Here is a 72,089-nt window from a genome sequence, read left to right on the forward strand (position 1 = left end):
CATATGTCTCTCTCTAGTCTTGTCTATAGGATATCTAGAGGCACGCAGAGGTTAAAGTATCATTTTGAAGGAGACAGACAGATTTCCTCATGTGCTCTGTCTATTATTGTTTTACACAATATGCAAATTAACTGTAACTTTCCTAAAATAATAATAATCTGTTCTTTGTCTTCAGATGACATTAATTATTATTAATAATAATAATAATAATAATAATATATTAGATTTATATAACGCTTTTTAGTGATCTCAAAGACACTTAACATAGTCGAGGGGAAAACGGTGTGAGACAGACAGGAGACGAACGACAAAAAACAGGCGACATACACAGGCACAATCACATACATACACACGGACTGATGGGTAGGGGGAGGAAGGGGGCTACGGGTAAGCAGATGAAAAAAGATGTGTTTTGAGGCGGGACTGGAATATGGTGAGGGAATCGGAGTCTCTGATGAGATTGGGGAGTGAGTTCCAGAGCTTGGGAGCATTAATTACATAACTAACAATGTTTTGAGAAGAAATAAGTTGTAATAATAGGTTGCTTCTTACAGTAGTTTCTTCTTGGGGTTCCCAGGGACCCCAGTCGGTAGTCCTTGTATGTTAGATACTGTAGGTTGGTAGGATGAGGATTAAACACCTTGTGAGTCCTCACATTTATCTTTGGAACCACTCTCTCATCTCCTCTTTCCTCCACTGTTTCCTCAACTCTCCTCTTCTTTTTCAGCGATACAATCATTTCAGACTCTTGGTGAGTGAACTGTCAGTGTGATCAAAACTTATCCTACCAATACAGAACAATACCTTACATATTACCTGGAAGGGGGATGATATCTTAATACAGTAAGCTATAAGCAAGACATACAGAATACTGGATGTTTCTGTTAGATGAACACCAATTTTAAAATGTCTGTGAACACAAAGATTGAGAGATAATGAGATTTAAATATGCATTTGGATACCTTCACTGCACAGACAATGTAGCCGTAGTGTGCCAACGTGTAGTTCATTTAAATATGGCGTACTATCACACCATAAGGCCAGGCAAAAACGATGTAAATTTATGAACTATTATTGCCTCACCTGAACTCCTCTGGTTTGATACGCCAATGGCAAGAGGAAATGTTTTACTAAGTAACTGATATAAAACCTGGCATAAAACACAGGTAATAAGAAAACTCAAATGTAGCATTATCCACCTACATGTAGTCTTTAGTGTTTTTGCATCAGAGCAGCATTGTCAGAGTCCAAATGAAGTTATGTGAAGTGTCAGAGCTCCGTCTGTGAGCACACACAGCCGTGTACTTCTATATTTGTGAGGACACTCATTGACATAATGCATTCCCTAGCCCCTTACCCTAACCTTAACCATCACAACTAAATGCCTGACCCCAATCCTTACCCTAACCTAAACCTAATTCTAACCTAGACCTCAAAACCAAGTTTGAACTGTCAAACAGGCCAGATAGGCCAGATAGCTGTACAAGAACACACACACACAAAGTATACAGAGCACACACATATCAGTTAAGTAATAATTACAAAGAACAACAAGTCAACCCAGTTTTACGGGAAAGAGCATAAATAGCACGACATTACAAGGACATTCTGCATGTCATGAGGACGCATTTTAGGCGTTTTGTGTGTCATTTGTACGCCACGCAACTAAACTACAGTAATGTCCACAGTTAGGTCTAGGCAACAAAACCACTTAGTTAGGTTTAGGAAAAACGTCATGGTTGGCCTTAAAATAAGCAGGTAAACTAAGTAAAATATGAGTAGAAACAGCGTAGCATAAGTCACTAAAAACATGACAAACGTCACTAAAAAACACGTCACTAATGTAACTTTAAAATAGAAAAAACAGTCTTGAACTCTGATCGTCTGGTTAAAAGTCCGGTGTTTGTTGGTCCCCACCCGTCCACCAGCAATAAGCAGTCTTTCTCTCAGTCTTTTTATTCTACGTCACTATCTCTGAGCGTAGCATGTTTATGCAGATGCGTTTATATTGCAGTCAGTACAGGTACAGACTAAATGATTTACAAATGACATGCTAAAAGCAACAAAGGTGTTCTTGTTGCACGCTAAATGCCTTGTGCATTATCGTGTCATTAATACGTCTTTTCGGGCGAACGGGCTGAACAAGTATATGCTAAGTGCATAAGTCAGTGGTGGAAAGAGGGAGTGTGGGAAGTTTCCCAAGATTCATCCTTATAACATTAACAGTTGCTGTAATGTTATCAAATGTTGTATAACTTTTCTTTGTTACTGAGCTGTTATGCAATCACAGACTGCATTTTATTCACTGGTTTTCACCTTACTAATTTATTTGCTGTATTATTTTCTGTTTGTTTTTTTTGTTTATTTGCATTTTTCAGTTTTCACAGTGGTTTATAGAGTGATATATGCCTCGTTGTGTCACAACTTAAATTAAAGGTTTGCTGAAAAACACAACACAGAGTTGTTTTCTTTAAATCGCATCTGTTGCTTTTCTTGAAGTCATGGGTTTTTGTGTGTGTGTGTGTGTCTGTGTGCCTGTGTGCCTGTGCGCCCATGTGTGTATGTGTGTGTGCGCCTGATGTGTGTGTGTGTGTGTGTGTGTGTGTGTGTGCGCCTGACGTGTGTGCGTGTGTGTGTGTGTGTGTGTGTCTGTGTGCCTGTGTGCCTGTGCGCCCGTGTGTGTATGTGTGTGTGCGCCTGATGTGCGTGTGTGTGTGTGTGTGTGTGTGTGTGTGTACCCGTGTAGCATTTTGATGCTCGCTTTTCCTCTCGCCCTTTATATTCTTCTTAGCTCTTCTCAATCAAATCCTTAATTCTTCTTTCTTATGTCTCTCTCTAGTCTTGTCTATAGGATATTTAGAGGCAAGCAGAGGTTAAAGTATCATTTTGAAGGAGACAGACAGAGTTCCTCAGGTGCTCTGTCTATTTTTGTTTTACACAATATGCAAATTAATTGTAACGTTCCTAAAATAATAATAATCTATTCTTTGTCTTCAGATTACATTAATTACATATCTAACAATGTTTTGAGAAGAAATAAGTTGTAATAATAGGTTGTTTCTTACAGTAGTTTCTTCTTGGGGTTCCCAGGGACCCCAGTCGGTGGTGCTTGTATGTTAGATACTGTAGGTTGGTAGGATGAGGGTTAAACACCTTGTGAGTCCTCACATTTATCTTTGGAACTACTCTCTCATCTCCTCTTTCCTCCACTATTTCCTCAACTCTCCTCTTCTTTTTCAGCGATACAATCATTTCAGACTCTTGGTGAGTGAACTGTCAGTGTGATCAAAACTTATCCTACCAATACAGAACAATACCTTACATATTACCTGGAAGGGGGATGATATCTTAATACAGTAAGCTTTAAGCAAGACATACAGAATACTGGATGTTTCTGTTAGATGAACACCAATTTTAAAATGTCTGTGAATACAAAGATTGAGAGATAGTGAGATTTAAATATGCATTTGGATACCTTCACTGCACAGACAATGTAGCCGTAGTGTGCCAACGTGTAGTTCATTTAAATATGGCGTACTATCACACCATAAGGCCAGGCAAAAACGATGTAAATTTATGAACTATTATTGCCTCACCTGAACTCCTCTGGTTTGATACGCCAACGGCAAGAGGAAATGTTTTACTAAGTAACTGATATAAAACCTGGCATAAAACACAGGTAATAAGAAAACTCAAATGTAGCATTATCCACCTACATGTAGTCTTTAGTGTTTTTGCATCAGAGCAGCATTGTCAGAGTCCAAATGAAGTTATGTGAAGTGTCAGAGCTCCGTCTGTGAGCACACACAGCCGTGTACTTCTATATTTGTGAGGACACTCAATGACATAATGCATTCCCTAGCCCCTTACCCTAACCTTAACCATCACAACTAAATGCATGACCCCAATCCTTACCCTAACCTAAACCTAATTATACCGTAATTTGAACCGTCAAACAGGCCAGATAGGCCAGATAGCTGTACAAGAACACACACACACTAAGGATACAGAGCACACACATATCAGTTAAGTAATAATTACAAAGAACAACAAGTCAACCCTGTTTTACGGGAAAGAGCATAAATAGCACGACATTACAAGGACATTCCGCATGTCATGAGGACGCATTTTAGACGTTTCGTGTGTCATTTCTACGCCATGCAACTAAACTACGGTAATGTCCACAGTTAGGTCTAGGCAACAAAACCACTTAGTTAGGTTTAGGAAAAACATCATGGTTGGCCTTTAAAAAAGCATGTAAACTAAATAAAATATGAATAGAAACAGCGTAGCATAAGTCACTAAAAACATGACAAACGTCACTAAAAAACACGTCACTAATGTAACTTTAAAAACAAAAACAAAAAACAGTCTTGAACTCTGATCGTCTGGTTAAAAGTCCGATGTTTGTTGGTTCCCACCCGTCCACCAGCAATAAGCAGTCTTTCTCTCAGTCTTTTTATTCTACGTCACTATCACTGAGCGTAGCATGTTTATGCAGATGCGTTTACATTGCAGTCAGTACAGGTACAGAATAAATGGTTTACAAATGACACGCTAAAAGCAACAAAGGTGTTCTTATTGCACGCTAAATGCCTTGTGCATTATCATGTCATTAATACGCCTTTTCGGGCGAACGGGCTGAACAAGTATATGCTAAGTGCATAAGTCAGTGGTGGAAAGAGGGAATGTGGGAAGTTTCCCAAGATTCATCCTTATAACATTAACAGTTGCTGTAATGTTATTAAATGTTGTATAACTTTTCTTTGTTACTGAGCTGTTATGCAATCACAGACTGCATTTTATTTACTGGTTTTCACCTTACCAATTTATTTGCTGTATTATTTTATGTTTTTTTTTTTTGGTTATTTGCATTTTTCTGTTTTTTTCACAGCAGTTTATAGAGTGATATATGCCTCGTTGTGTCACTCTGAATTTTAACCCAATAAAATCTTAAATTAAAGGTTTGCTGAAAAACACAACGCAGAGTTGTTTTCTTTAATTCGCATCTGTTGCTTTTCTTGAAGTCATGGGTTTTTGTGTTAGTGGTGTGTGTGTGCCCCTGTGTGTGCCTGTGTGTGTGTGCACCTGTGTTTGTGTGTGTGTGTGTGTGTTTGTGTATATGTGTGTGTGCCCCTGTGTGTGTGTGTGTGTGTGTGCGCCTGACGTGTGTGTGTGTGTGTGTGTCTGTGTGTGTGTGTGTGTGCGTGTGTGTGTGTGTGTGTGTGTGCGTGTGTGTGTGCGTGAGTAGCATTTTGATGCTCGCCTTTCCTCTCTCCCTTTATTTTCTTCTTAGCTCTTCTCAATCAAATCCTTAATCCTTCTTTCTTATGTCTCTCTCTAGTCTTGTCTATAGGATATCTAGAGGCAAGCAGAGGTTAAAGTATCATTTTGAAGGAGACAGACAGAGTTCCTCAGGTGCTCTGTCTATTATTGTTTTACACAATATGCAAATTAACTGTAACTTTCCTAAAATAATAATAATCTGTTCTTTGTCTTCAGATGACATTAATTAATAATAATAATAATAATAATATATTAGATTTATATAGCGCTTTTTAGTGATCTCAAAGACACTTAACATAGTCGGGGGGAAAACGGTGTGAGACAGACAGACAGGAGACGAACGACAAAAAACAGGCGACATACACAGGCACAATCACATACATACACACGGACTGATGGGTAGGGGGAGGGAGGGGGCTACGGGTAAGCAGATGAAAAAAGATGTGTTTTGAGGCGGGACTGGAATATGGTGAGGGAATCGGAGTCTCTGATGAGATTGGGGAGTGAGTTCCAGAGCTTGGGAGCATTAATTACATAACTAACAATGTTTTGAGAAGAAATAAGTTGTAATAATAGGTTGTTTCTGACAGTAGTTTATTCTTGGGGTTCCCAGGGACCCCAGTCGGTAGTGCTCGTATGTTAGATACTGTAGGTTGGTAGGATGAGGGTTAAACACCTTGTGAGTCCTCACATTTATCTTTGGAACCACTCTCTCATCTCCTCTTTCCTCCACTGTTTCCTCAACTCTCCTCTTCTTTTTCAGCGATACAATCATTTCAGACTCTTGGTGAGTGAACTGTCAGTGTGATCAAAACTTATCCTACCAATACAGAACAATACCTTACATATTACCTGGAAGGGGGATGATATCTTAATACAGTAAGCTATAAGCAAGACATACAGAATACTGGATGTTTCTGTTAGATGAACACCAATTTTAAAATGTCTGTGAACACAAAGATTGAGAGATAGTGAGATTTAAATATGCATTTGGATACCTTCACTGCCTGTACAATGTAGCCGTAGTGTGCCAACGTGTAGTTCATTTAAATATGGCGTACTATCACACCATAAGGCCAGGCAAAAACGATGTAAATTTATGAACTATTATTGCCTCACCTGAACTCCTCTGGTTTGATACGCCAACGGCAAGAGGAAATGTTTTACTAAGTAACTGATATAAAACCTGGCATAAAACACAGGTAATAAGAAAACTCAAATGTAGCATTATCCACCTACATGTAGTCTTTAGTGTTTTTGCATCAGAGCAGCATTGTCAGAGTCCAAATGAAGTTATGTGAAGTGTCAGAGCTCCGTCTGTGAGCACACACAGCCGTGTACTTCTATATTTGTGAGGACACTCAATGACATAATGCATTCCCTAGCCCCTTACCCTAACCTTAACCATCACAACTAAATGCATGACCCCAATCCTTACCCTAACCTAAACCTAATTCTAACCTAGACCTCAAAACCAAGTTTGAACTGTCAAACAGGCCAGATAGGCCAGATAGCTGTACAAGAACACACACACACTAAGGATACAGAGCACACACATATCAGTTAAGTAATAATTACCACGGAGCACACCGGTAGACAACGGAGGACACAAAGGCACATGATTTTTTCAGATTACCTCTCATGCACTACTGTCAGGATATAGTGACCGTTTTATAAAAATAACTTTTATAATCATATTTGCTACATTTCTACCAACTGCTGCTTTAAAGCCAACTTTTACTAATGTCTTGTGTTCATTCACCTGAATACACAATGGTGTCATTTTCATGTTGATCTAATCTGCCTGATGAATAGTACGCAGCTGAGGTAACAGCTTTTTTCTTTTCTTCTGTACATCAGAGTCATTTTCCTTGATAATTTTTTTTTGCATATGTGCAGACCTTTGTAGCCAATGGGGTTCTGCTGATAAACCTTCATGAGGTGATTGGTGGTTCGAAGGCCAACAGGACAGTGTGAACAGATTTAAAAAGGCACCACTGTTCCACCAGGAGGGCAGGCATTGAACGAGATGGGTGGCATGACACGTCTTCTCCTTTTGCTGTGGGTCGGTGAGTAGTCAACTGTTGCTGCTTACTTTAGCTATTCTATATAGTTTGACATAGTGTTTCTGTAAATAATGTGTTTTGAGTTGAATTAATCCAACAGATGTGCTGTCATTACACCTCTCGTAAGAGATCTATTATGTGTTCTGGGGCTAGGCCCAGTTTTAAAAGTATAAGCAATAACATTTTTAAATCAATTTCAAATTGTATTCGAAGCCAGTGTGATGTGATGTCTTCTTCTGATGCCCATTAATATCCTGGCAGCTGAGTACCAGATCAGTTAGAGGTGTGAAATGGCCTCTGACTAAAACAGAGACAATGCCTGACAATGACAGACACTTCTCAGTTGTGTACCTCAACCATACTGGCTGTTTTCTGTTTCCAATATGGCTCTCATCTGTTTCTTTTCTAGAGAAGCCAGTTCAAAGTTTAGGTAGGTGGTATGATGCAGCTCTTATGAACATAGAGACGTCAGGCCCTCCAGGCAAACTCAAACTGTGCTGCCTGCAGTTTGGCCTACTGACACAAATGTTCTTTTTGTTTACAGTTTATTACATTAAGCCTTACCTTACTCTCCATTCCTCAGCTCCACAGAGGAATTCATGCAAGAAGTGCCCTTCTTTTCGCTGTAATGGAATCTTGGTTTAAGCTAAATAAATAAAGACAATAGTGATACATATTGTAATGCTACACCTGTTGTTAGTGTTGCCTTAGGTCGTCGTGTTCACAGTGTTTCTGCTGGGAGACAGATGGTCTCAGTGTGGTTGATCCTGAGATGTGTATCAAGTGTTTTGTTTGGATGTGAGATTAACTGCTTTGCTGAGCTTCATGTCAGTAAAGAGAACTGAACAGTTTTGTAAAAGTGAACTCTGAAAAACTATAATATCAGACAACTTTTGGTACGGTTCACCATGTATATTAATATCTTTCTAGAGAGTGAATGAGTTGTTCTCTACAACAGCAGCTGAGGACTGAGGACTTTCTGTTTCAGGTGTAACAGCGAGCACGGTCGTGGATCTGCAGAAGAGAGTCATCGGAGGTTCACCATGTGGACAAGATCAGAGACAGTACAATGTTAAGTTGATAGCAACTAATGGTGGGCCTCCGTCCTGTGGTGGCTCTCTGATCAGTGACCAGTGGATTCTGACCGCAGCTCACTGCTGGGAGCCGGACCGGTGAGAAAGCGACAGTTTGCTTAAAAACTAGTAACAATATATTTCTCCCTCATAAATTCAATCTGAAAGTCCTGAAGCAGCAATCAGTAATGGTTTGATGTAAAACTATAGCATTCCCAATATAAAGATAGCATTGCTTATGTTCATGTTCAGTAGTTACTGACCTATCATTTTAACATATAGTGTAATTACAGTAATTCATTAATGTTCCTCTCCTACCTTTACTTATTTGTAGGAATATGATAGCAGTTTTAGGGAGAGCTCCAGATGAAGAACAAGAAGTGACAATCATAGCAGAACCTAAGATCTTTGAATCCACTGAAACACACAAGAGACATGACATCATGCTGCTGAAGCTACCTGAAGCTACTCCTATCCCTCCTCAGATTAAGCCTGTACGGCTTCCTGACTGTGGACAACGTCTCAAAACGTGAGTCTTGATCTTTCCCCCTTTAGTAAGTCTGAAAGTTTAACTCTTGAGGACCTCTGAGGAAAATTGTTTGTTTTTCTTGTATTTCAGAGGAGATGAAGTTCAGATTGCAGGTTATGGAGCCATAACTACAGGCCCTGGTGGTGAAAAATGTGAGATGAATCTTGTTTATTTTATGATAACAATTATCACAGTTAGTATTCTTAGTATGTTTGGTAACACTGCTGACACATATTTACACACATTTAAAGATGTTTGATTCTTAAAAAATCTTCAAAGATGTGTGGATACATTTTATAAAAGTATAACTAAATATAAATAATCAGATTGTAATGGTAAGGCACAGCAGAGTTTTGTTGATTTACCTTTGGAATCATTTTCTGCGTACAAGTTAAGTAGATAATGATGAAGCTTGTTGTTTTTGTAGTAAATAAACACCTTTTTCTATTCTCATCTAGTAACTACTACATCAAATACTCTCTATTGTGCTGACATTGATATTGCCGACACTGAGAGGAGCAGAGACTGTTTGCAGATCAACTACCCAGTCTTTTACCAAAGTAGAGAGCATGAACACTTGATCTTTGGCCAAAGAACTGCAGTGGATATAAGTCTAGTGAGTTGGCATGGCTTCTATTTTTATATCTTTTCTTTCATTAAGTTTTAGCACTTTAATATAAATGAGTATCTCAATAAATGACATAAAAGTCTGTAGCAAACAATATATACATCTCTCTCACAGGGTGACTCTGGGAGTGGAGTGGAGTACAATGGCACGATTTACGGTGTCATTTCTTACTCTGGTTCCTATGCCTGTACGATGGCAGCTGGATTTATGGACGTCTGTGAATACATGAAATGGATTAATGAAACTATTGTCCCACCCACAGTGTGATGTTTCGGGTGTGGTTAACTATAAAATGTTCTGTCATTTAACAGATATTTCACATGCATTAAGAAAATTGTTGAGTTACTCCAAATTTGCAATATGATACGTTTACTATTGATTAAATGCTTGACTGTTATCTATAAAGCCCTTTAAGACAAACATGACTGTAGTTTCACAAGGTAGTGTCTGAGTTACAAAATGTTTATACATTCTTGCTGTCATACTGTTGTTATGGTAAAAAAAAAATATCTACATTTTTACAAATCTAAATTTGTACATTTACCCTTTTCTAAATTTAACAGACTTTGCATGTTATTATACAGTCCTTGTATTGAAAAACTTCAAAGGGACAAATAGTCTGCTGTTCTTTTAAACATACAGATAACAATGATAATCAATATGACTCTCCTTTTATAAGCTTGTCAATTATAATAAAATGAAGATGACTCACAACCATTACAGATTGTTGTTGTTTTTATGATTTCATTGTCACAGAAAAAAAATACGTGAACATGATTTCTGCACTAATCAATATTTTTAAACCTGCAATAACTGATTTGTTTTAAGCCATGTGGGGGCAGCTTGTTCTTAAACAATACTGATTATAGCTGCTTTATATTACCAATTAATCAAATGACTACCTTATTAGTGTAGCGGGGAAGGGACACAAAAGGGGGTGGTTTTGTTTTTCCTTTGGACGTCTGCTTATATTGTCAGTTTTTGTTTTTTGATGTCTGTTAGGAAAAATGATCAGTTACATCACAAAGTGAGCTTTTTTATGTGTTATGGATCATAGAGAAGTTTTGCATTTTGCCATATCCAAAATATATCTCTGTTTTATCCAGGCCCAGGTTAAAACATGCTGTGGCCAGAGGCTTGGTCAATTAAAAAAAGTCTGGTTACACTTTATAATAACCATTTATAAACCATTAACAAATGGTAATTTGTTTTAATTAAACTTTTACTGTTAACAAACAATGAAAAGATAATAAATTATGTTTACTAATTATTAGTAATGCTATAATTGATGTTATTTTAAAAGTTTATTGTTGCACACATTATAACATTTTATATACTTTATTATAAGTATTTGGTAATGATTACGAAATGATTTGTAAACCTTTAAGAAATGGCTTTTTTAAAAAATCTATAAATGTTACATAGATAGATGGACCAGATATTTGTAACACTTTGTTAATGGTAAATAATTGGTCTGTAAACCGCCTATAAACATTATTTGGATGGCTATTAGAAAGTTGAAGGACAACTTTGCAGGACAAGTTATTCTACATCAGTCTGACGCACAAAAAAGGCAGTGGACAAAACCCAAAATTCTCAGAGGTGTCACAATATGTCCGCATCAGCTAATAGACTTAAAGAGGAGTGAGGGTGACTGCACAGATAATCCTAATAGATTCTTGTTGGTGTATTATAACAAAGGGGATTTTTCTAACAATACTGATATTGTGTGTGTAATCAGCATTTTGTATACATACATAACTTACTACTGGGACCAAACCGTGAACTTTCAACATTCAGAATAAGTTATTTTGTGTGTCTCCTGTGCTTCCCTGTTTGTCTCTGTGTGTTTGTGTGTGTGTGTGTGTGTGTAATCTTAATACTCTTAAACTGTTTCATAACAGCAGAATCATGAGTAGATTAATCTCGTCTGTCTTTATTCGTCCACAGTGTAGCAGGTTGTACCTCGAAACCCTTGAAAACAGTCTTAGTGTCCTCAGAGCATAAATACCTTGTCAGCATTGTCCTGAAGTACGACTTGAACATGACGTGAGCAGGTGTGACATCTAAAGGTCAGAGGTGACAACTTCATTACTGCCGCATACTGAGTTATTGCAGCGGTCACTGAAACCTCAGGTGGACGTCCTGCTTTATATTCTGCTTAAAGATTCATGTGTTACACTGATGAAATGCCACCATGCAGCCTCCGTAAGCCAAAGTTCACAGGTTTAATGACTCATTTAAATATTGCTGTTTCATACACTTCACAGCTTCAGGCTCATACAGTTGATTCCAGTTGCACGACGTACCTGATTACATTTTTGATCTGAAATTAGACTGCGTGTCAAAAACTCTCTGGCTTTGGCTACGTTTTGCAAACAGACTACATGTTCAAAAGCCAGATTATGACCCTGATTTGGTCATGACGGCTAAACGTGGCAGGTCACCATGGACAGAGAGGGGATCCAAATCTGCTGTGTTTGAGCTTTTATGAATGTATTGACCAAGATTGATTTTTACACATGAAATATGAACAAATATGAAGGTGTTACTGTAGACAGTATAGAGCTGTAAACATCTGCAAACATCAGTTTTGTCTATTTTCAGTCAGTTAGGACTTTAAAAAAGCAGGTGTTTTTCTACATTTTCCAAAGATAATAATAACAGTTAAAGACAACTAACTAATCAAGATAAGTAAATAATTATTAGCTTGGTTCCAGGCCTCTAAATCACTGCATCTCAGTCTGAATATCAGACTAAATAATTAAGCTATATATTTTTTAAATAAATTACAATATTGTTGTTTTTCTACATATTGTATTAGGTCTGCCAAAAAAGCAAATTGTAGATTTTTGCTTTGGATTCACTTTCTGTCAGGTCTTTAAATCTTCTTTTTGATGGTCCAACATCCTTTAGAAATAAACATAATAAATAAAAAATGAAAACATGCCTGGAGGATAAACTAACTGGGTCTCTGAACTGTCCCCGGACCACCTCGGTGCGCCTGCTTCCTCTAATCTCTCTTTGTCCTGCATTTCACTTGAGAAAATCTACAACATCACCACGAAATCTTTCTAAGGTGCCCCAAAGCCCTCACACTCTGCGGCCAGCTGCTGAAACGCTCAAGATACAGCAAAAGTTAATTTTTCTCAATAAAGATTCCTCCTGCCGGCTGAAAGCCAGCGAGATGTAGAACAATATTCATGGGATTTTGACCAGTGCTCTCTGCCCTCTAACAGATGCAGTAGCAGTAGCATGAAACATGACCGGGATTATGATTTCAATGTGTAGTAGATTGGACTATCCCATCATCCATATGACTGGGACTTTATTTTACCAGTATATAAACCAATGCGGCACTGCACCAACTGATTCTGTAAATACATGAAATCAATATGAAATAGAATAAATAATTGAAATAAATCTCGTTGGTGACAAGCAGCTGGCGACTGACATTAACTAATGTTTTTCCACAGCCTGAATCAAGTGTCTAAAGACAGAGGGGGTGTCTTATGTTATATAGACTGTAAACCTAATTTATATTTATGTGATTTCAGGCTATATAAATTTGTAAATGATGAAACTAACTTTATTTTTAATCAGAAGTTAGCTGTTGAAAAGTTGTAAATAAGTTCACCCACAAACATTATTGAGGTTTAATGCTTGTTACTGCATGTTACATTATTAAAGATAAATGATAGTCCACCTTTTCCCTGAAGTTATATACTCCTTATACGACTTGATAAAGTGAAGAATGACTAATGATGCTGCTCTTTTTTTTTTCTTCAAATTGGGCTGGAACGAGTACGAGTCTGGGTCAGCGGCTCTCGGATGTTTACCTGGTTCTTATGCACAACTGTACATGCGCCATACAAAAGCATGATTTAGGATTTACTCCTGCTTGCAAATTGAGTTTGCGTGTTCCTCTTTAAGAATTGTTCAATAAGAACAATTTGTTCGTGAATCTCAAATCACTAAGTGTGAATGTAGCGCTGCCACTCCATATAAAGGGCAGATGAGGTGGTTTGGCACTGGGAAACCAGGTTGATAAACAGGAGTAGTGCAAAAAAAGTGGCATTTATTAGCAAAAGATTTACTGAAACAAAGGGCAAAAATGAAACCACATAAACTACATTTAAACTGAATTAAAAGAACACCAAACAAAAGAAAGCTGCAGCCTCACAGCAAGCTGTCACCTCCTTTTTCCCTCTTTTACTCCAGTGAATGGGACTTTATCTCAGGAACCTACCACCTGACCAGGTAAGTATAGGGTGAGCTAAACCGACCAAGCATCCAGTGACTGTTAATACAAGATCTCTAAGTTACTACTGACATCTCAATCCATCTAGGGGCACTCACACATACCAGTGAGCCCACCAACGATTATAAAATGTAATTTACTGCAGAACTATCTCACCTATATTATCCTACATCTTAGCAGAGCCCAGCTGCTCCTTTAAGAGGACATAATGAGGCAAACCTGTTTGCACTTTCCTTGATTGAGCTGCTGAGCAGCTGATCCACCCCACCATCCCAGGCAGGACAACAAAATCCTATGAACCCATAGAACAAACTAAACAAGCTTGTTTCATATATACACAATACTTGACATTGTATCAAATAAACTGAAACATTGGACTGAAATCAGCAATCAAACAGAGACTAAATACTGTATATTTTGTGGAACAGGGCCAAGTGAAAAGGGAGACAGGCAACCTTTGAGTGAGTGAGTAACAGGGGGACCTTACAGCATATTCTTTGCCCTGGAGCCCCTTGCAGAATAATCCAGCTGCTGGACAGTACATGAACTATTACATATGTTTTTATAATGTCCATTCATGGTTTGAAAGGTCCACTTTAGTGTAGGCTACCATCTTATCTTAAGCAGTAGCCTACTTCTTCAGAGGTAGAGAGAGAGAGAGAGAGAGAGAGAGAGAGAGAGAAACACAAGCAAACATACTCACTTTAGTGTCAAATTTGTCACCTCAGAGTGAAATGTTCAATAGTCAAAATGTCCAATTAGACCATGTGAGTCGTGTGTGTGCCCGTGGGCTATATATGAGCATGGTTTCCCACTCACCAGGTTTACTAAAGAAACTGAGGAGGATGAACCAAACACCTGGACTACTTTGGCAGAGTTGTGTTGGACAGTAGCCTTTATCAGTTTATCAGCTTCTCCTCCCTTCTCGGTGTTGTGAGTCTTACAGAGCTTAGTTCAGGATCATGGAGGAACTGGCCCGGGAGAGCATCAGCCTGCTGGCCCGGTCTGCGTCTCACGCCGACCCGCCACGGCTCGGCTCGTTGGGGGCGGTGTTCATCATGCTGAAGTCTGCGCTGGGAGCCGGACTGCTCAACTTCCCCTGGGCCTTCCAGAAGGCGGGAGGAGTCACTACTGCTGTCAGCGTGGAGCTGGTGAGGAACAAACTCCTGCTGCATTAACTACTGCTGTTGTTAGTGAGCACGCTGTTTAGAAACAGTGTTACTGGCTTGTTGGGCACATAAAAGACCCTTTTAACATACATGCTACATAAAAGGAACTTTTAACTGCAAATTCCTCTATTGTATTGACTTTAAATATCTTTTGGAGGGTTAGTTTGGCTGTTAGTCTGCAGACTGTGTACGTATAGAGACTCACCACCCCTCAGTCTCTCCCTGGTGTGAAAGAGGCTCATCTTTTTCACAGGTGAGCTCTAATGAAGCTTCCAGTTTAGGTGACAACCTGAACTTTCATTCATCAGCAAAAATGTTTGTGTGAGATGGATTTACATTCAGACTTTCCAAGAATTGGCCCAGGGGTCAAGAGGTCAGGGGCCTCTGTTGGCATTTGATCCCAATTTGAGTCCTTTTCCTGTTAATGCTCCTGTAATACTACCGCTACAAACAGTTAGCCTGCATTCAAACTGAAAGGGAGCCTACGTTGAAATAAGCAGAATAATAATCTTTGCTCTATGAAAACATAACTTTCCTTTTTCGATCTGCCACTATTTTGTTAATTAAACATTTAAGGTGAGACACCCAGGCAAAAACATCATTTTTCGTACACCGCTCAATTTTGAGATTTTGGGCTATTTTGCTTCTATAACATGTCTTCTTTCAGACTAATGGAAAGAAAACATCTTAAATACACATTTAGGTGTTTATTTTACTACTTGGTCTATTTGAGTCTGTAGATTTCTCCTAAACCCCTTAAAAGTCATTAGATAATGCCTCATTTTCATATTTAAACATTTCAGAAAATTGTAATACAAAAGAAAATTGTCCTAATGTAAGTAATTAACTGGGGAAGTTTCATGGTGATATCTATTAGTAGACATTTTACCCTCATCACCTGGGGTATATGTTAAATATTTCCTGGTTCCAGCTATGCAAATGTTAATATTTACTGGTTTGCTTTGACTATGATGACAAATTATGGACCAAAGTGTTAATCAATTCATCTAGAAAATAATTGATAATGAAAATAATGGTTAGTTGTACCCCTAGGAAGAATGTATACATTATTCTTCATCTCCAGTGTGAACCAGGACCTGAAATTCAGGTGCAGTTTTCAACCAATATCAGCCGTACAATACAGTTCAATACCACAGCAAGTTATACATTTCTGGTCTTTTCATGTGCCTGTGTCCAGGGCCCCTAATGATCCCTTCATGGTGTGTGTTTGTTTGTGTGTGTGTGCGTGTGTGTGTGTTCCCTGCAGGTTTCACTGGTCTTCCTCATCAGTGGTCTGGTCATCCTCGGCTACTCCTCGTCAGTGAGCAAACAGAAGACGTATCAGGACGTGGTGAGAGAGGTGTGTGGAGGAGCTGTGGGCCAACTCTGTGAAGTCTGTTTCTGCTTCAATCTCTTCATGATATGTGTGGCCTTCCTGGTGGTGGTGCAGGACCAGCTGGAGAAATGTAAGTGCTGAATGAATGTGGGTTCTGTCATTACTTAAAATGGACCACTTGGTCAGTGGCTGCAGGCTCCTAACTCTCTCTGTGAAGAGAGTCTCTGGTTCCTCTGGTTTAGGGGTTAAGACGCCAACCATAAACCGCAATGACCCAGGTTCAAATTCACCTTTGTTGCATCTCCCACCCCCTTGTTTGTTCTCGCTAATCTATCTAATAAAGGCATAACATGCAAAAAACAAAACAAGGTGCAGTGTGTAGGATTTAGTGGTGAGGTTGCAGATTGCTATATCGATTGAAGACGCGTCTCCACTTCCTCCCACTGTACAAAAGTGAAGCCAAAATATCCTGGACACAGGAGCTGCCATCTTGAGATTTGGAGCCAGAGTCTGCACAGTAGTCATCGCGGGGCTGGAGCCGCGGTATCGAGGTCCTGCGAGCCGAGCATGGCTGCAACTTGCTAGTGTGAGCCATCTAGCTGCTGCATCACCACCATGGTGTAGGGTTTTGTCTAGAAAGACAAAACAACTCAATAATATCTCCATAACTACATTAATGATCAAATTGACACATGTTCTACACAGACTGGTGACATTTATGGAAAGTTAAAGTTACATCTCCTCTCGCGTACAATTTCGACCCTCGGCTGTCAATCACAGCTGTCAATCATAACATCTCACCCCCTTTTAGCATCAAATAACTAATTATAACCAAACTTATCAGAAAAATGCACACTTGAACATACATCTGTTTGATAAGAACTACCTAAAATGACAGAAACCATCTTTAGGAAAAATTGACTTAAGTGTACTTAGATTTTTTTAGTCTCATGTCTCATCCGCTAACATGGAGGGGCGGGCTTTATGACCCATACTGCAGCAAGACACCAGGTGGTGATCAAGATGTTTGGGGTCTAGAAGGTAACCTGCAAATTGCGAAATCTGATCTGAAATCTGCAAAAACTCTCGCGAGACTCGCTGCCTCACGACCTATCCTAACCATAACTATTTGAAGTCAATGCCTAACCTTGTGAGAGGTTCCCAACTCGCGGGTTACCTTCTAGACACAACCATGTTTTGGCTTCACTTTTGGGGAGCTGTCATTTCGTCCATCTTTATATACAGTCAATGATTGTAACCAACTGAAACTTGTGTGCCAAGCATGTAGGAGAACTACGGTGGCTGACGTGTAAATGTGAAAATGTGAAATGCAAATGGCTCTCTCTAGAGCCGCCAGTGTTTGGTTTGTCCGTTCTGGGCTGCAGAAACATGGCTCCCTCTGAAGGGCTCATTTTAAGCTAACGAAAACACAACGATTCTTATTTTCAGGTGATTATACACTAATGAAAACATAGTTATTAATATCATATTCCATTTCTGCCAATAGATCTCCCTAAATGCTACACACTGGTCCTTTAAGTAATACATATGGCCCATGGCTTCCTTTGGGGGCTCCAGCTAATCAGAAGGATTAATTCAAGACATTGTGGCTAAGGGGTGAATAAGTTCAAACAGCAACTGAGTCTGCTCGCCTTAGTGTTATATTTAATTAATTCAACTTTCTTGTGACGTAATCTAGTGTACTCACACAGGGTCCACAGGGTATCTGCAGGTCTTGAGAAGTCTTAAAAAGTATAAAGTTCCCTAAAAATAGACCGTAGAAGGTATTAAAAAGTCTTTCATTTCATTTACAAAAGTCTTAAACATTTTCTCTTGCCAGTAACGTTAATGTAAAATATTTATATATTAATATATATTAAGTAGGATTGTTTGGACAGTGGATTGTGCCACAGGAAGCTGTTCAAATCTTTCAGTCAGCACCATCAGACCTCTCATGTCTCTACCGCTACAGGAGGAAAGCTCATGTCTCATAATGGGCAAGTTAATCGAACTTAAGTTATTAATTATTTTTAATTGGTTAATTTATCCATCCATGCTATGCCGCTCATCTGTGTCCTGGTCGCATTAATGTGATTAATTATATCATTAGGAATTATTGTATTGGATGTTTATAATAATGAATAATTCTGGTCTGACTGGTTTTCCATCATACTTTCAAAGTTTGGACTTTATAACTGTTAAACAGGTATTAAGTTACATTCTATTATTAATCATTCTTATTCACACACTGAATAAGGGTTTATTTGAAGGTTTGTGGTTTACATTGACAAGACATCTGCATCTTATCCAACATTACATCTCCAACCAGTTCATACGGACTTAATGTCCTATAGACCCTTTTCACAGCAGACATGTTGGCTCAAAGCAGGAAAATCACAGGTGTAAATAATCACATTAACGATGGCTCCATTCCATTAAGTGTCCTAGTAAGCTGTGAGTGAGTGAGCATGCACAACACCAGAGTCCTGGAACTGGCTCACCTAAATGGGATGCGGCCGTCATTAATGTCATTAAATCCAGCTGTGCTTTTCCTGCTTTGGCGAGTCAAAATGTCTGCTGTGAAAAGGGTCTATTCACCTGTTTCTCTATCTCTTAGAGCAACCATTGTCCCTAAACTCTTGTCCACGCTTAACAGCCTTTATGGCGCTATCACCTGTCATAAATAATAAAGATATTTGTGCCTGTATTGTAGCACAATGTTTTATGTTGTCATATTATCAGGAGTTTGGGATCAATTTAGCAGCCATTTCCCATATCAAAAAATTAATCTCTCAGACCACAATCATCCGCACTTTAATTTTCATTCTAGCTAGTATTAGGGTAAAAACATGTGACTGGGAGCAGTAACCCTTTTTTTTTTTCATTTTTCCCTTTGTCGTTTCGTCCATCTGAAACGCTTCAAATCCCTTTAATATTTTTGCTCTGTTCCAATTTTAAACAGAGCATTTGATTGGATTTACAAACACACCCCCTCCCCAAAAAATCCATTTGATCAGAAATTCAGCACAGAGCTCGGTGCAGATGGAGCACTTTAAGGTAGTGAGATAAAGTGCTTTAAACGTGTGTGTTTTCATCATTCTTTATGTTCATCCACCAACGTTAGAGCATTAAAACAACACAAACTAGACGGTTCAGCAGGATACAAAATGTAAATGAATGTGTAAATGAATGCAGCAGACTACTAACGACTAACTCTGACTTGTTCTTGTCCCAGTGTGTATTTCTTTATATGAGACGGTGACTGGGTCCAGTGAGGGCGAGATGCCGTATCACTGGTACACCGACCAACGCTTCGCCCTCTTCATCATGTGCCTCTTCATCATCTTACCTCTGTCCATACCAAAAGAAATCGGCATCCAGAAATATACAAGGTATACGACGGTTATCTGTGGTCAGAGTGACATCCAGTTGTACGTGTTTATGTGATTTAACAGTTTCCTCTTCATGTCAGTGTGTTGGGGACGCTGGCCGCTACGTATCTGTGTGTGGCAGTGATTGTCAAATATTACCTGATGGAGAGCCACCCTGTTATATTAACTCCAGAGCACAGCCAAGGGTCAGTAACGCTGGTTTTAATGGATGCATGTGTGTGTTTATCATTAGCTTCTCATTTTATACTGCTATTATTTTGTGTGCATCAGTAATTGTGTGTGTGTTTTTCAGTGTGGGTTCGTGGGCTTCGATGTTTAGTGTCGTGCCGACCATCTGCTTTGGCTTCCAGGTAGGATCAACGTCAGGCTGTTAAGTCTCAAAGTATTCAGTATGATACTCAGCATTCAAGTGGTTTAACTTAAAGGTGCAGTGTGTAGGATTTGGTGGCATCTAGGGGTGAGTTTGCAGATTGCAACAATCTGAAACGAAAGAAATCTTAGTCGATTGGATAACTAAGTAGGAAAAAAGTCCCCCAAAACTGATCTTGATATCTCTGATAATCGGTATGTGTGTGTGTGTGTGTGTTTCTGCAGTGCCATGAAGCATGCATTGCCATCTACAGCAGCATGGAGAACCAGAAGCTCCTCCACTGGGTGATCATATCTGTGGTCTCCATGTTCTTCTGTTTACTCATCTACACTCTGACCGGTGAGTTCAACTCTACAGCATCGACCTCAGTGCGTTATAAAGCTGCTGCTCACATCCCCTCTCTCCGTCTCCAGGTGTGTACGGCTTCATGACGTTTGGACGAGAGGTGGCCTCCGATATCTTGATGTCATATCCAGGAAATGATGTGGTCATGATCATCTCCAGACTACTTTTTGGAATATCAATCATCACCATCTATCCTATTATTCTTCTTCTGGGGAGGTGAGTGACACCCAAGTTGGTTTGTTTTGTATTGTGTGAGCTTTTTTAAACACCTAACATGTTGTCTCTGTGTGTGTGTGTGTGTGTGTGTGTGTGTGTGTGTGTGTAACAGATCTGTTATCCTGAACCTGGTGCTGCGTATTCAAAGACGTCGTCAGGGAATCGTCACTCATACGTTTGAGAGTCGCTGCAGATTCGTTCTCACTGTGATTTGGATCGCCATCACTCTTCTCATCGCCATGTTTGTCCCCGACATGGGGGAGGTCATCAGTGTCATCGGAGGAATCAGCGCCTTCTTCATCTTTATTTTTCCTGGTATGTAAACAACCTTGACATATCGACCTTTTCATACTTGACAACATATTCTAAATAGGCCTCTTTGTATTTTCTGTTGCAATGGTTGTTGATTGAGTAAGTGTTAGGATGTAAACTTGGACCAAAGCTGTTGCCCTAGCAACAGAATGGCAATGAAAAGGTCTATATATGTGTAATGTATGGCTTTGTATTTGTATATGTCGTATATACTAACCTGTATGGAAAGTGCTTTATAAGTAAAGTTTGTTGTGTGTTTGTGTGTTTCAGGTCTTTGCTTAGTGTTCACAATGCAAACTGAATCTGTGTCTCCAAGAGTCAGGTGAGTGAGTACTTACAGACTCATATACATATGAGATTATTGTGATAATGCTTTATTTTACAAGTCCATCATTTTCAGAATTATTTACTAATAATTTCCAGGAAAGAATCCTGTAATTGGTACTAATTATAGGGAAAATAGAGACAGTGTTACACTGATACACTTCTGATTAATTAATTCCAACTACTAGTATAACCTAGAGAGTCTTTTAGTCACTTCACAGCCAACTGAACATGCAAACATGTCAAATAAAATGTTTACTGGCAAACATACAACTCAAAATATATAGAAAGTAAAGTTACAGATAATTAATGAATAATGAATGAATATTTACTAGGAAATCTCCATTTACAATTTTCCCAAGTTGTACCGTGGTATGGCCAGCCGCAGCCTGACCTCCATTGCTCCTAAAGTAGTGTTATTATGGTAAGGACGGCCTCTGAGTGAGGCGAACAGCGTTACCACGGTTTTGCACTCGGCGGCTCACGTTACCACAGTCTTGGAAAGGGAAGAGTGAGCGGAGGGATACTCGGTTGCAATCTGCAACCACATCACTAGATGCCACTAAATCTGCACCTTTAAACCATAAACAAGTTAACAGAGAGGGGTTTACATAAAAACCTGTTGCTGGTCATACAAATATGGCAATAAGGTCCTGCAGAGTAACAATTACAAAAGTGATGCAAGTTATCAGTCGGCAACAATCTGCTCTGATCAGACATCATTTAAGTTCACAAAGTCCTTCTGCAAGAAAGAAAAGTGTCCCTTACGTTGTAGAATGGAAATGGTTTGTCTTTGAAGAAAATGATGGCCTCTATGGGCATTCATTTCCTGAGTAGATTTGATCCATTACAACATGAAGATGTTTGAATAAAAGAAATGATGATTATTAATTACTGTTAAGCAGAAGATTAATATTTGTTGTCTAATAACTTGCTGGTAACAGGTCTTCCTCTTGATGTCTCTTGTTCTTCTTTACAGGGTGATTTTAACAGTGTGGGGAGTTATAACTATTGTAGTTGGAGCCTTCATCTTCGGACAGAGCACCACCATCGCTATCATGGAGCTTTGCCAGAAATTCTGATATTCACACCGTTATTATCTCCACTGACTACACTATCTGCAGCAGCTGCTTCACTGTGACTCCACAGCGTTTTTTGCACAACTGAAAGTTGCATTTGTAAAGGTGGTTTTTAGTTGTATATATATATATTTATGATCCTTATCAAGGTCATCCATGACCTGGATACAAAATATATTTACTATGTGGGAATGTAATATTTCTGTGTGATGCATTAATATTGGATTTAAATAGATTGTTAATGGACAACTATATAAAGTCAAAGAGAATAATGCATTGTTTAGTATTTAAAAGTTCATGTGTAGAAAAATATTGTTTGAATACATGTTTTATTATTTAATTTGGTATATCAATAATATAATAATAGGCTATATTAAATGAGAAATGTGAAAACAAAGTGTTGCCTCTTTGAGTCTTTATTTGTGCTTACAAAACCCTGCCAGGGGGCAGTATTGGACTACTGAAGCATTATTTATTTATCTGCGTAGTCATTCATTCATACTGTATGTGTAGAGCTGCATATTGGAAACACAGATAAGAGAAAAAAAACTACTTCTGATCATGTTATTACGGTACCAGGGATAATTTGACATGTTTATATCAACTCAGCAAGACAACATTATTTTTTTAATGTACACAGATGGATTTTATGACCTTGAAATGCTGGTTTACATCTACCAGATCATAACATGAGTCCATAATATTAAGATTTGTTTCTTTCAGTACATGATTCTTATCCTTCCTCTGCATTTCTCTCTCCTTCCACTGACCTCCACATGGCCTGAATCATATGAGTGATATAAATCCGTTGCTTTCATTGAGCACAGATTGATGGCTGAGGTATGCTGAATATCACTGTTTATTGTTTATTGACTTCAAGCTTAAAGGAGTTATGGCACGCTGCCCATGAGCGTGCACGTGCTCACACACGTGTGTTAGTGCATGAGAGAGTAATGATTTACAGTAAATCTAGAAAATGGGTGGCGTATCTGTGCCTGGAGGGGTTCTGCTTATCAGCCACGCTAACTGCACATACTGTAGTTATCGGCGTTAACACACACACACACACACACACACACACACACACACACACACACACACACACACACACACACACACACACACACACAGAATAAGAGCTTCATTCAAAAATAGACCATCTGAAAACACACAGCAGCTCCTCATAGACGCTTCAGCTGTTTGTGTCATCTCGTGCAGCGTTAATGTCCTTAAGGGAAAACCTCAAACTGTGATACTCTACTTGTGTTTAGCCCGCGGGATTATATTTCAACTTGCTGGCCAAATGACTAAATCCATTAAATGCAGGGAGAAAGAAAATCCTTGAAAATCACACAAACTCCTTCTTGAATCCTACAGCTGCCCTCTCCGTCACCTGGCCCGCAGCTTTGTAAAGGCAACTCAGCAGAACATCATATATGGGGATACCAAGAGCTTAGCAATTCAGTTCTCTGTCTGTTTTACTCATTTCAGACTTTTATTCCTCCCGAAATTAAGTGAATTCAGTGAATCTTAGATGCTGTACTTAGACAAAGTGGTGATTTGAGCTAATGTTAGCATGCTAAAACACAAAAATGACAATGCCCACATGCTGCTATTTAGCAGGTATAATGTTTACTGTGCAAAGTTTAGCCATAGACTGTATATAAAGATGGACGACATGACAGCTCTCCAAAAGTGAAGCCAAAACGTCTTGATTGCCCCCTGCTGGCTGGCTGCAGTATTGGTCATAAATCCCGCCCCCTCCATGTTAGCGGATGGGACATGGGCAAAACTAAAATCGAATTAGTTATTTGATGCTATAAGAAGTCATGATTTGCAGTAGTCAGTCTCTCTTGCTGACAAGCTGCGGCTGTGCTCGGCTCACGATAGGTTCGGGCGGGTGACCTTGATACTGCTGCTCAACCGCCCGATCACTACTGCAGAGACTCTGGCTCCAAATGAAGTCAAAATCTCAAGATAACATCTCCCGTATCCAAGATATCTTGGCTTCACTTCTGTACAGTAGGAGGAATTGGAGACGGGTCGTCCATCTTTATATAAAGTCAATGAGTTCAGCGCGTTAGCGTGCCAACATTTGCAAGTTCTTGCAATTTGGTTGAATGCACTCATTGTCAGTCACTGTGGATAAAAACGTCAATGTAATGTAATTTGCTAATTAGCACTAAACACAAAGTACAGTTGAGGCTGATGGGAATGCAGGTAAAAGAATAACAGGAAATAGAATTAAATTGTGAACTGATGATGGCGCTAAAGGAAATGTCAGTTAGTTATCACAATTTATTAAGGGAACATTACTGAACACAGTTTCAAACCATCCATCTAATAATTGTTGAGATATTTCAGTCTGGACCAAAGTGGTGGACCAACCGACCAACCAACACTGCCATCCCTAAAGCACGACTAAAAATCACCCATTATTCCCTGCATTACATTATCTTTTCATTTTCCTCGGCCTGGAAAAATAATTTCCAGTCCTCATTATCATGTTGTCCCCTGTAGCTACTTTGTTATTGAGAGATTACTTGTAATGTAGGGCCGAGGCTCCTCCAAGTCCTAATTAATGAAATGGCAATTTGTAGCGACGTCCCTTTTAAATGTTAATTGTTTCTGATAAGAGCGTCAGCAAAAGTCCTGAATAATTCTGCTGCTGTGTGTGTGTGTGTGCGCGTGTGTGTGTGTAGTTTCTCTCACAGTCATTATCACAACGATTGAAATCTGGATGCCTTTTGTGTTCAGAATGAAAAAAAAGAATCTATTCAACTCCTGCTTCATTTGCAGATAACTGACAGTTTTATGGTCGAATAAAAAGAGGGATGTTACTGTATGTGCGTCTAACAATGTACTGTATGTATGCCGATGGTTGTGTGCATGTATTGTGTATGACCTTGTTTTCTATGCATCAAGGTTATGAGCAGCAGGCTGCGATCATCATGATGGAGATAACACGCGTCCATCACTCTGCTGCTCAGGCCGTTATTGAAGTGGTGACGGCAGATCTTTGACCTCCGGGCCGAATTCTGCCGGATAATCGCTGCAGTGGCAATGAGCTCGGGTGAAGGAGAGGCCTCTGTCACCTTGTGTGAGTGCAGCAGATCTGGAGAACATTAAAGCCTATTTGTGATACTAGAAGCTCATGTTTAAACATGGGATCTTCTCTACTATGTAGTTTTTATATTGTGTGCAAATATACCATAATGAAAAAATAATGTATTAACTGACAAATCCTGGTGTGTGTGTGTGTGTATACATGTGCTATGAGTGTGTATATATTGATTGTTTATGTGTATATATGTACTGTATGTATTTGTATGTATTTAATGTACATAAATGTGTGCAATAACCAACCTGTTTGTCATAGCCTGTCAAAGCCCACAAACACCACTCGTATTTTATTTATTTATTTATTTATTTTTTCTTTCTCTGTTTGACTCCCAGTTTTTGTTGTTGTTGTTCTTTTAATCAAGAGGGAAATGAATAAATATAAATAAACAAATAGTATTATTTATAAATCTTTGGTCATATCCGATTAGATTAGCAGAATTTGAACTTTAATATAACATTAGTTTAGTTTAGCTTAAATTGGAATGTGCATACATATTTTTCTTATTTTATATGAAAATAAATTGCAAGGATCTTCTCCATTTCAAACCCTCTGATAGATGTGCTTCTTTTGAAAACATTGTTTCTTAAACCAAAGAAGGAAATCATACAAACAAACTGTACTGATACCAGCTGAAGCCGAACATAAGAGGAGGATTGTTAGATTTACAAGGCCCCAGAAACTAATTACATTCACTTCAGTAGTTAGATAATTACATGTACAGATAGAAACATGATTCAGAATTAATCATATTGTTGCATTTACACATGAGACCATGAATAACAATGAAGAATAGAGAACAGCAAGACTGCATGATAAATGTATTCTCCCTGTCATGTGCAATTGGGCTTCATTCGCCCACTTTCCTTTATCTCTCCGTCCCATTACAGCATCACAGTGAAGGGATATCCGCAGCATTCACATCCTTCTGGTAAAAAAAAATTGCTTCCTGCCAAAAAACATTATAACATTTTTGACAATAGGGACCACAGTGCCTTTTGTCCTTTTTAATCTAATCACAAACTATTAATTTCTTGTGTTGTTAAAATTATGTTAAAGTCTTTACTGCTTTTTGCATATTTGCATTAAATAGTAATGTAATAATTTATAAAATAGAAATGTATCTGCTCTCTGTAAATAAATGAATGTGTCAGCAGCAGCTCATAGCGGGGTCTGTGAGCGTGACCACCCGGCTGGCTGGCAGCAACCCCGGCAGGCACTAGCTAGCTGTCACGGCATTTTGTGGAGCTTTTAAACTCCGACAACGGTGGAACAAATATTCGATTCGCCAACTAACTTCGTAAAACTGCCGATATTAATAATCTACACAGTTGATTACTCGCCTCAAAAACTTACAGAAGTGAATTTAGTGATGAAATAGCTACAAGAAATGTAAAAAACAAGCCGTTTTTGGCTGCTGTTGTTGTAATGTAGCCTGTAACGGTCCAGAGCTTTGCATTGTGGGATACAGTAGGCGAGATAGACTGGTCCAATGCATACTGGAGATTTTTTCCAAATCAGTACGTCATCCGGGTATTTCTGGCATATTGTAGATTTTGCTTTGTTCGCATACTGCATACTACATACTACATTTTTGCCAAATCAGTACGTACTACTAGTATAGTATGCGGTTTCGAATACATCCATAGACTGTATTTAAAGATGGACGACATGACAGCTCTCCAAAAGTGAGGCCAAAACATCTTGATCGCCCCCTGGTGGCTGGCTGCAGTATAGGTCATAAATTCCACACCTGTGTCAGGTTGTAACATGTGAAGTAAATCAGATGAACTCATTGGTCGACTAAATGCGATAAGTATGATTCAGTATAATGTGTGATATAGCCAACGCATCCATATAGACAGCACATGCCAGAGATGGCCTTGTCTGCATTGTCACTAACTCAGTGTCATGTGCCTCTGTTGATTTCTATAAATAAAAAGACTAAAAGTCTACAGCCATGCTATCAGCTATCTCGAATAGTTAAGGTTAGGATAGGTCGTCAGACAGCGAGTCTCGCGAGAGTTTTTGCAAGTTTTTGCGGATCTCAGCTCAGATTTCGCAATTTGCAGGTTCCCTTCTAGACACGACCATCCGAGGCTGTATTTAGGCACAGTGATGCTTTGAGCTAAACAGACATCACAAAGACAATGCTAACATGCTGATCTTTAGCAGTTAGTGTGCTGTTTTACATGTTGGCACTAAGCACAAAGTAAAGTTGAGGTTGATGGGAATGTCAATAGACTTATAAACCAAATATTGGACAAATTAAAATTTCGACCTGATGATGGCGCTACAGGAAAGATCAGCTGATCAAAGTTGTTAATTCATCCTCTGGGAACCATGAATGTCTGTACAATCAGACTTCTTTTTGCAACCAGAGGAGTCGCCCCCTGCTGGCTACTAGAAAGAATGCAAGTTTAAGGCACTTCAGTTTTGGCTTCACTTTTCAGAGATGCCCACTGACTGTGTGCTGGATGTACTATTCATATTTTTGGTGGTGTGTGAGCCTTGGGATACGATATGGACAGAGACGAAATAACCAAATCCAGGGAAGCACAGGGAAGTTGAGTCTCAAAGACTAAGCATCCAGCTAGCTCCAGTTTATTCCATCCATTCCCTCAAAAAAGAGGTAGAAGAGGTTTCAAATGTACAATGATGTGAAATGCAACGGCATATCTAAAGTGAAGATAAATGATTGAGTAAGTTATTCTCTGTATCTTTGTTACATTTAGTTTTCAGTACACAGGACACTGTAAAAGGGCTGTGTCATGGGCGAGTCACCCAGTTGGTTTGTTAGTGGAGACCTGAGAGAGCTGAATGCTGGAGGGAACTGGAGAGTGGCTGGCTGCCCTTTAGGAATAATATACCACATCTACTATGGATGCTGTCTGTCTCTCTTCCCATTTGCAGAGCACATTTAATTTTGTTCATAGTCACACGCGACCTTTAAAACCCCCAATCCCCCTCTTTAATATCAATTGTGATATACAGTATATGCTGTTGCATTTGATTTGAATACTGTAAACTCTGAGCTTTCCTTGTCCCCTATGGGCATGTTTGCTCCACAAACCTTCAAAATAAAATACCCCTAAAACCATCTTTTGGCCAATTCACTGTAATAAAGCAATTTCCCCAAAGAACCTTAAGGCCAACCCTCGTTAATAGAGCTGCAGGAAGGTACTAAATCAATTCTTTCAACCATGTTTAGCAGTCAGCATGCAAACAAAAGGTTTGATTGTTTTGTTTGCCTTCATAAAACAATACTTAACAATCATAGTATTTGCGTTTTTAGACATTTAATCTCTCCAGCATCTCCAAGAGAAGCTATTTCTTTTCCCCAAACCTCTTCAAACTCTTCTTCCACCTGCATTTGGTCAGTACTGTAGGAGCATTACGATATAAATAGAAAGATAACGCCACAACGCACACATTAATATTACAGGAGGTGTCACTATTATAGCAGTAAATCGGACGATAAAATGTTTACACCCACCATTTTTGGAAATCCTAATTGCACCTGGATATCCCAAAGGTCCATTATTTATGTATGAGACTCCCTCTGTGTGTGTCCTGTTTTTACTTAGTCACATATTTCTTATCAAAGCCTGAATTATCACGAGCAGCATATGTGATCTATGTGAAGTATGCTGGATTGGGAGGAAAGTGAATGCCGCAAACAGTTTGTAAACCCCATTCAACCTTGGCATTAAAACAGTTTTCATCAGCTCATACTGCAGGGAGCTCTAATAATTATATAACATGTTGACACAGATCAGTTCACTGTGGATAATCTGGCTGCAAAGATGTACACACAGGCAAATCCAGTAGAATAGAGGATCATACAGTTTATTCAACAGCCAGAAACCCAAATTCTCCTGAATTCACACATAAAATGAGAGTTATACTTCAACACGGACCTCTATATTTATTCATCCTCTTGTCATTCGTCATTAGTATTATGCATGTGCTGAATCAGAATGAAGTCTACAGAGTTATAATCTATGATAATGAATCTACAAAAAGACAAAACAGTGGACAAAGCACCGAAGAAAATGTTCTGGAGATGAATTAGCATTCGGTTTTAGATTTCACAAGATATCTACCTAATACATGTGGTTTATTATTCTGTATTGTTTATTGTTGCAGCTTCAGGCTTCCTGATATCTTAAAGATTTATACCTGATTGGAACCATCTTTGATGTTAGATTTAAAACAACAGGAGACTTAAATTGCAATATTGTACACAGTATACTAAAATGTCCTTTTCAAATTATCACACTCCATCAGCTCTGTTATTTCTCCTTCTTACAATTCCTGATGTTTTCCTAACATTTATTTCTGTATGCAAAAAAAAATGTTGTTTTCAAACTAATTGACAGATCCACTCCTACTCAACCAGCTATCTTTATCCTTCCAAAAATCCAAGAGAAGCTGGCTGCAAACAAGATCGTGGTCGACATTGACACCATCGTCTGCAGCCAGGTTCTTCAAAAAGATATAAAGCTCAATTTTTCACATTATATAGACACCTTTTGTCATCCCTACAGAGGATATTAAAACTTTACCCACTATCTTTGACGATGCAAATGTTGTTATACATATGAATGGAAAATGAATAACAATTCCTAAGAATCAGTGACGGAGAGTAACTAAGTATATTTACTCAAGTACTGCACTTTTGCACAATTTTGAGGTACTTGTACTTTACTTGATTATTTCCATCTTCTGCTACTTGATACTTCTACTCCACTACAATTCAGAGGCAAATATTGTACTTTATTTGATAACTTTAGTTTCTTTGCTGATTCAGATTATCAACTATTATACTCAAATAATATAATATATATTCTTTTGAAATGGGTCATTCTGCATAATGAGTACTTTTACTTACTAAGTACATTTTGATGCTAATACTTTCGTACTTTTACTTAAGCTGAATTTTGAATGCATACTTGTAACAGAGTATTTTACAAGGTGGTATTGCTACTTAAGTACAAGATCTGAGTACCACATCTGCTAATAATAATAATAATATTAATAATATAAATGTAAAATGATCAATAAAAGCTATGAATTTAAAATGAACCTTCGAGCTAAATTGTTTTATATATTTAGGTTGAGATAATTAATAAGCACATTATTTGTTTTTCAATATTATATTTATTGTTCTTTTGTTCATTTTGAAACAACAGAACAAACATTCACAAACGTCCCCAATAATAACATTCTCGGTACAAGGAAACTTAAGAAACCTAATATTAATATAAAATAAGCCAGTTAAGATACAGGAAAAACATATTATATACAAAAACTAGATAAATAAGTAAAAAGAATATACACAAGTAAAAAAATAAAATTAAAAACAATAAAATTAAATTAAATCTATTTATATATACATATATATGCTGTATACATATAAGATAAGATAAGATAAGATAAGATGAACCTTTATCAATCCCCGGAGGGAAATTCAGGTGTCAAGGCAGCAACATCAGCAAACATCAGCAAACAGAGTGAAACGCAGGAGAGGTAAAGGTATACAAAAATGATAAAAACAATAATAGAGATATAAAAGATACAGAGTGAATGGGTGAACATAGTGTATGCAGTCCGTCAATAAATAAATGTAGTATGTACAATAAATAGATGTAATATGTACATATGTGCAGTCTATAAAGTGGGATGTATAGGGTAAAGTAAGTGTAAAGTGCACCAGTGGTTAGAGTCCATTATGGTTGCAGATAGTGCATGTTTAAAGTTCTTAAAGTCCTCATAGTTCTCATATGGGGGTCAGCCTTGGTTGTGGAGCCTGATGGCTACCAGCATGAAGGACTGACCCAGGCGCTTTGTGTTGTGCCGAGGGGGGATGAGTCTGTAGCTGAAGGTGCTCCTCATCTTGACTAGCTCATACATATACTCACACGCAGTATATACACATACAGAAACACATATAATCAATAAAAAAAAATCAGTGAATAAGCACATTATTATATACAGTATGTCATTTGTTTGATTTTACCCAATAAAATAGTGACATCACTCCTTTAAACGAGGCCCCGCCCTCTCAGTAGTGCGCATGCACAGTGTTGTTGTGAGTCACGTGGACGCGTGGTTCCGGTTCCTCTCTGTGACAGCAGCTACAGTCCGGTGAGTTTGTGTTCAGTGTTTTCAGGTCACTCACGTCTCTGTTATCGACAGCCAGCTCCTCAGACTGTACATAAACATCTCTAGGAGACTGTAGTCAGCACAGCGGCTCACTAATGTCACTCACTGCGGGTTTTAGGAGACAATACTGGGCCATGAGGCGCCTGTAGGAAGAGACCCATCCAGCTCCACTGAGGATCAACTCTAGTGTTGTCATTACACCCCATAACATGCTGCTAAAGTCCATCATTAACTACCTCACATCTTTAATTTAGTGGGCCAGCTAAAGGAATACAAACCGTGCAGGAAATAGATCAATATGATGCATTATAGGAAATATAAAGCAGTCCAGTTCATATTGTTGCCATTGTTTTACATTTCAAGCCTCCCATTGTTGGCCAAACTTCATATTTTATAGCTACAGAGTCACACCAGGCAAGCTTTCTGTGGGTGATGATTCAATATTATCATTTATTGTGACCCCATGTCGAGACAAAATTATAGTAACTTATTTTGCTGAAATGCATATATTTCTTATTTCTTATGTTTTATTCTTTGCTGATTTATTGTTGTTTTTTTTCTTTCTGAAAAGCACTTTGTAACCTTGTTTAGAAAAGTGCTATAAAAATAAAGTTTATTATATTATTATTATTTTATATTGTGACTGAGTGGGCGAAACACTTCAACTTTATTATTGAATAATATGTTGATTATTTTGTATATTAGCTGATGGGCTATAAGGATAAAGTCACATAAGTATTTAGCAAAAAAAACAACAACAAGAGTTAAAGTGGTGTTTTTGTGCGATTCTTCGTGGAAAAACTCAGTTTTACAGATCTGTCGATTAAATCAACTAATCGATTAGTCGACAAAATCATATGAGTGTTGATCGACTAAGAATTTCTTTGGTCGAGGACAGCCCTAATATTTAAACTCACTTATTTTACTATAGCTAGCGAGGATGTAACTCATGCCAAGTGTCCCTTTGTTAGTACGCTTTTTTACTTTAAGCTTGTACACAGCTGCTGCTGATTAGATTATTTACAATCTCACAACATGTCTGAGATTCAAACCTGATTATGACCTAATTAATTATCACTCAATGTATAATTTATCTCAAGTCTCTTCCTAAATCTGTTTTATGGATTAAACAGTAACAATGGGTTGTTTTTTTGTTGCCAGTTTATGTGAACAGCAACTGAACGAACATAACACAGAGCAGATGACCTTCATGCACACAAGCGGTGCTCAGCGATATGATTGATGAGGAATAACTGATGAATGTGCTGTCATTAGCTGTATACCATATTGCCATTCATCAGTGAGTCACTGCAGACTAATCAAGAAATGACCCGGTCGCCATCTAAATCATGTGCACATGAGCCGAGGATTAGCTCTGGGGTTAATTCCACTCTGACTGTAAATTATTTTTATATCATGAATTAGAAATTGCTCAATAATTACATGAATTGTTAAAAATCATTTTTAGAGCACATTGATGGTCTAGTGAAAGGTCTCACCATCACAGACTGACCTGACTATGTCTTAAGAAGACCGTCCTCCTGTTTCAGCCATACTGCTGTAAACAAACACAACGTTGCTGTTTAATGAATCCACAGAGCTCCACATTTCTCCCACTAAACTGAAGGAATTAAGTGTTCCTTCATGGGTTGAGAAAATTCTTCTACTTTTTAAAGGAACAGTGTGTAGCATTTAGGGGGATTTATTGGCAGAAATGGAATACAATATTAATAAGTATGTTTTCATTAGTGTATAAATCACCTCAAAATAAGAATTGTTGTGTTTTCATTAGCTTAGAATGAGCTGTTTATATCTACATAAGGAGCGGGTCCTCTCTTCACGGAGCCAGCCGCCATGTTTCTACAGTAGCCCAGAATGGACAAACCACTGTGTTAACTTTTCCTGCTTGGGCCGGAGTCGATAACGTTACTCGCTCCGGAGTTACCCCCCGTCACTCCACTCAGCCGCCGGGAAACAAGACACGGGAAACCTCTGTTGGTCTTGAGGAGCTGCAGCATTTATTTCTGCGCAAACTGCAACTTCCACTGAACATTCACTTGATATTCTCAAAGCTAAACTAACTCTGTCTTCTGCTCCACTCGCTCACTTATTCGCTCACACACATTCGCCACTGCTTGCTCTCTCTTGCTTCACCACTCACTTCCCACATTCTCCAAATGACCAACGCTACTCTTACAACTGGCTCTAGATAGCGTCATTCGCGTTTTCACGTCGGCCAGCGTAGTTCTCCTACACGCTTGGCACACGGGAGAGGTTTCAATTTGCAACCTCACCGCTAGATCCCGCCAGATGTTACACACTGTACCTTTAAGATAAATGAATCAGGGCTTTCAATCGATTAAAATAGTTAATCGCGATTAATCACAAATGAATCGCACATTTTTTATTTGTTCAAAATGTTCCTTAAAGGGAGATTTGTCAAGTATTTAATACTCTTATCAAGTTTGCAAATATGCTTGCTTTATGTAAATGTAAGTGTATATTAATTATTGGAAATCAATTAACAACACAAAACAATGACAAATGTTGTCCAGAAACCCTCGCAGGTACTACATTTAGCATAACAAATAATATATAATTAATGTGTTAAAGCAGTGGCGTTAAAACGAATTTGCGGTAACACGTCATTATGGCGTTAACTTTGACAGCCTCAAAATAAATCATTTAAAAACTTAATTGGGTTGTCTGAAGAATACACTTTCACAAACACTGTTTTCTTAGCTCATGAAAAGTTGATGAGATATGCCAGTGTTGAGCAAATTGAGTTATTTTCAAATCTTATTAGAGGAGACTGCGTGTTGTGGTAGTGATGCAGAAAATCTCTTGATATTCTGGCTGAAGCTCTGGCCTGGTGAGGTAATCACCAGTATTTACAGTCTGCCCTGTTGCCTGAGGGAGCCTTCATCATAATGAGCCGACATTAGTAATTCAACACCACTCATGCATGTAGAGAAGAATGAAGGGTTGCAGAGCCGGGCTTCAGCATAATTCACTATGAAATGTTCAGTTTGCTGATTTTAAGCTTGATTCTATCTGTGCCATGTAAGCAGGTCACATAAACACTGAACAGTCTGGTGGATTACATCAAAACCCAAAGTGGATGATGCAGTTTTTAATCTTGTTGTCCTACTTCAGGTGTGGAGGATGAGCTCAGGCAAAGGGTCCAGGAGGAAAGTCCGCAAGCTGCAGCATTCCAACAACGCGGTGGCGTTTGACCCTGAAACACTGACTGAGATTCAAGGTCTTTTTAGTAAAGTCAGAACCTATGTGAAACCTCCCGATGGGGAGTGGTGCGTCCCCGACCCAAACGCTCTTCTCAGACACCCTGCAGAGGAGCACAGCCGGCTGCAGACCCTGAAGGTGTCGCTTAATGATGTAAAGAACCAGCTCAGTGACAAGAACGTCGAGGTCTGGCACCAGCACACCAACTCCACCAATCGAGCCGGGAAGGTGATCGCCGGCGTGCGTTCTGCTGCCAACGCAGAGGTCTGCACTCAGGCCTGGTGCAAGTTCTGTGAGATCCTGGGAACCTTTAGCCTTCTTCCAGAGGAGCCTCTTCAAAACGGAGAGCTGAACACGGTCCACCTGTGTGAAGCTCCGGGGGCTTTTATAACCGCTCTGAACCACTACATCAAAACCAGCGAGTCCACACGCTACTGTGACTGGACGTGGGCCGCCAACACTCTCAACCCGTACCACGAGGCTAACGGCGGCAGCACGACCATCGTAGATGATCGGCTGATTGCTAACACGCTGCCCTGGTGGTTCTTTGGCTCGGACAACACGGGCAACATCATGGTCCAGAAACATGTGCTGGAGCTGAAGGCGTTTGTGGCGAACATGCGTAGAGTAGATGTGGTGACGGCAGATGGTAGTTTTGACTGTCAGGAGAACCCAGATGAGCAGGAGGCGCTTGTGGCGTCGCTGCATTACTGCGAGGTCACGGCTGCACTGCTGCTCCTGAGCCCCGGTGGCTCCTTCGTGTTGAAGATGTTCACCCTGTATGAACACGCCTCCGTCTGCTTACTCTACCTGCTCAACTGCTGTTTCCGCTCCGTCAACGTCTTCAAACCCGCCACCAGCAAGTCAGGCAACTCTGAGGTTTACGTCGTGTGTCTGAACTATGACGGCAAGGAAGCCGTGAAGCCTCTGCTTGCCAAACTGATACGTAACTACGGACCACACCTGGCTGACCGAGAGGCACTTTTCCCAACCTCGCTCATCCCGGAGTCGTTTCTGAAGCAGCATGAAGACGTGTGCTCGTTCTTCCACGCGCTGCAGGTGGAGACGATCACAGAAAACCTGCGACTGTTTGAAGGAATGAGCAGCGAGCAGAGGCAGCGGCTCGACTACATCAGGGACTGTACGGCTCAGGAATACCTGCAGCGATTCAAGGTAGGATGTCTGTAGATATGTATTTTATATTTGTATTATTTGTTTATTTAACATGTGCAATGGACAGTCAATGACTGTCTCAGAGTTAGTTAGATTGCTAAATTTCATCAGCAGTGGGCAGGAAAATCCACCTAAAGGTCCGATGGCTAGCTGTTGCTTTCGATCATATCACATTGTCGTCATCAGCCAATGGCGTTTGTCACTTTCTGTCCACGTTGGTCTGAGCTTAAAAATGTGTTATTCGGGGGTCAGTTTTAAGTCTTCAATTTAGTAAAGCTAAACATTAGCTAAATGTGTGATTGGGAGCATTTATATTGCCTCTGCATGGCTCTCAACATGGCGACTGCTGAGCCGGTAGCTCGCAGCTAATGGTGCTAACAGCGCTAACAGTGAAAACAACAGCAACAGTGCTGACAGAGCTAACAGTGTTAACCTGCGGAGGAACCGGAGGGTGTGTGCTACGCTTCCGCAACAATGCCGAAAGTCTGGACGGAGTTATCAGCTCTAGCCGCCGTATAAGAGCAGTGCAGAGCAGCGGCCGTGAGCTAGCCAGTGGGGCACGCTCACACGCACAAACGTGCAAGAACATGCACTAAATGCATGCACGGCCGGCCGGCGTGGCTATGTCAATAAAGCGAGAAGAAGCTCGGATTACAACACACACAGAGGGAGAGCATTCATTCTCTGCTCAGGTAGACATTACTCCTCCATATCTTTACACAGCAAATAGTTGTTTGCTGCGATATTAATGCTCTGAATAACATATAGAGAACCTTTAAGTTCTTCTAAATGTATCTTCCAAATGAGAAATATGTCCAGAACAACTGCAGTGCAGTGTGGAGTCAGACTGTAGAGTCTTCATGGGTTCAGACCAGAGGTTCAGAAGTAGTCATCCTTTGCTGGTACACCAATTTGTGTTAAACCCCTGTAGAGCCTTCCCTCTGTTCCTTTTAACAGCTCTGCAGCAGATGGAAAACCTCTGATTAAAAACTAAGTGGCTTTCAACTGGTACATTATAGATATTAATTGCTTGGTTCAAACACCAATAGAACGTTTTAGTAACGTGACGGTAGCGTTCAAAGCAATAAAAGTCTAAACTTGAAGATGATCAAGTTGTCTCTGTGTGTAGGTGAGCTTCCTTCAGCGGAGTCGATGGATCTCTCGTAACACGGTGAATCCCGCCTGCTGCAGCGTCTCGGCGGGCCGACCTCTGGGACAGAAGAAGCAAACAGGCTCCTTCAATGAGCGGAGGGAATTGCAGACCCTGAGCTGGAGGGAGCGCATCGAGAGGGGTTGCCATGCCACTGGGATACAGAAACACTGCACCGAGGCCGCTGGGACCGGCTGCACGCTGGAAGGACCCCTGTCCGAGTGCCAAGTGGATTCATGGTACATTGTCATCGGGGCTGCACTGCCTGCAGTCAGAAACTCTCCGTTCTGTGAAGTAGGATTGTTGAACCACCTGAATGAAGCCCTGATGGACTCAGCTGTAGACTGGACTCACGCGCCTCCCTGCGACTCTTGCAATGCGGTTTCCACGGCCTCCATCTTTTCCGATGTTGCAGCTCTTTGCATCCCCTCGGCTGACAGTGATGAGAACAGAAAGCAGAGTCAGTGTTTGGTGTTTGGCAGCAGCTCCGCGTGGGGTGACTGTGAAAGCCAACTGGGGGATTTAGTCTTAACATTTTCCGCAGAGCCTTCAGCTCCTCAAAGAGGCCGCATCACGCTGCACGACGGGGAGCCGCTGTACCAGCGGCAGCTCTTAGCTTGTGTTGTGTTTTCCCTGCAGACCCTGAACTCTGGGGATGCCTTGCTGCTGCCGGTGTTATCTGCCTTCACCCGTGTCACCGCAGCTGTTGTGCTCTGCCTGCATGTGTGTTTTCGCTCGGTCACGTTCAGGTGTCCGCCCCCCTCAGGCGTAGTCGGGACAGTGCTGGTGTGTGTCGGCTTCTGCCCTGAAGCTGCTGCAGGAGTCCTCCCGTTTCTCACTGACGTCCATACCTGCATGGGTCAGTTGTTAAGAAGAGAGGAGGACAATCAGGTGCTGCAGTTTGTTCCCATGGAGGAGCTGCTGACAGGAGGACTGACTGAGTTCCTGCGGACAATGAACTCTGAAATCATCCAACAGAGGCTGCATTTGCTCATGCAACCGTAGTGCAGTTTAGTGAGCTAAATTTCACATACAGCTGGCAAATCGCCTGTGGTTTTAATAAGTCCAGTGAGCTGAATTATAGGCCGGCTTCACCCCTAGGGCACCGATGTTAAAATTATGTTTGTCTTTTCTATCAGTAAAAGTCGTATCACACAGTCGACATACGTCTTTTATTGTTTTTTTGTGGTGTTATCTTTTGTGGGGCATTTTAATGACTCGCCTCCCCATATGCAAAACAATAGTTAGATACTGTACATAGATAGATAGATGACTTTATTAATCCCCGAAAGAAAATTAAAACGCCATAGCAGCCAGACACATTAAAACACTAGACAATAACACAAAACACAGATTTAAATACAAGTTAAAAATTAATATTAATATTAAGTCGGTCAATAATAAACTATTCAAGTGTTATTCAGTGTTCTTGATGTGCAAAGAGCAGAGTTGTAAAGTCTGATAGCACATGGCAGGAATGACTTCCTGTGTCGCTCAAAGCCCCCCCCCCCCGACACTATTTTGCAAGCAAGGGCACCATCGCTGCATGCTGGGCTTAGCGCTGCCCAAGACCATTGTGATTGGTTTAAAGAAACACAAACAAGCCGGAGCGTTTTTTTTTCCCCCTATAGCACCCCCCTATGCAAGACTAAGTGAGCAGTGACTCTCGGCTACATGCTATCGCTTCAGAAGCTGTGTCATTATGTCACAGTCTGTTTTATTCTCGTTGACTGTTCAACCACGTGAGCTTCCAGCAGTTAGTCACTGAAACATTGTTGTTGTTTGCTGATATTTAAATAGTCCTCCACTGATTTAGCATCGCACTGCTGTAACAATGTCAATGGACAATTGTAAAGAGAGGATCAAATTTGATGCAGCAGAACCAGAGATATCGTCTTTTTTTTTAGTCCATGCATTCATCTTCCGTGTCAAAACCAGACCCAACCAACGCTGACTCAAGTGACATCACTTGAGGCAATTTATCAGATTTCACACGGCCCCCTGTGGAGCAACAAAAGGCCACACTCTTACTCTACCCTTTAAATCAGCGTACTACTGGAATTAAAATATGAATTAGATAATAATTAGAGCCTATTAGAGGCCGACCGATACATTGTCATTATTGATCATTTTGGCCCATTTCAGCTGATCACAGATCTATCGGTATCAGTGTGCATGTCGGCTGATAAGTAACAAGAAATTGCTCATTCATCAGGACACGTCTGTCACATATAGTCAAATTATTTGGAGGCCTTCCATCAATTTTTTTATACTTGATCATGGTTATGGTAGAAGCTTATCCCATCATGTATTTGGCAAGATCAAATAAGATACATTTAGAATAAGAGCAGATTAGAGCCTGGGTGATACTGGAATTTTGAGGCTGATTATTGATATTGACATAACTAAAGAGAGGTGTTTGAAAAAGGGCATTTCGGAATAAAATGTCTCTAATGACATAAAAAGTATATCCAATCAAATTAAGTAGGGCTGCAACTAACATTTATTTTCATTGTCGATTAATCTGTTGATTATTTTCTCAATTAATTGATTAATTGTTTGGTCTATAAAATGTCAGAAAATGGTGAAAAATGTTGATCAGTGTTTCCCAAAGCCCAAGATGACGTCCTCAAATGTCTTGTTGTGTCCACAACTCTAAGATATTCAGTTTACTGTCATAGAGGAGTAAAGAAACCTGCAAATATTCACATTTAAGAAGCTGCAATCAGAGAATTTAGACTTTTTTCTTAAAAAATTACTTAAACCGAATTAATCAATTATCAAAATAGTTGGCGATTAATTTAATAGTTGACAACTAATCAATTAATTGTTGCTATGAATGATGAAATAACATTTCATAATAATGAGTTGAGTTTTAATACTTCAAGTATTTCAGAAATTGTTGGTTAATTTACTGTATATATTTGTCTGTCAATTTGTTCATGATAATTTATTTCATATTGCCTTTTTAACTTTTTTATTTCATATACAAAATTTTGGATGAAAAAAAAAAAAAAAATAGACATGTCAAGGCTCTCAAACTGTGTAATGGTGACACTATTTCTGAAGTACATATACGCGGATGTATCTCTGATAAGATAAAATCAGAAGTCCAACCTGTGATGTTAAATGAGGTAAACCTTCACTTCACCAGTCAAGTCTCAAAAACATCCATGTTATTGTGTGCTACATGCAAAACTTTTGACAACCTGCAGGAGAGAACAACATTGTCTGATGACACAAACTTGCAGTGCAGGAAAATGCAAATTACTTTCAGCACCTGATCAGCAGAACTCATCCATGACTGAATTGAATAAACAATAGTCCGGCCCTCAGTATGGAACCTCCTGTCAGTCACAGACGGTATGTGTCCCGGTAGTTTTACAACCCATTATTTCATCCCAGGATGTCGGGATCTCTTTGTCTTTTTGCCATCATGAAACTTATGAGCGACTTCCTGTTAAACAATTGATTTCTCTCTTTTGTTTCCAGTGAGAAAAACGTTATATCCACATATGAAAGTGTTTTATACTGCAAATTGCTACTGACTAAGCAGCTGTTGAGAAAAGAAACATATATTCACTTCATAAAAAATATTCTGTATTTACTTACTTGTAGTTTTTTTTAACTTCTGGTTTCTGGTTTATAATATCAATTTAATGTAACTGAGGACTTTATTTTCTTACAAAAAAAAATAAAAATGTGCACTAACAAATGACATGAAGTCTAAGTTTTCTGTTCCCTGAGACTCCTGAAATGACTCAACATCGTCTAACCCTGGAGTCAAATTCAGGACTGATATGATGAATGGTTCATATTTTAGATTCCTTATTCAGAAGAAGTTCAGTAAGAAACGATCTTGTGATTTATTTCTGTTTAACACAATAGGAAATATCTTCAGGAACAAAACCATAAGTCTACCGCTCTCTGTCCGTCCTGTTGGGCTGTAATGTTCATTACACACTAGAATACTAAACTGAGAGCTGCAGGAAAACTGGAGTGACAACTTTGCTATTCTTAGATCCTTCGCAGATGCACTTCTCATGCAGGTGCACTGCAGAAGACTTTTATCGATCCGACACGATTCTCAAGCAGTTCTTAGATTCTGAGCGCTGGTGGGGCAAACGTCTAACGTCTGGCCCGAGAGCGCAACGGGGAAGATTTATCTTCTGTACAACAGTCCTCTCAGGACATTTCAGACTCAGTTTGTCAGGTTCACATCCATCTTGTCAGATTTTACTCAGCCGGTGGTTTAGTGGTTCGGAGGTGCAGGAAGATGATTGTGCATCTGTGTGATTAAATGACTGATCTGGCTGATTTTTCATTTGAGCGTGTTGATGACAATTTTATATGTGCATCTATATGCATGTACAGATGTGAGAATTCAGATGCACAATAAGATGCATCCAAACTATTTTTTAGGGTTCTAAGTCAATAGACTGGTTATTTCACCCATCAGCAGCTATTACCCTATAATTTATTATTATTTTTATGTGCATTGCTGACATAACTACGATCATTTGTGCAATAATTCAACTGTGCATTGCTCAGGCATTAATACTACATTTATACTGTACATTTCAACAAATATTCTTATTAATACTCATTTTTAATTTCATTATTTACACTGGTTATATGTTGTGTGTTTGATGCACATACTTGTACATATTTCTTATGTTTCTCATTTTATTTTGATTATTTATTTACATTACTCTACATATACTGTTTTATATAAGTATTTCTGATTTTAACAGGTTTGAGCAGTTTTTAGTCAAGTCATGCTGATATATAGATGTTATTAAAAACCACAAACGTTGACTGAAGTGCTTTACAAAGAGATTAAATAAAACACATGAATGATAAAGTAAAGATGCAGACATAGATAAAAGAGAATATAGGTTAATTAAGAAAGCATTTATTTTGATAAAATCATGACACAACAGTAGAGCGCAAACAACAAAATAAAATAAAAACCAGTGTGGTCAGCATGTTTTCGTGATGATAATTAATAGGCTAACGAGGAGAGATGGGTCTTTAGATGGATTTAAAAAGTAACAAGTAAGTTGTAATGGGTTTAATACAAGGTTAATGGGTTTAGTAGGTTTTCAGGGTGAGCTTGATACCGTAGTGAGAAATATAGAGGCTGACTGCACATATACAGTCCGCTGGCACAGCCTGATGTTTGCTAATGTACTCATACGTACGGTGGTCATCACTCAGTTTGAGCCTCCACTCGAGTGCTTGCCAGGGATTATGGCACAAGAAGTAGTGTGATTATATTCTGTGCATCTGTTAATGTGAGATAACTGCTGTAACTGTCTTAAACCACAGTCATATCTCAGCTACTTTACTTTGTGTTAATACAGGCTTTGATGGATATGTTTAGTAGATTTTTAATTAATTAGTACAGTAATGCCTGCAGACGGAGCCGATACTTGCATTTCGATTAGACCAGGATTCCTCAGCATCTGTGAATGAGGAGAACAAGCAAAACCTCCTGCAGCATGCCTTCACCTCCAGCACCTGCTAATGAAAAACTTACCAGATGTTAAGATGGAAGTGAGCTTTCCAGTGATACCCAATTTATGCAAATATCACATTTATACTGCATGCAAAAAACTGCATGTGATTATCATAAAGTGGTCATGTCTGTAAAGGGGAGACTCGTGGGTACCCATAGAACCCATTTTCAATCACATCTTGAGGTCAGAGGTCAAGGGACCCCTTTGAAAATGGCCATGACAGTTTTTCCTCGCCAAAATTTAGCCTAACTTTGGAGCATTTATTTAGCCTCCTTCCTCAGCTGATTAGACTGTTGTCAGGCTATTAAATAGGCGTTATCAGTTGCTATAAGCCCCATAGACGTGGGTCAATAAGGGCCTACTACACCCGCTGGTAGGTTTTTATCATCTATTCACATGGTAGATCACCTAAAGAAGGTATAAAAGAACACGACAGCAACCTCCAGCGACCGTAGTAATTATGACAGGAGCAGAAGTGGAAGTCAGGCGCTGCAGTGTAGACAGTTTGAAACTCCATAAGGGGTGGAGGTTGATGAAGATGGATGGGACACAAAACGCAGGACTTTTACCCAAAAGACTGGAGTTCACATTCTGTGTGAAACCAACAACGTGTAGTTCTCTTTGTGTTTGTAGTTATTTTAATCCAAAAACACAATGTTACTTAACTGTTTTTATTGCCTAAACCTAAAGAAGCCTTTTTGTTTGTGTTCAAAACGTAGCGTTTCATTGAGTTTTACAACACGTTAGAACGTGTTGCTTTTAAGTTTCGCTTTCACTTTTACAACATAGTAGGCGTAGTAGTCCCCTATTGACCCACATCAATGGTGCTTATAGTGACTGATAACAGTCTACCTGTCAAGCTAACGTGACATCGTTGATACCATTGGATTCCTAAGGTTTTCTAGTTTTATGTGATCCCAGTAGAGGTTAAGGCGGTATGGCAACATAAAACACAAAACAAACCCTATTAGGTCTCAAGAGAGAGGACTCTCCAATCTGTTGTCGTCCCCTATGTTCAGTCCTGATAGGGGTTAGTATTTTGGGTCAACCCCTAACAAAAACACCCTTAACACAAAAAACTCACCAAAGGGTTTTCATTTGTAAGTTTAATACCTCCAGAGTTTCTGATGTTGTGATTTTGTGGATTACAGTTGGAAACTGGATCAGAGAAAATCATAAAGTCATATTCCAATAATCTCTCTCCCTTGTCCGACACCAACCGCCCACACAACCAATTAAATCAGACACATTAATATAAGATGATGATTTCATCGTTCTTTACATGCAAAACCGGAAGAGAAAGCAAAGACATTGTGTACAGTGAGTCTCTTTAAGATGTCTGTTTTATGTTTCTGTGTATGTGAGACAGAGAGTGAGTGTGTGTGTGATGGAGTCAAGTGATTGGGTCGTATTGTGTACCAGGAATGTAATCTGTCCTCAGTGTAATATTCTTCTGTGTGCTGACTACAGTCCAATCTGTGTGGACGAATAATCAGATGGTGAACTTGTGAACTGAACTCAGTACAAGTAGGTCAGTCTGAATCCAAGGAAAACCAAATATTAGAGACCGTATTAAAGCTGTTCACGTAAAGAAAGCCAGTAATGAATAAGGTGCATATTGACAATAATGAGCCTTCCGGCAGGCAGTGAATTACATGGCAACAACACATCAGTATAAATGTGACAAAATGCAGTGAAAGCTCAACAATAGCAGCATTTATAGCTGATATAAATGTTGACTCTTTGATTCTGTGAGTGTTTTTGTTTTTCACACCGCTGCCGAACGGAGCCTCGCCCCTTTGCTCTGCTGTCTACGGAGAAAAGACGTTGACAGATCAGGTGAAGTGAAACTCTCGTTATGTAACAGAAATAAAGCGGCAGGACAGGAAGCTTGTGAGGAGGAGAGTTGTGTTCCCCACAGAGCAGGATGTGTTCATCAGAGGGATTCAGCTCCGTCAGTCAGTTGTCTCTCTGTGATCTCAGACGTTGTCTTGCTTGTTAGTCTCGCTTTGTTACTGCAATCGTCAATCTGTGAGTGGAAAGAAAAAAGTGGGTTACAGTAAAGAAAGTATTAACATTCCTCAAAACATCTTCAGCATAACAAAATGACTGTTAAACTCCTTGTTTTATTCATTGTTTTCTTGATCCTGTCAGAGTTATAAGCCTAATAATTGGATTTGCAAGGTGTTTAGCACAGCTTTACAAGGCCTGCCGTGTACTGAATATTAATTTCTTTATTGCTCCAGGAATCTAACGGGTTTAAGTTTTTGGTTTCAGGTCTCAAACAAAATCAAGGTTCCAGGCAGCCTAGTTCAAGTCCTCATTCTGGGACAGCAGTCAACCATTAAAGGAATAGTTGTACATTTTGGGAAATACACTAATTAATTTTCTTGCTGGGAGTAAGAAGAGAAGATCGATACCAACAAAGTTAGTATGATAAATACGAAGCTATAGCCAAGAGCTGGTTAGCTTAGCTTAGCATAAAGACTGGGAACAGGGGGAAACAGATAGCCTCTGGTTGGTCAGGTCTCACCTGTCTGTTTGACAAACAGTTTCAACTTCACTTATTTCACTTCATGTTATCTGGTCAGTTGATGACGATGTTACTGCCAAAGCAGATGCTCCACCAGATGCTGCATCAGCTCTGCAGTACAATACAGAGAAGAAGAGAAAGTCAGAGTGAGTCCTCTTCCTGTTTTTAGCCATGCTAGAGCCGGTCCACCACTTTGGTTCGGACTGAAAGATCTCAACATCTACTGGATGGTTTTGCACAACAGTCCCCAGTGAATGTATCCTAACGTCTATAGTGATCCCCTGAGCTCTAGCGTCACCATGAGGTTACCATTGGATGGAACCTACAGCGCTATCATCAGGTTCAAATAATAATTTGTCATCTTTGACTTATGACGTTTGTGTTTAGTGCTAATTAGCAAATGTTCATTCTAAACAAACTAAGATGGTGAACATAGTTAACATTATACCTGCTCAGTGGACAACCTCCGGGTCTGAGAAATGAAGCCAATGCGGAAGTACCTTAAACTTGCATTCTTTCTAACAGCCAGCAGGGGGCGACTCCTCTGGTTGCAAAAAGAAGTCTGATTGTATAGAAGTCTATGAGAAAATGAGCCTACTTCTCACTTGATTTATTACCTCAGTAAACATTGTAAACATGAGTTTATGGTCTCAATCGCTAGTTTTAAGTCTTCTTCAATACAGCATGATGTTCATTTAGTAAATTATGGTCCCATTTAGAGTCAAATAGACCATAAAGCAGGGGATGCTTTAGGGCGTGGCTACCTTGTGATTGACAGGTCGCTACCACGACGTTGTCCAGTCTCGGAGTTGTTCGCATTTTCGTATTACAACTTTCATCTAAACATTTTGGTTGACTAAAAATGTCTTATTCAGCATTCAGTTGTACTTAGCTCCACCGTCTTGTGTCGCTTCTGGTTGCAAGAAACCAAGATGACGACGGCCAAAAACCAAGATGGCGACGGCCAAAATGCCGAACTCGAGGCTTCAAAACCGTAGTTCACAAACCAATGGGTGACGTCACGGTGACTACGTCCACTTCTTATACAGTACATAGTCAGTGTAGCTGCTTAACAACTTAGCATTGACATTGTGAGCATGTTAGCATTTAGCTCAAAGCATTACTGGGCTTTAAACTAAATGCCTCACAGAGCTGCTAGTGTGGCTGTAGACTCTGATTATTAAAGACTTTGTGTCACAGATCAGTTCTAGTTATTTACTAGCAAATCATACCCAGAGTCAAACACAATAAACCAGTTTATACACGATGTCTTATTTAGTCATTATAAAATAATATATCACAACAGAAAATGACAAGAACATTTTTTGATTTTGTAATGGTGAAGTCTCTATGCAGGATGAATGTTGAGGATGACAGTAATGTTTCAGCTCCAACTAGACGAGGAAGAGAGTAAATAAACACACCACTAAGCAATCACAGTGAACATCTGCTCTCTGTCACAGCGACTCTGCAGAGATGCAAACGAGTCGCTCTCGTTCCTCCTGCAGCTGTTGTCTGACAACAAACCCTCTTTGTCCTTCTCATAGACGAAAGATAGATCATCTGAAAACAGGGAGAAGACAAATCAATGTCTGAATTAGCAAAAGATATGAGCCAGGTCACATCTGGCACTACAGACAGAAACAATACTTTAAATAATACTTAAATTGTCATTATAAATAGGGATATGAACAGCGATGAAAAACACATTTTAATGGTGAAGCTATACTGTCATGGCTGAGGAGGCTTTTACTGCCCAAAGCAAAACCTTCTGAGCTCTGCAGAACAATTACTGGTTGTGATGAAGCTCAGCTATTTTCTGCGGTATTAGAGGAAATGTGAAAATGGAAAAAGACTAAGAGGACCATAGATAAGAGTGTGAAGATGTAATCCAACCAAACTACTATGGGTTGACTTGAAATCGTACCGCATCCTGCTTATAAACTGTGACTGCTGCAGATAATGTTTGGAGAGATAAATATGTATATTCCTATATTAATCCTCGAGATTTGACTGAAAGAGAATACGCTGTCGGAAAATCTGTGGGAGGGAGGAATTAATTAATCCAACCTTCAGGGCGTTTTGGTTTTAGTACTACATGAGGTTGTAGATACAGTTTAGGTGTCTGTAGGGACAAATTAAAAACTCATCGAAGGAGAAAAGAGGGATTTGGAGCCACAAATCTTTTATCGCGGCAGGTGTTTTCCACACATAAACAATAGCAACCAATTAACCTCTGACACCCGGCCAGAATTGGAGTGTCAATGCTTGTCGATTCCTGAAAATATTGCAGTTTAGTTCCTGTTCTAATGGCTGGTTTTATGGATTGAGTATGTAAATCATGTTGGATAGTCTCAGATTTATCGCCAAAGCACACTGGTCTTTGAGTTTGTCTTCTTAAAATGCTAATCAGTTTAACTCTGGTGCTCCTGATCAGCTGTGCAGAGAGCAACCAAATGCAGGTCATGAAACACAACCACTGTCATACATGAGCTTTATGTCTGATGGCTCATATGAAGCTGCCTTAAGATCATAAGATGTATTAACACTAAATGTAAAGGGGATTTACAGTGTTTACTGAACTAATAGTTGATTATTGTTTTATTTGATGTTTCTGTGCAGTATTATTACCCCATTACTTCAACAATGTCACTAACTAATGTTTTTATACATTTTTAAAATATATTTTTGAATGAATGCAGACCATGTCACAGTTCCTGTCCAAGTGAAAATAAAATGTAATAAATGATGGACTTTTCATAATTTTGCTCACTTTTAAAGGTGTTCTAGAGTCTATACGATATCCAGAGCATTAAAATAGCATCAAACAACTATTTTCTATGTAAAAATGTAGAGGAGTAATGTCTACCTGAGCAGAAAATTAAGTCACTCTCCCTCTGTGTGTGTCATAATCAGAGCTTCTCCTTGCTTTGTTGACATAGCCGGGCCGGCTGCGCATGCCTTGTTGACACGTATCTTTAACTCTGTCATCATTGTTGCCGTTGTTTTCCCTGTTAGTGTTGTTAGCACCATTAGCTGCAAGCTGCTGGCTCAGCCTTTGCCATATTGAGAGCCGTGTGGAGGAAATAGAAATGCTCCCAATCTCGCATTTAGCACCTTTAATTTATGCTCATCTGACTTAAAATCACACACTTTACATTAATTCCATTATGAAATGTAACAGTATGAAAATAATAATAATACAGTTTATTTGTAAAGCGCTTTTCCAGACTCAAAGCGCCAGCATCACTAAAACACGCACATCCACTTTCACTGATGGCATTGGAGACATATCGTACATCTCCTGCAGCCAACACATCAGTTCTTGGTGTTAAGTAATTTAATCAGTTGATAATCAGTTAATTAGTTGCAGTATGAACGAAGGGTCATAGTGATTTGTTTTGCACTGAGGAGCCCTGAAAGTGGTATCAAAAGGTGAAAGCTGGAATTCAGAGCACACAGTATTCTTTTAGTTTGATAGACTCATAAAGTGACTGGAGGAGATGCATCATTTCTACCTGCAGAGCAACGTGAGGTTTTAGTTGAACTCTGGTTGCAAAAAGAAGTCTGATTGTATAGAAGTCTATGAGAAAATTACGATACTTCTCACTTGATTTATTACCTCAGTAAACATTGTAAACATGAGTTTATGGTCTCAATCTCTAGTTTCAAGTCTTCCTCAATACAGCATGATGTAGTAAATTATGGTCCCATTTAGAGTCAAATAGATCATAAAGCAGGGGATGCTTTAAGGCGTAGCTACCTTGTGATTGACAGGTCGCTGTGTTTTTACAACTTTCAGTTCATGAAAGTTGATTGTAAAATTTTTGGTCCCCTGAAAATGTCTTATTCAGCATTCATTTGTACTTAGCTCCACCGTCTTGTGTCACTTCTGGTTGCAAAAAAACAACATGGCAACAGCCAAAATGCCAAACTTAAAGCTTCAGTAGGCAGAATGTTATTGGCATTATTGGGCAAAAAATAATAATAATGATAACCTTTCAGCATATTGTAATTCAAGTGTTCTGAAAACTGTTTTCAGGCTTTAAAAAATCTGTCTTGGGACGGGAGACTTTGGCCAATCACAGGTCATTTCAGAGAGAGCGTTCCTATTGGCTGTGCTCCGGCTGGTGGGCGGTGCTTGGTATTTCCTCAACAGATCTCAACATGGCTGCCGGGTCACAAACTTTCTCATTTTACAGCTAAACAGTACACTACAAGATGTTTCTGATAACATTTGAGGTGAGAAATAGGCATTACAGTAACAGAATATTGATTCATATTTGATCAGCGCTGCCTAGTTTGACCGTTTGGACGGAGTTTGCGAGTGATTGACTCGTGGCTCTCAGACGGCAGGCTCCAGCTCGGCTCTGATTGTTTTTTTCCCTGCGGTCTGTGAAATCTTGTAGATGCCATTAGGAGCACCGGAGGACACAGAGGCACATGATTTTTTTTCAGATTACCTGTCTCATGCTCTACTGTCAGGATATAGTGACAGTAAAAATAGCTTTTTTTAATCATATTTGCTCCATTGCTACCCACTGCTGCTTTAAGTCTTCAAAACGGCAGTCCACAAACCAATGGGTGAGGTCACGGTGACTATATCCTCTTCTTATATAGAGTCTATGGGACTGCACAATAAAAAAGTGACACAACCTCAGTCTGAAAACAAACTCAAGTTTATGTAAAAGTGTATCTGCTGATGCAGCTCGAAGCAAAAACTTTCAATCCAGGTTGTGGGCCCCTGATATTATTAAGAGCTGACCTGAGTGACCTGATGATGAAGGCTGCGGACACTAACTCCGTGCTGTGGGTCAAACACAACCTCCGCATGACAATGAATGCAAATACTGTTTAATCAAAGCAACATGATGCAAATACATGAAGCGACAAGGTAGACACAGACGCATGTCTCATGCTGAGTTTACTTTGTTACTGAGAAATGTTATTACTCTAACATATGCACACCTTTGTAGACACATTCTTAGGAAGATTAAACATATAAAAGGAAGGTATGGACGACTGCACAAAGAAGCAGCGTTTCATTCAAGCTGTGAGACGTCACTTTTCAGATCAACTTTCTGCTGACAGTGCGTGTAAGTCGGCATATTTCCTGGCCTCCATTCAGAGCCAACAGCTTGCACTTTGAACTCATTGTGTCATATTCTGTCCGAAATAAAAACATGATAGAGCCAAAGCTTTAAATGTGCAGCTGCCAAAAACAGTGTGTGAAGCTGCTGAGTGTCTGTTGGGTCACGCATGTTCTCCAACAGATTATGTCCCATATGGCCCGCACTGGTTGTTTAGTTTAACGTGATTAATTAGTTTCAACACGTGTAATCACAGGGACTGAGCTCTGACTTCATTTTATTTCTCTTCTACGGTATGTTGTGATCAATCACAATCATCGGCTGATGGATAAGCTCATTGCCAGTGTTGTTTACTATATTGGTGCCTCTCTCTCTCTCTTTGCTTGAAGGCACGTCAATAGACCTCTGTTCACCGCTGAATTGAATTGACTCTATAAAAGGAATTGGCCTGGACAGAGGTAGGGGCAGAGGGCACAAATCAGGCCTCAGGGACAACTTGTTGGCATTCAGTATGTGCACGCACACAATACACACGCATGTGAGGATATGTTTGCTCAGATATGTACACTGCACTTTTCTCTGTGCATGTGGGAGCGCTTGTTGCGCTCCAGTGCGTTTGTTTACGGCAGCCTGTCAACACATGATGAGTCATCACAGCGCTGAGCTCTTGAGCTTTCCCTCCGTGTGTGTGATCCATGTTTGTCTGCACAGATTCATTTTTCTCCTCCCAAAAAAGCACCGATGATGAAGAGTGGTGGTTGCAGGACGGGTGAGGGGAGGGCATGATGAGTCTTTACTCTGTGTTTGTTGTGTGGGGCCAAACACTTAGTTTATGACACCCTGAAAACCACCATCCACATTATGTAATGCATTCTGAGTCTGATTAAAACTTCAATTTTGTAATGGTTATAAATTACACTGCTAGACCCAGCACTAGAGGGCAGTAGTAGAGGTAGTGAGAAGGAACATACGACTTTTAGAACATCTAAAATAAAATAAAATATATCTCGGTTGTATCAGGTAGTCTGGCTATGAGACACAAACAGTGTTTTCTTTACCCATGAGTGTCAAAGAATGTGTACGACCTCTGTAAATATGTTGAATCCTGTATACTTGTGATGTAATTGGTGTATACAAAGCATTTGATGTAAGCAGGGTCTGAAATTAACTTCTTTCCTCACCTGCAACTGTGGCAGGTCACTGAACATTTCTACTGGCCACTCAATTTTTTTTGTCTGCCACCTCTGAAATCTAGGTAGAACTCTATAAAATTGTAAACACTGAGTCAGTGGTACCAGGCCATAGAATTTTGGAGTAAAACATGTAACCCTAATCCTTGCCTACATTTAATTTAGGCTTTAGAATTGCTTTTTAAAAATATAATATCTCAATATAAGGAAAACCTGTCTGCCATGGTGGCAGGTGATCTGACATTTTTACCTGCCAAAGCCAAAATGTACCCTCTATTTGGCAGGTGGCCGGTGCTAATTTCATTCCCTGGACGTAGGGGTGTCGCGATATACCAGTATTGGCGCTAACCGTGATACGAAAAAGATTAAATACTTATATCATGTTGATAAAACACATTATGATAATATTGTGTAAATTTCTGTCCCCTGCTCCCTGCAAGAGATGTTGTTTAGTTGATAATGACATTGTATTGATGGCAGATGTTAGGCCTTGTGGATTTTTTTACTTTTAATTTTTTTAATATCCATTAGTGTAATTTTTCTTTTTGTAGAGTTATGTTTGCAAAATCTCTCCACTTCCCTACTGTTTTGAGTGGAATTAATTTGCCAAAAATGAGACAAAACACACAAAAACAAAGTTAAAGATTAATTTGACTGGTTTTGTTTTTACAGATATCGTGATAATATCGTTATCGTAAATTCTTTTGGCCACAATAATCGTGTAGTGAAATTCTGATATCGTGACAGCCCTAATTTAAAGGAATATTTCAACATTTTGTGAAGGTTTATTCGCTTTCTTGCTGAGAGTTGGATGAGAAGTTTGATAACACTCTCATGTCTGTACGATAAATATGAAGCTACTGCCAGCAGCCAGTTAGCTTAGCTTAGCACAAAACCTGGAAACGGAGAAACAGCTAGCCGGGCTCAGTTCAGGGGGTGCGAACTATTTCTTGGCTGTGCATAATAACTTCCTGGAGTGTCATTGCCATGAGATATATGAGATAATATCTGACGGTCAGAGTAAGTGACGTAGTATTAATAGCGTGAGAGTCCGCCAAGGGCGGGTGGAAGTGGTGGTGGATGGGTCAAACAAACACAAGATTTCAACCAGGAGACCGCTGTTCGTATCCCGTGTGAAACTAAAAGTAACTTTGACTTATTTTGTCATGTCAGTCGTTAATCACGTGACTCGTTAATAGCGTCAATCCTGTGAGTCACGCGAGTCGTTAGCCAGTGAAGTTAACGTCAACCATGACCGTTTCCTAACCTACCTAAGAGGTTGTGTTGCCTAAACCTAACTTCCTGTGAAAACGGAAGATTATTTTGAAAGGACACTATGCATGTAATTAGCGGATATTTACACGCAGTCCCTGATACGTCCAAAAGTAACGTAAGAGGGGTACCCCGTGCGTCGGACTCCGATGAGGGGCGCTGACCGTGTGCTGGTACTTGATGAGTTGAGAGTTAGAATGTGTTACATGATATATTGTGTTAATTAATGAGCTTTAGAGGTGCAGTTAGGTGGATGTTATTACCCTCGGACGGAGCTGTTTCCGTCTGCTTCCAGGCTTTATGCTAAGCTAAGCTAACCGAATGGCTGTAGCTTCATATTTGACAATTACGAGAGTGGTTTCAATCTTTTCTATTAACTCTCTGCAAGAAAGTGAATAAGTGTATTTCCCAGAGCGTTGAACTATTGCTATAAGTCAAAGTTCTGGGTGAAAACTAAAAACAATGGTTGGCGTGTGTGTGTGTGTGTGTGTGTGTGTGTGTGTGTGTGTCTCAACCTGACTCAAACAACTCTGTGCTCTGTGCCTTTTCTGACTGACTTTAAATAATAATTACCTGACTGAGACTATATGCATACCCTTCATTTTTTTATTCTTTTTGTGGATCCATGAAGTTCTTGCCTCACAGCCTTACAGCACTCACTGTTACATCATGAGGACAAATAATCACTTCTTGTCTCAGGTGACATTATTACCAGTGGTGTGGTTGTTTTGCAGTAGAGAAATGTGCTCTCTGGAGGTCCAGTGTCTTAATTGTTCCCTGCGGAGGGGGGAGGGAGAACACATCGTCCTGCCGGGACACAGACGGATGCCATTCACCTCCTTACCGCTCAGCAAATTCAAAAATACAATTTTATCATGTGAAACTATCTGCCGAGCTTAATGCCCGCCTCATCTGTGCCACATGGTGTCACGCTGTGTGAGTTCAGCTCCTATCTCAGCAGTGTGACGGTCGTGTTTGCTGCTATTACTGTATGTGATTTTCCACATATTTGCTGCTTGTATGCAGTAAATGATGATGCAGTGCATGTCATTGTAAGGTGTTTATCTGTTGCAGTGTTCGGCAGGGAAATAATCACAATACAATCTGTCAAATAGACTGAAAATTGGACTCTGCTTTATCAGCCTTTGGTAACTCCAACGGTTTCTATCTCTGATTATCACTAATTACTCAGTCCACATTGTGCGGCTGATAAAAATGGCTGATTACTGCGATGAGACACCCTGTCACTCTAATTCACAGAAATCGTACACTCCCACTCTGACTTCTGCTCAACCGTATTAACGCCGGAGCAAATGTCTCTGGCAGTCAAAGCCAGAAAGCCTAATCTAATCTACATGCACACTTCCACACAAATAACCACACACTGTGATATTCATTCCTACCAACAACATGCACATTATTGTATTTATTGTTCCACTGAGCGCGTAATTATGCAGTTTTAGATGTTTGTTGTCCCAGTGGCATCGCGTCAGTGAGGAGGAGTTCGGTGTAATTTATCAATTCAGCTGATATCTGACTGGCTGCATGGTGAGGGACAGGGCTTGTTGGAGGTTTGGTAGTGGAGAAGTTCAGGTTAATGGCTGTCCTGAGTGGCTGTGGAGCTATCAATGATGGATGGGTTACTGCAGTGTTCTTCACTGCGGCCTGATTGGACAGCCACCTGGCCATTCAGAAGAATGATTGTCTGCTGAATTGTATGTGCTGTTATGTGTCCTGGTGATGTATGTAGTGAATACTAGTTGTAGGCATATTGTAAATGCAGTAATCAGCATGCAGTTACCCTGCACGCTAGATGCATACAGTTATCTGTAGTGTGTGGCAGTGCAGGACTAAACCAACACAGATGGTCCCCACCTCATGAAGTTCTCTTTGCTTCTCACTCCCCGGGTTTGGGTCAGTATTATTCCATCAAAGGGTAACTTCAGTATTTTTCAACTTGGACCCTATTTTCCCAGTATACTTTTAAGTATACTTTAAAGGTCTCATATTATGCTCATTTCCAGGTTCATAGATGTATTTTAATGTTGTACTAGAACATGTTTACATGCTGTAAAGTAAAAAAAAAAATGTTATTCTTCTCATAGTGTAGCCTTAGTCAGCCTGCCTCAGAGCCTATTCAGCATCTGTCTGAGATACCCTGATTTAGAGCCTGTCTCCTCCCACTCTGCTCTGATTGGTCAGCGTTTCTTGCTGTCCTGTCAATCAAACGCCCTCAACACAGCGTCACTTTCTCCCCGGAGCTCTCCCTGCAGCAACCTTGGCTGCAACTAGCTGAGCTGAGAGAGAAGCAGCTAGGAAGAGTTTATAAACTACTTAAAAGTTTATAAACCAGAAACTTCACCCAGCGCACGTTACCGGAGGAATCTGATCAGAAATCGGCGACAAATGAACAACATCTGCGATCAAGACTCCAGGTTTTCCTGATGGTTTTTCTCCGGTAAATAATGCTATTTATAGCTTTGTTAGTTAGCTCAGTATTTACGTTATACATAAACTCTGTAAACCATAAACATACACTCTGTTTTACGTTTGTCTTTACAGGTCCATCTGTGAGAAATGACCGACAGAATCATCCCAGAGGAGGAGAAAACATTAGCAGTGAGCAGATGGGAGATACATACTAACGCTATGAGACGGTGTGTAAACACAGCGAACATCAGGATGGAAAATAGAAGATGTGAAACAGTAGTCAGTTCATTATTTCTGGTAAAAGACACCTGATAAACGTAGTAAAGTAATCAGAGTAATGGTGTATTAGTTACTGTAGAAGCTGTCTCTGTGTTACCATGACTACAGACCGGTTAACGTTACACTCACCAGAGCTTAACTTGCCGTAGCTTGCCATAGCTAACCGGAGCAGAAAGACTTTATGTACTTTATGTCAACATAACTGCAGGTGGGATTAAAATTCTGTGAATAATTAATATTGTCATCTGTCTACTCAAATAAAGTTTGATTGTGAAACAGAAATGTGTTGTTTTGCTTACAAGTCACTATTTACTACCTGTACTCTTCTACATGCATGACATCAAATTAATGTTTCATATCACCTGTTTAAACACCTTTGTGAAAGAACATGTTGTATTTAGATGATGGGAGTACATGAAGACTTTTCTGCTGGTTCTTGCAGACTAACAGAAGTAGGAGCAGACTTTGCTCATAGTTACGAGGCGGACTGAGAGTGTCAGGCTGTGGACGGGGTCACCTATCTGCAGGTTCTCCTGGTGGTTCTAACCGTTCCACCAGGAAACCCTTATATGGCTTGCAATTCGTCCTTGACGTCACCAGTGTAAGGAAAAGCTGCTCAGCGTTTTTTTAGACCCATTTTCGGAGAGACGGAGCAGGAGAAAAAGAGAGGATGGTCTTTTATGATACTATGGTGGCCTGTAGACACACTGGGGACAGATATTGATGTTTAAAAGACATGGAAAAGTGCATTTTACATAATAGGTGACCTTTAAATGTAAGAGTAGTAAACTTTGAGTACACAACTACTTTACATCCAAGTTTTATTTTGTACTGCCACAATAGTATAAACTATACTACAAGTGAACTTATAGGTATATTGTTAGTTTACTAGCTTGTAGCCCACTTTTTAGTTTATGAAAGTACGCTTTAAATTATATTCTCAGTAAACTACTAGTTTAATAGTTTTTACTGAAAGTATACTTGTAAGTTTTATTTGAGTGAACTTATAGTACTTAGCTAAATATACTTTTCTGTAAACTTTTCAGTATAAGCCAAGTATACTTGGATTTTTCCGTACACTTGCCAAGTACACTTAGACTTTTCTGTTTACTTGACAGTATAAGTCAAGTATACTCAAGTATAATTTTGTTAAGCATATCTCTGAAAAGTACATAAAAGGTAAACTGAAAGCATACTCTCTTACTTAAAGTTTAAAAGAAGTATTCTAAGGGCACACTTGAATAAACTTCTTTCTTGGAAGGGAGTGTCAGGTTGCCCCAAATGATTACATTACAGCTCATTTAGCAGCTGCCGGCTGAAGCTTTCTCCCTCAATACTGGACCAATTTCAAAAAGTGTTGTCCCCATTAGTCACTTAGACACAAAAACATGGAAAAATAGGGTCCAGATTGAAAAATACCAAAGTTATCCTTTAATTGACACAACAATGTGTTTGAAGGAAAACAACATCATGGTCACGGGTGAATCCTCACTTTCCTGGTCGTCCCTGTTACTTCATCAAGCAAGAAGGTCTTTCCTGGCTCCTGTTTTCAGATAGCTGATTAGACCGTTGCTCAGGTTGAAGGTGGGCAATGCTGGGATGTATTGGAATGATAAAGGTGTAATTTGTCTCACCATAACAGGAGCAACAAACCTAACAGAGGCAATATTTTTAGAATGATTAAATTAATAATAAGAGTCAGCATGTTTCCCTCTCTTCTCTGTATACTCTTATTTTGTGACTCCGCGTTTGCTCTCTCCTCCGTACCATGTCAGGTGTAGTTCATTTGCCAGGTGGGTCGTCTGTCCGTGCTGTTGGTTGATCAGATATCAGAACAGGGCACAGAGAGATTCAACCATGATGAGTGTAAGCTGGAGGTAACTCAGTGCACGCAAACATCAGTGAGGGGCTCACCGGGCAGCTGCTGTCCTGCCACGCATGCACGCACTCACGCAGATTAATTCTGTGAGATATAATGTCTGACTTTGTGTAATGCATCAGTATAGTGGACTTTGCATCCTCATGTGTTTCCTGCTGTGCTCATGTTAATCAGCAGCTGACTCTTCCTCACTGTGGATGAGCGGAGGTGAGCAAGAAGTTGCTGGGAGGCAGCTGTATTATTTAGAAGAGGCTAATGTTTAATGATATGTTTTGGCCTCCACATTTTTCAAATGTCTCATCATATGAACCTCTCAAAGAAACAAACAAAATAAAACCAAACCTTTGGCAATGTTTTGCCTCACGCTTGCTTCTAAAAAGGTTAACATTGGTGTTACTTCTTTAGGATTAATGTCATCCTCGGAGGCTTTATGACAAAACAGCTTTAGTTTTTTAAGAGACACTGAAAACACAAAGCTTTATTCAGTCATTACAAAATGGATGCTAGAATATACAACTATAACCTTAATATCCACACAGGGGAAAAAACTAATTATATTAAAGAGGACCTATTGTGCTTATTTTCAGGTTCATACTTGTATTTTGGGTTTCTACTAGAACATGTTTACATGCTTTGATGTTTAGCCCAGTCTGCTCTGATTGGTCAGCTGGCCCACTCTGTTGTGATTGGTCGACTGAACAAAACTCTTCAGACTCTGCTCCAACTAGCTTTGTTTTAAGACGTGTCAAACTAGTGGCTAGGCAGGCATTATGCAAATGTGTTACTTGGTGACATCACCATGTTACAGAAGAAAAGGAGGGACTTTAAGCGAGGCATTTCAGGCAGTTCAGGAGCAGTGTTTCTGTGGGGGAAAGTAACTCCTTTTGGCCTGGACTTTGGACTTTGGGCTTTGTAACTTTGCAGACCTTTTACATACACAACTAAAATATATAACGCACTAAAGGAAAGGGAAAGACAAAAAAAGCACAATCGGTCCTCTTTAACTATTAAAGCTTTGATTGTACTTTATAGATTGCTTAATGGAAGGTGTACAGAGAGTGTTGGAGAAATGGCTTTCATTGATTCAAGCAGGACAGATGTGGTGAAACAGCAGCAGACACTGGAGGTAATAATCATCCATAACGGAAACCATTGACCCGCAGCTCCAACCTGCAGTAACTAACTTGTCTGTCTTTATTAAATGAGAATATATTTCAATCCGGCTATACGTTCCAAATTGCATACTTTTTCTTTTACTATTAGTACATACTGCAGCTGCCCTTACAAAGTACGTACTGTTGCATGCAGTATGCATACAATTGGGACAAATGCTGCCATCAAATGAAACTCGTGAGCTTTTGTTTACAACATGGGAAGTCGTGTACACATTATGCTTGGCATTCAAGTGGTTAAGTCGTGAGAACACCGCTGCTAAGCAACGGCAATATTAAAGTTACTGTCGGCGTCTAGAAGCCACAGAGGATAACAATTTAGCAAGCAAGTAGGTAACATAATGCAGGAAATGCAAATGCATTATGACAGAGGAAAAAGATGAGGCCGTTGGGAATATCCACTTTTTCCTCAGACATATTATAATATTAGGAAGAAAAACAATGTATGACTAAAATTACAATATATTCACTTATTTTGCACCGAAAAATTAACTTCCATGGTCTCCGCCATTTCTGACAACGTCAACAAACACGTCACAACTCAGAGCTTTCAGAAACTTTCCACTTATGAGGTCGTGAATACAACAAAAGGGGGGCGTTCATATGGACTCAACTCGTGAACATGGTAAACACAACCCCATTTGAAGGCACCAATACAACTTCGTCATAACATTGCGCCTTGAATTTTGACCCTTTTACTCATATATCTGCAACGCAGAGGATTGTGGGTCAGAATGCCAGAAAATCCTGCTGGCTTGCATACTACATGCGACCGGATGTAGTAGGACATCTGGTATTTTAGGCATACTGCTTTTAACATACTATGTATTGGGACATACTAAACCTTTTTCTGGCATATATGGTAGTATGGGTATTGTAACACACAGTCAGTGTTCATTCAGTTTAATTTGCCACGAGTCTGCACTCTGACCACAGGTTATCATTTTATTCTTTTTGAATAATCAGTTATTTTTATGCATAAATACAAGCAAGATTTTTGTGCTTGATTCTGCATAATTCTGCATAAAAGATGCTGCATTGTTGTTGCATTTCAGAAAATTCAATTAAAGTGAACCGAAAAGCCTCTCACAGTAAACACCTGCTGCCTGCATTCATACATTTCCTCATAATGCTTTTCCTTTCCATGTTAATTACCAACATTAAGGGAGTTTTAACTAATCTTAACTTCATATGATGTATTTAATACAGCATTAACAGGATTGCATAATTATCCATAATCTGCAATCCATGAGATGTGTAATGACTGGCATGCAAATCCAACACCACATCAGCTGCCTGTTTTACATTCATATTGGATGTATGTACTGTATGTGCACATATGTGCCGCATGTTATAGTAAATGTGCGTGCAGGTTCATATCCACATGACGCTTTTCCATTTGAAAGTTCATCAGAGGTCCATTTACATCTTTGTCCCTCATCCATCATTGTCGCTCTCTCATCCCACACCTCTCCATTATTCATCCCATCACTTCACCTCCAACACTTTTGAACAGAGAGCGCTCAGAGCTCTACAAACAATCCCTATAAATTCATCTAATTATTATTCATACAGTTTAGGCTTTACGATGAAAGTTCCTATAAATATCTCCCCCCGCTCTGTCTCTTTCCCCTCCCTCCCTTTCCACATACACATACTGTACATACGCACTTATCCTACACACACATTATTATCTGCTCTCTCCAACTCTCTCTCTGTTTGTTTTCTCTCTGATCAGCAGCACACAGCTCTGCAGGGAGGAGATAAAGTGTCTTCGTCTTCGTCTTCTCTGCATCCTCTCCATCTGAGCACCCTCCCCCCCCACCATGGCACCCATCATCCTTCAGCTTGTGGGGACCAAACCGGAGAAGGGGAGATGCACCACAGTAGGAGGGGAAGATGAAAAAAAGATAGGCTCATCCTGCAGAATGAACAAAAGGCGTGTTGGTGATTTAGTAACAGCCTGCTGCTGCTGCTGCTTGGATTTACGCCAAGCATGGGTTCGATTGGCCAAGGAGACTGAGTGCCCCTCCGACCTCCGCAGGGCCAGGAAGAATGATGGAGGGTGTGAAAGGTTGAGGGAGGGAGGAGAGTAAAAAGCTAAGATTGGAGGGAGGGTGTCGTCTCATCTGTGACATCTGATAGGTAAAATCAAAACTCAGCAGACGCTGAAGGAAGAAGAAAATGTGGCCCCTCACTGCACATTGTTTTATTAGTTCTCCTGAGGTGTTGTGGCCCCTGGGATGACATTTCATCTATTCATGCTTTACTTGGTAATTGACAGTGCAGAGAGCTATAGCATTGAAAAAAGACAGGGATGACATAGATCCTAGAAGATCCACTGGAGCCAGCAGGGCGCCCTCGCTATAGGTTGAATTCTTGCTCTCCTCATGGGAGCAGCAGGATTGGATGATGTATAATGATCCTGCTATCAAACCAGCAGCCCTGGACAGCAGTTAATGGTAACTCATATGCAAAGCCCAGGAGAGCCTTCCTCCTCCTCCTCCTCCTCCTCCTGTAATTGGTCTCCTGCCTGCAGCAGCTCAATGCGCCCCCTGATGGCGAGCAGGAGAAGTGCGGCCGCCGCGGGGAGTTTAAAAGCCTCCGCTGAGGAGGAGCTGCTCACAGTACCGAGGAGCTCTACCGGGAAAAGTTTACCTCTAACTATCACACTCGACTCAAAGGAGGGAGAAACCAGCAGAGATGGCAGCCCAAGCAAAGCAGCCGCCTCACCTGCACCTGGCTGAGATCACCGCGACGCAGTTCATCGACATCTGGAAACACTTTGACGCAGACGGTCAGTGCGCGCATCATCCACCGGTCTGATGAAGTGATGAGTGATCAATTAGTAGTTATTAGGAGATAAATGTGTAATTGTGAGAAGGGTGTGTTATTAGATTCTGTTTTTATTCTGTTTTTTATTTATTGTGTTACAATAATTTAGTTTCCCAGTGAGAATTAGATTATTCTTCTATGTTGTTTTTAATAGATAATCCAGTTTAAATCCAGTTGTTTAAAAATAAGGAACATGAAAAAATACAGTAATAACACTAATTACTGTAAGAAAATAACATTCGCTCAACTAGATACGACCTATATAGGATTTCTTTTTAGTTTCAGTGTTCATTTTTCAAATTTACTTGATTTTTTAAAAATACTTGAGTGTCTGTTATAAACCAGTGTTGAGTGCTCTCATGTAGGATGATTTCACTATAACATCCTGCAATATCATGTATGTTGTGAGTTACTGCATTGAAATGATTTAAATATGTCATCCACGGTGGTTTTTAATGACTCCGTCAGATTGAAGTTATAGAGAGGAGGATTGAGGAGAGATGGAGGAGGGATGGAGGAGGGGTAAAAGGATGCAAAGGAGGGAGGAGGAGAGAGAGGAGGGGGAGGGGGGAGTGAGAAGGTGAGAAAGAGGAGAAGAGGAGGAGAGGATGAAGAAGGTTTTCTACTGGAGTTTGTTGGGAGGAGCTTCTGAATCTGAGCGCTTACTGGGAATGAACTGTGTGTGTGTGTGTGTGTGTGTGTGTGTGTGTGTGTGTGTGTGTGTGTGAGACAGATGTATTCAGATCCTTTATAACCAGCAATACACAATGCAAATATAATATATACATACATACAGATGGAGCTGATTAAACTATTTTTCATGCTGTCATGTAGTTAAATCTATAACAATTAGAGCTTGAACAATTAGTTGATTAATCAGTTGTTGATCAACTAACAGATTAATTGTTTAAGTCATTTTTTAAACTAAAAACTAAAAAAATTCGGTATGTTCCGATACCATTTTTTCCTTCCCGATACCGATTCCGAAGCCTGAACCGGATCCACCACTGATCTGATACCAGTGCGTTAAAAACATATACTACTGAAATATGAACGTGGTCTCTGTGACGTCACCCATAAGGTTTCTGAAGAGCTGTTGGGAAGCTCAAAGTGGGTGGCTCCGGCTGTCGCCATCTTGGCAGTGACGACTCCGCCTGACTCCTGGCTAATCCAGAAATGGGCAAAAAGGTGGAGCTGAGGCCGCAGGGTGACGCAGCAGAGCAGACAGCAAGCAGCAAGCGACCTGAGATGGCATCCACCTGTCACTCAAAGCAGCCATGCCCTTAATTATGCCTAAATTTAAGCTTTAATATAATTTAAACGGGTGAGTTATATAAAAAAAAAATCTTTTACAGCACTGTATGGAAACTAAACTAAACTAACCCTTGAAACTAAAGCCTTACACTGTAAGCTACACGTTGCAGATTTACTGTGTAGTGTAAAATATGGCCAAATTGCTGATATGTTGCTTGCTCTGGCTAACATTAAACTCTCTGGAGTTGATAAATAATCGAGATGGCTCGCTCGTTCCATAATAACTTTTCAGCATATCGTAATTCGAGTGGTACCCTAAGGTAGGCAGTTTCATGGAAAAGACAAGAAAAATGCCAGAATTTGAAAATACAGCCGTCATCCTGCAGCTCTCCCTTCTCTGTTTTAAGCCCCTCCCGCCTTTCGACCAGAAGGCTAAACTATTAGCAACATTTTCTCTCCTTAATGCTTCGCCGATATTGTCGAACTCTTTTTTTGATGTCTGTCTTCCTTTTTTTGGTTCTTTCAGTGGGCTGCCTCCGGGTCTGAGAAGTGAAGCCAATGCTGAAGTGCCTTAAACTTGCATTCTTTCTAACAGCCAGCAGGGGGCGACTCCTCTGGTTGCAAAAAGAAGTCTGATTGTACAGACGTCTATGAGAAAATGTGCCCACTTCTCACTTGATTTATTACATCAGTAAACATTGTAAACATGAGTTTATGGTCTCAATCGCTAGTTTCAAGTCTTCTTCAATACAGCATGATGTTCATTTAGTGAATGATGGTCCCATTTAGAGTCAAATAGACCATAAAGCAGGGGATGCTTTAGGGCATGGCTACCTTTTGATTGACAGGTTGCTCCCACGGTGTTGTCCGGTCTGGGAGTTGTGTGTGTTTGCGTCTTACAACTTTAACCCTTTCACAGTTTCAGTTCATGAAAGTTGTAAATTGTAACTTTTTGGTTGCCTCGAAATGTTTTATTCAGCATTCAGTTGTATTTAGCTCCACCCTCTCGTGTCACTTCTGTTTGCAAAAAAACAAGATGGGGATGGCCAAAATGCCGAACTCAAGGCTTCAAAACGGCAATCCACAAACCAATGGGTGACGTCACGGTGACTACGTCCATTTCTTATATACAGTCTATGGTTGCTCTGCAGTATAAGCAGTTGTGGTCCGCCGTTGAATCAGGCTTTCCCCGAAGGGATGTGCACGCGCATCTGCATTTGTAGAACAGCCAATAGGAACGCTCTCTCTCTGAAATGACCTGTGATTTATTAAAGTCTCCTGTCATGGGCTAGATTTGTTAAAGCCTGAAAACAGAGCCATGAGGAGGTGCAGAAGTCTAGTTTTCTCTCAGAACACTTGAATTACAATATGCTGAAAGGTTCTTATGGATTTTTTGCCCAATGATGTTATTGGTTGGAAAATTTCCCAGTAACCAATCTTCAGAAGTGAGTTGTCTCTGTCTCACTATGAGCCACTCCAGCTTTAGTGATTTGCATGTTTGCAAATTGAAGGATTATTTGCTGAAGCCATTCAGAAAGAGCTCTGACCTCTATAAACCCTTTCCAAACCTTGTCCAATAAACTCACAATATGTTTTCATCAAACAGTTTAGCCCAACAGTACTGAAGTCACTGTTGGTCTGTTTTAAGCATAACCATGCTTGAGCTTAAGCATCCAAGCCTTAACCGTGACTACAGTGATGATAGATCAGAAGAAGGTCAAATGAATCATTTTTGTGACGGTTGCAGCGGTTTTGAAAGGCGCTGATAAACAATGTCATCCTGCTGATATAGGGGCTCAAGATCAGAAAACACTCATATGGGTCATTTTGGAAGACACTCAGAAATGACTTATTTTGTTGTTTGATTTGAGGACATAATGACAATTCAGCTACTAATTCAGGGGCCACAGATCTTTGAAGACCATTGATCTTAAAACAGGTCACATTCTAAAACATTTACAGAAGTGTCCTGCTAAGGAAAAGCAGATTGTGAGTGTAAATAGCCATCTGATCAATGGCTAATTCATCCAGAACTTCTCTGACTTGGACAACTGCTGTGACTCTCGTTAAGCCATCGTCTTCAAGCAACTCCACTGGACAACTCTCAGGGGCTAAATGTTCTGCTTAAAGCTGGGGACACAGCAGGCCACCAGATGACTCGCCTTATGTCGCCTTTGTTTTGGCCAAAAAGTTGCACTCGAACACACCGCAAAGAGTACAGCCAACGGCCAACTATCCCGTACGTTCTGCGCCTGCGTGAGATGAAATAACTCTCCACACCAGCAGGTCACAGATGGGAATGATCAGATGAGATGAAGATGAAAAAGGAACCTTCTGTGTTTTTCCTCCTGACTTTACTCGTTGGCTTGCTTTCCTCACGTCCGTTTCTCTTCTCGCTGATTTGTTTAAACTGAACCACCAATCAGAGTGATTTCTATCACCGACGTGCTTCGCCGGCTGACTAGAGCTGACAGTGCGGGACGCACCGCGAAAACTAGGCCGCACAACTATGAAGAAAAACCAAAACCTTCCTCCTAAGTTTGACAAAATGTTTCCAATCCTTGTGTTCTTCTGATAAAATAAATCAGTCATATGGAAAATGATTGAGCCAGTCGAATAGAGGCTTGTCACATAAATAGTCTCACTCAAAGTAAACCCACAAGTAAACACAGAATCGTCTCACTGTAAACACGTCCGTTTCTGGGGACGTGTTGGTGACGGCTTGCTGTTGGCTAAGATGGCATCATGGCAGCAACAGGCTGTTTTCTTGACCACAGCTGCAGCACAGCAGTGACCGACTGGACCGTAGCTGCTACTGGCTGCAGGGAAAACGAGGACAACAAACAAACAAACAAACAAACAAACAACGGAGGACCTCAGCCAGTTGGAGAATGTAATTTTCCAGCAGTCTTCAAACTCACGTGGGCTTTTCTTTTCACTTAGCTTCACTTTTTTTTTTCGCATGATCCTTTTTTTTTTTTGTCAGTCATTATGAGTTAGACAGCTGGATTGTTTTCGAGGTGCCGTTGAGCAATCAGCAGTTGAGCTGTGTATGAAAATGTTTTGGGAAGTAGAGGGCTGCATCTGCTCAGTATGCAGTGGTGCGCTCCATGTGGCAGCTGGGATTTGTATTGAAACTAAACTCTGGCAGTGAGCCCCAATAAACTGAGAATTTATGAGGGCTTTATTACAAGTCACAGAACTTAAACACACTCTTACTTCATCATAGGTTGTTAGTTCCTTTCTGTCCCCACCTGAGATACTCTGTACTGTAATAACCAGTTAGGCTATGTATTAGATTAAAATTTATTCAGGTTACTAATCTAGGACATCATGTCTGATTTTACAAAAAATTCAAGAGACCACACTGTGACCAGGTGGTTAACGAGATTCAAGTAGAGCAAGATCTTTAGGTGTTTCCATGTCCTTGAAGGACACCAACAACACGTTCACACATTCATTCAGATCAGACACACAAATTCACACATATTTACAGGTCATGGCCTCTAGTTCTACCCACCACTCTACTGACACTGTTATGTACAATAAATTGTGTATTCTCCCTTTCTTGCATGCACAACTCCTGCCCTTATATCGTGTTTAGGGGGCGTTATCTATGCTAACACCTGACTGAGGGATTACTATGCTCACTCTTGTTAAACTGGTGGGTTCAATCCAGTGGGCAACCTCCAGGTCTGATAAGTGAAGCCAATGTGGAGGTGCCTTAAACTTGCATTCTTTCTCATAGCCAGCAGGGGGCGACTCCTCTGGTTGCAAAAAGAAGTCTGATTGTATAGAAGTTTACGAGAAAATGAGCCTACTTCTCACTTGATTTATTACCTCAGTAAACATTGTAAACATGAGTTTATGGTCTCAATCGCTAGTTTCAAGTCTTCTTCAATACAGCATGATGTTCATTTAGTAAATTATGGTCCAATTTAGAGTTAAATAGACCATAAAGCAGAGTATGTTTTAGGGCGTGGCTACCTTGTGATTGACAGGTTGCTACCACGGCATTGTCCAGTCTGGGAGGTGTCCGTGTTTTCTTCTTACAACTTTAACCCTTTCACAGTGTGTTTTCAGTTCATGAATGTTAATCGTAACATTTTGGTCGCCTAAAAATGTCTTATTCAGCGTTTGGTTGTACTTAGCTCCACCCTCTCGTGTCACTTCTGGTAGCAAATAACCAAGATGGCGATGGTAAAAATGCGAAAATTGAGGCTTACAAACTTTAGTCCACAATCCAATGGGTGACTACGTCTGGTTCTTATATACAGTCTATGGTTCAAACCAGCAAAACCCACCATGTCCAATTTGAAGCAAGCTGGCTAACACTCCAAGTCATTTGATATTGCAGATGGAGATATTATCATTTTATTGGTGGAATTTATTTTCACATCTTTGGTACAGAATTTGATTGTCTGGCTAACAAGCAGTGATCCAGCCATTAGTCTGAATGCAAGAAATGATTGTCAGTTTAAGTTTGAACCATGAAAGCAAAGTCACACAGAACAGAAGCTGAATGTCACCTTTGTTACGTAAAGGCCTGCTTTGTTTCCTTTGTCTCCCTGCAGTGATTTGTTTATATCTAAAACAGCAGCTCAACCAAAGCACAGATGGTGACACGGAGCACCTATCAAATACCATGTGCAAATGAATCGCAGGGCAGGGAGACGAGAGGACGGGGGGAGGTGAGGGAGGACACGATCAGAACGGAGAGGAGATGAGAGGATAAGAGATTAAGAGATGAAGAGGGGGGCAGGGTGAATGTCTGCATTTTATTCTGTACATACATCTGTGTTTTATTCCCAATTGAAGTAACAATTCTATTAACGTTTTTGTGCGATGGATGGCACGAACCCCTGCTGGGATTGTAGACAGATGGGACTCATTCTTATGATTAAAAAGAGAGCGCTTGGATGTCCCACATGTTACCCTCTGACTTGCAGGGAAACCAGTGGAGTAAATTATTGTATTAAATTCATCCCCGGTCATGTGACTGCCATAAGACTTACAGTACAAATCACAGGGGACAGAACGCCCCAATAAGCAGCAATGTGACTGCACACTTTCACCCTCTTAGGCAAGAAGACTCATTATTCTGCTTACACTCCAGCTACAATGGACTCTTCTGGGTTGTTGTTGTTGTTTTTTTTTCCTTCTGCAGCTCATCACTGAATCTCCACAATCCCAAAATGCCAATTTGGCACGAGATATATGAACAGAGAATATTCTCTAGACATGAGCTTGTTTTTTGTGTGGCATGCCTTCAGTTCATCAAAGTGAGTTTTCAATTAAAAGTTTTCAGTTGTGTAGAGATGATATAACACGTTAATCTTATTTCCCAGCGTTGTCGTTGAGCTCCAGCGTCACTCAAGACATGAATATTGACTTGTGCACTGAATTTGTATAGTATAAACCGCTTACTTGGATCCAGAACTTGAGACCGGACTAGCACTCGAGGTTTGGCAACTGTTCCAACATTTAAAGACCCCCATCGACCTTAAATCTTTCATCTCATCAAGCCTCTCTAATCAAACTTCTGAACAGTCAACAAAGCTTCAGGCGACTTTAAAAGCGTCTTAACATCGTTTGTGCCAAACTAATTTAGTTCCTCTGGTGCCCCGCAGGAAACGGCTACATCGAAGGGAAGGAGCTGGAGAACTTCTTCAAAGAGCTGGAGACTGCGAGACGAGGAGCCGGCGTGGTGAGCGTGTGCACATTTATCAATACTTACAGTGTTACATTTACCAAAGCGACTCGTGTAGCTGACACATATGACTATATAAGTTCCTTTTTTGTTTGATTTTCCACAACAAATTGTTCAGTCCACCTTCAATCCATCAGTTGACAAAATAAAATATGGATATATTAATCATGTATTTTAATTAACAACGTTTCCTCATTATATTGATAGGAAACTGGATGGAATTCCATTTACGAGTTGCTTTTGCAAATTAGTTGTGACATGAACGTAATTTCTTGGGGACAGCGTTGGCTTGGGCATGTTTTAAAAGGTTTTCTCTTAAAGGAACAGTGTGTGACATTTCGGGGGTTTTATTAGCAGTAATGTAATATAATATTCATAACTATGTTTTCATTAGTGTATAATCACCTGGAACTAAGAATCGTTGTGTTTTCATCAGCTTAGAATGAGACCTTCATATCTTCATAGGGAGCAGGTCCTCTCTTCACGGAGTCCACCATGTTGCTCCGCCATGTTTCTACAGTAGCTCAGAATGGACAAACCAAACACTGGCTCTAGAGAGAGACTTTCGCCTTTTTACGTTACCTGAAGGTCACCGTAATTCTCCGACACAATTGTGAAACTGCGGTAACGTGACCCGCAGAATGCAAAACCGTGGTACCGCCAGCCACTGTCAACTTCTGTTGCTCCTTAAGTAGTGATATTATTAGGGCTGTCAATCAATTAAAATATTTAATGATTTAATGATTAATCGTTATTAATCACAAATTAATCAAATTTTTTTATCTGTTCGAAATGTACCTTAAAGGGAGATTTGTCAAGTATCTAATACTCTTATCAACATGGGAGTGGGAAAATATGCTGCTTTATGCAAATGTATGTATATATTTATTATTGGAAATCAATTAACAACACAAAACAATGACAAATATTGTCCAGAAACCCTCACAGGTACTGCATTCAGCATAAAATAACATGGCAAACTGAAGCCCATCAGGCAACAACAGCTGCCAGTATGTCAGTGTGCTGACTTGACTATTACTTGCCCCAAACTGCATGTGATTATCATAAAGTGGGCATGTCTGTAAAGGGGAGACTCGTGGGTACCCATAGAACCCATTTTCAATCACATGTCTTGAGGTCAGAGTTCAAGGGACCCCTTTGAAAATGGCCATGCTAGTTTTTTCTTGCTAAAATTTAACGTAAGCGTTAGTTAACCTCCTTCGCGACAAGCTAGTAGGACATGGTTGGTACCAATGGATTCTAGTTTTCTAGTTTCTTATGATACTCCTACCTTCACTCTAGCTTTAAAACTGAGCCTGGTACAACCTCTGAAAGATCGATTGCGTTAATGCATTAAAGAAATTGGTGGTATTAATTTTGCATTAACGCGATATTGACAGCCCTCATTATTATGGCACCACGCCACCACGGTTTTGCAGTCGGCTGCTTAATTATTGCAAAGGGAGGAGTGAGAGGAGGGGCACTCAGTTGGTTGCAATCTGCAACCACACCACTAGATGTTGCCAAATTATACACACAGTACCTTTAAATATATATTTAAATTAATGACTCATTGTCATGAGTGTCTTTGATCTGTGATTTGATGTGGTTACAGGATCCTACAAATGCTTTGTTCAAAGAAAAGATGAAGGAGTTCATGGCCAAGTTTGACAAGAACGCTGATGGGAGAATTGAGATGTCAGAGGTGAGAACTAAGTGAAAACGTCCTATAGTGGTCTAAGTAATGGATGTTGTACAGCGAGCCGATCATTGTTGTGAAATATACCCTGACAGGGCGATGCAAGGGGTTTATTTCACAACGATGACCCTCTCGCTGTACATTATCCCGCTTATTACACGGCTACTTACTAGCAACGGTCTGCTATAAAGAAATAACAGACAGTAGAATGCCGTAATTGACCAATCAGAATTGAGTATTCAACAAAGCCGTTTAATAAAGGTTAATAAGACACATACAGTATACCCACAACATCCCCGGTTTGACTCCAGCTTTTGTAATGATCCATTCTCTGTCTCTATATATTTTTTCTGTGTCTTCACTGTCAATCATTTCTGTATTTAAAAATCTAAAATCCAAACCATAAACATAAAGTCTCTGGAATAATAATCATTCTTTGTCTCTATCGTCCTCTATGTAGTTGGCTACGCTTCTGCCCACAGAGGAAAACTTCCTGCTGTGTTTCAGAGAGTTTGTGGGATCCAGCGCCGAGTTTATGGCTGTAAGTTTATATACATTAGTGTCTATCCACGTCACCGTATTTATGCCACATGACATGCAATGAGTGATCATTATATAATTCTATATGCTCTGCCAAGCTCTCACACTCATAAATTTGAATGATGGTAAAGAGTTTGGATACAATAGACAGCCCAAAAGGCCACTATTAGCCTTCTGTTTCTCCGTTTCTTTTGGAAAACATTGCTCACAGACTAACTGAGCTGTGAAATTTCCCCACGAACGCCTCAAGTCAGCAGCTCCGTCCTCCTGTGGGACGCATGTTCAGCTGCCCCGACATTTCTTTTTTTCCCCTGCCAAGTTAGGACGCCTGTTTTTTTTGTGGAAACAGTCCAGTAAGGGTGTGAATTGTTAATTTACAGCCTGGATGATGTGTCAGGAATTAAAACACTGATTGTTGGAAGTTGTACTGAAGACAGAGTCAAAGTCATCCCTGACAGCATGAAGCCGATTCAAATTGTCTCGTTTGACATAAGTAAACTGAATTCACCGTCCTTAATACCCATAAATTAGCATTGTCAGTGTAACGATCATTATAAAACCAAACACGAACTCCAATCTTAAATAGTTCACCGATCACTCTAAATCAAAGATATAGTGAGACTAACCTTTATACAGCAGGTATTTAATGCCTTGCTAGCAAGTAAACAACACCATGTTTGACCCACACTTCTTCTTCTTCGGTTGCATGTGTTGAAATAATTAGAGATAAAACGGTAAGGCATCGAACATCTGGTCCACTGTGACACACACTTGGTGTATGCGGGCTTGGGGTGAGGAGGGTTTTCAGTGGTGTGATGTTCAGGCCGCTCTGTGTGTTGAAGCTATTCTCAGACAGCCATACATTATGAATGGAGCGCAGCTTTCTGCAGGGCGAAGGCAGTGAGTGCTGGAGGGCTTTAGGTATCTATCTTTGATAAGGGCTTTGACTAATTCTATATTTACACAACATCAGATAACACACTTGGCATTTCTCTTTATTGTCTTTTTTCTGTAAATCAGATAATATGTAGAGAAAGTGTTTGTTTTTTTTAACCTGGTCATCGTGGTTAAAGTAGCACACATGTTCTCTGAAAGCGACTGTGACAGCATCACTTTCTCCTGCAGGCCTGGCGGAGGTATGACACCGACCGAAGTGGATACATTGAGTCGAATGAGCTGAAGGTAAAACACAATATACCAAACTCTGCTGATTCATGTAGAATCATTTAAAGTATACATGCTGAAAACTGTTCTGATAGCAGTACAGCGCTCTCACAGAGGGTTAAGGGTTGTGGAGAACAGTAAATAACGAGTTGCATGTGCATATTTCTATTTTGTAATTACTGTAAACAAATCAGACCTTGGTTGAGGTGATGATTAGCTTCCGTGTCATGCTAGTGGTATAATTGGTGCTAATGTCTCTACTGAGGGAGCTACTCTGAA

At 40.0% G+C, this 72,089-nt stretch overlaps 4 protein-coding genes across 4 annotated transcripts in view; all 4 read left to right on the top strand.

The window, feature by feature from the left end:
- Positions 1-4, top strand: part of nrn1lb (neuritin 1-like b) — a 7,837-nt gene extending 7,833 nt beyond the window's left edge. The window contains exon 3 of the mRNA XM_074625977.1: positions 1-4. This exon is cut by the window's left edge and continues 2,190 nt beyond it. The gene's annotated coding sequence lies outside the window, so the exon portion shown is untranslated.
- Positions 5-14,102: 14,098 nt separating this feature from the next.
- On the top strand, positions 14,103-22,777 carry slc38a8b (solute carrier family 38 member 8b). Its single transcript, XM_074625992.1, has 10 exons — positions 14,103-14,994; positions 16,280-16,478; positions 19,584-19,740; positions 19,821-19,925; positions 20,033-20,090; positions 20,335-20,449; positions 20,524-20,671; positions 20,784-20,986; positions 21,254-21,305; positions 22,287-22,777. The coding sequence occupies exons 1-10, from the start codon at positions 14,806-14,808 to the stop codon at positions 22,387-22,389; spliced, it is 1,329 nt and encodes a 442-aa protein (XP_074482093.1). The 5' UTR covers positions 14,103-14,805; the 3' UTR covers positions 22,390-22,777.
- Positions 22,778-31,570: 8,793 nt separating this feature from the next.
- Positions 31,571-38,403, top strand: cmtr2 (cap methyltransferase 2). The gene is made up of 3 exons (XM_074618878.1): positions 31,571-31,657; positions 34,832-36,091; positions 37,221-38,403. The coding sequence occupies exons 2-3, from the start codon at positions 34,841-34,843 to the stop codon at positions 38,244-38,246; spliced, it is 2,277 nt and encodes a 758-aa protein (XP_074474979.1). The 5' UTR covers positions 31,571-31,657; positions 34,832-34,840; the 3' UTR covers positions 38,247-38,403.
- A 22,350-nt stretch (positions 38,404-60,753) lies between these two features.
- The window catches only part of LOC141757947 (calretinin-like), a 17,235-nt gene continuing 5,899 nt past the window's right edge, over positions 60,754-72,089 (top strand). Inside the window, exons 1-5 of the mRNA XM_074618879.1 lie at positions 60,754-61,405; positions 68,328-68,404; positions 70,023-70,112; positions 70,567-70,647; positions 71,772-71,828. Of these exons, the coding sequence (XP_074474980.1) occupies positions 61,312-61,405; positions 68,328-68,404; positions 70,023-70,112; positions 70,567-70,647; positions 71,772-71,828 (399 nt within the window). The 5' untranslated portion in view covers positions 60,754-61,311. The remainder of the gene's footprint in view (positions 61,406-68,327; positions 68,405-70,022; positions 70,113-70,566; positions 70,648-71,771; positions 71,829-72,089) is intronic.

This window comes from Sebastes fasciatus, chromosome 2 (genome assembly GCF_043250625.1).
Source record: "Sebastes fasciatus isolate fSebFas1 chromosome 2, fSebFas1.pri, whole genome shotgun sequence".
Classification (NCBI taxonomy): Eukaryota; Metazoa; Chordata; class Actinopteri; order Perciformes; family Sebastidae; genus Sebastes; species Sebastes fasciatus.

What these genes read in the sequence shown, in the direction of transcription:
- slc38a8b (XM_074625992.1), top strand. Translation starts at nt 14,806, where the DNA reads ATGGAGGAACTGGCCCGGGAGAGCATCAGCCTGCTGGCCCGGTCTGCG. An exon ending in GCAGGACCAGCTGGAGAAAT is followed by an intron (nt 16,479 to 19,583) that starts GTAAGTGCTGAA and finishes TTCTTGTCCCAG; the next exon opens with TGTGTATTTCTTTATATGAG. An exon ending in ACTCCAGAGCACAGCCAAGG is followed by an intron (nt 19,926 to 20,032) that starts GTCAGTAACGCT and finishes TGTGTTTTTCAG; the next exon opens with TGTGGGTTCGTGGGCTTCGA.
- cmtr2 (XM_074618878.1), top strand. Translation starts at nt 34,841, where the DNA reads ATGAGCTCAGGCAAAGGGTCCAGGAGGAAAGTCCGCAAGCTGCAGCAT. An exon ending in AATACCTGCAGCGATTCAAG is followed by an intron (nt 36,092 to 37,220) that starts GTAGGATGTCTG and finishes CTCTGTGTGTAG; the next exon opens with GTGAGCTTCCTTCAGCGGAG.